The following is a 72,089-nucleotide window of genomic DNA, read 5'->3' on the forward strand; positions in this document are numbered from 1 at the left end:
AAAACTTTGATTGAATAATTGGCTACCAGCTGCCTCATTCTAACTTCCTCAGCTCCGGTAATCATAAAAATCTCAGCCATTTGCTGTACATAGCCGTCTTTCAATCCGTGAGTTGGTTTTGGTACGTAAAAATCGTACAAAATCTTTTTTTTAGATTTCTAAGGAACCATTCAAGAACTTATTGTGGCTCCATAAGCCCCTTAATCTTCACCGTAGACCACATTACATGAAAAAATAATCATCCTATTTTCCCCATTTGCCTAAGTAGGACGAAGTGTGTAATATCCATACTGTGGCGCTGCACTGTAGGGTAGTGACACTAAGACGATACCTCTGCAAATGGTCCGTAGCCTAAGTAACAGCCAGAACATTTTACCCTTATTGCCCGTCACTAATAGAACTAGAGGCATGTGTCACGGAAAAATCACGTTTTTATCTGCGGCGTTTTTGAACATAGTAGGTAGCGCATGCTGTCGTATGAGTACCAATTGACACCCCACAGGTCAGGGCATGCATCTTTACTGTATGATTAAATGATGATGTCGTCCTCTTGGGTAAAATATTCCGGAGGTAAAATAGTCCCCCATTCGGATCTCCGGGCGGGGACTACTCAAGAGGACGTCGTTATCAGGAGAAAGAAAACTGGCGTTCTACGGATCGGAGCGTGGAATGTCAGATCCCTTAACCGGGCAGGTAGGTTAGAAAATTTAAAAAGGGAAATGGATAGATTAAAGATAGATATAGTGGGAATTAGTGAAGTTCGGTGGCAGGAGGAACAAGACTTTTGGTCAGGTGAATACAGGGTTATAAATACAAAATCAAATAGGGGTAATGCAAGAGTAGGTTTAAAAATGAATAAAGAAATAGGAGTGCGGGTAAGCTACTGCAAACAGAATAGTGAACGCATTATTGAGGCCAAGATAGACACAAAGCCCACGCCTACTACAGTAGTACAAGTTTATATGCCAACTAGCTCTGCAGATGATGAAGAAATTGAGGAAATGTATGATGAGATAAAAGAAATTATTCAGGTAATGAAGGGAGACGAAAATTTAATAGTCATGGGTGACTGTAATTTGACAGTAGGAAAAGGAAGACAAGGAAAATCGATTGGGGGGAAGAAATGAAAGAGGAAGGCGTCTGGTAGAATTTTGCACAGAGCATAACTTAATCATAGCTAATACTCGGTTCAAGAATCATAAAAGAAGGTTGTATACATGGAGGAATCCTGGAGATACTAAAAGATATCAGATAGATTATATAATGGTAAGACAGAGATTTAGGAACCAGGTTTTAAATTATAAGACATTTCCAGAGGCAGATGTGGATTCTGACCACAATCTATTGGTTATGAACTGTAGATTAAAACTGAAGAAACTACAAAAGGTGCTAATTTAAGGAGATGGGACCTGGATAAACTGAAGGAACCAGAGGTTGTACAGAGTTTCAGGGAGAGCATAAGGGAACAATTGACAGGAATGGAGGAAAGAAATACAGTAGAAGAAGAATGGATAGCTCTGAGGGATGAAGTAGTGAAGGCAGCAGAAGATAAAGTAGGTAAAAAGACGAGGGATAATAGAAATCCGTGGGTAACAGAAGAAATGTTGAATTTAATTGACGAAAGGAGAATATATAAAAATGCAGTAAATGAAGCAGGCAAAAAGGAATACAAACGTCTCAAAAATGAGATCGACAGGAAGTGCTAAATGGCTAAGCAGGGATGACTAGAGGACAAATGTAAGGATGTAGAGGCTTTTGTCACTAGGGGTAAGATAGATACTGCCTACAGGAAAATTAAAGAGACCTTTGCAGAAAAGAGAGCCACTTGTATGAATATCAAGAGCTCAAATGGAAACCCAGTTCTAAACAAAGAAAGGAAGGCGAAAAGGTGGAAGGAGTATATAGAAGGTTTATACAAGGACGATGTACTGGAAATGGAAGAGGATGCAGACGAAGATGAAATGGGAGATACGATACTGCGGGAAGAGTTTGACAGAGCACTGAAAGACCTGAGTCGAAAGAAGGCCCTGGGAGTAGACAACATTCCATTAGAACTACTGACGGCCTTGGGAGAGCCAGTCATGACAAAACTCTACCATCTGGTGAGCAAGATGTATGAGACAGGCGAAATACCTCAGACTTCAAGAAGAATATAATAATTCCAATCCCAAAGAAACCAGGTGTTGACAGATGTGAAAATTACCGAACTATCAGTTTAATAAGTCACAGCTGCAAAATACTAACGCGAATTCTTTACAAACGAATGGAAAAACTGGTAGAAGCGGACCTTGGGGAAGATCAGTTTGGATTCCGCAGAAATGTTGGAACACGTGAGGCAATACTAACCTTACGACTTATCTTAGAAGAAAGATTAAGGAAAGGCAAACCTACGTTTCTAGCATTTGTAGACTTAGCTTTTGACAATGTTGACTGGAATACTCTCTTTCAAATTCCAAAGGTGGCAGGGGTAAAATACAGGGAGCGTAAGGCTATTTACCATTTGTACAGAAACCAGATGGCAGTTATAAGAGTCGAGGGGCAAGAAATTAAAAATTTGAGGTGCGCCGATGACATTGTAATTCTGTCAGAGACAGCAAAGGACTTGGAAGAGCAGTTGAACGGAATGGACAGTGTCTTGAAAGGAGGATATAAGATGAACATCAACAAAAGCAAAACGAGGATAATAGAATGTAGTCAAATTAAATCGGGTGATGCTGAGGGAATTAGATTAGGAAATGAGACACTTAAAGTAGTAAAGGGGTTTTGCTATTTAGGGAGTAAAATAACTGATGATGGTCGAAGTAGAGAGGATATAAAATGTAGACTGGCAATGGCAAGGAAAGCGTTTCTGAAGAAGAGGAATTTTTAACATCGAGTATAGATTTAAATGTCAGGAAGTCGTTTCTGAAAGTATTTGTATGGAGTGTAGCCATGTATGGAAGTGAAACATGGACGATAAATAGTTTCGACAAGAAGAGAATAGAAGCTTTCGAAATGTGGTGCTACAGAAGAATGCTGAAGATTAGATGGGTAGATCACATAACTAATGAGGAGGTATTGGATAGAATTGGGGAGAAGAGGAGTTTGTGGCACAACTTGACAAAAAGAAGGGACCGGTTCTTAGGACATGTTTTGAGATATCAAGGGATCACAAATTTAGCATTGGAGGGCTGCGTGCAGGGTAAAAATCGTAGAGGGAGACCAAGAGATGAATACACTAAGCAGATTCAGAAGGATGTAGGTTGCAGTAAGTACTGGGAGATGAAGAAGCTTGCACAGGATAGAGTAGCATGGAGAGCTGCATCAAACCTGTCTGAGGACTGAAGACCACAACAACAACAGGTCAGGGCACCAAATACAATCTCTCTTTAACAGTAAGAAAATATGTACGAAAGATTACTCTGAGTAATTGCGCGCACAGTGTTTGCCAAGGACAATAATTCAGAAATATAAAAAGATATAAGAATTCTGATGTAATTCAAAATTACAACAGGACAAGGGATGTTCCGAAGTAACTTAACAAAATATTTTTAGGCCTTGTACCAAAAGAAGGGTTGGGCCAACAATGCTAACAAGAATATGCAAGCTTCATAATATACTCGTTGAAAAAGGAATCAGAGTGGCAATTACAACAAGATAAGAGCAGAGGCACTATAAAATCACGTGGCAAAAGTACAGTATCATAGCCCGATGATTCACTTGGTACTACTGCACAACTGTTGAAATGATTACAAGAATTTATAGTGAGAGATAATTTGTTATAAAAATGCTTAAAGCTGCACAATTGTAAACAGTCCCCTTCGCAAAGTCTACCAACCTATGCGCATACCAGTAACACTGTCTGCTCTTTCCAGTTATCGCCGAACCCGCTGTGAGGGTTAACAACGAGTTGCACCCGAAATTAGGGAAACACTGTACAACGCACTAACGCAGCTCAAGACGGTGCCCAAATTTATGCTTTCCAGGAACCTCGAGGAACAGACCGCTCCATAGCAAAAAGCACCAGGCAATCCACACTTCCATTGTACCGGCAGCACATGAGTCATATAGGTTGTCGACTAGATTGCGGCTACCACGCATCCGGTCAAAATCATCCTGTTCGGCTGCTCGATGGTACTCGAGGGTTTCCTCTCACGTTACTCCCTCGGCGTACTCCTAGTTCTGGTCGATGGGCCCGGCTGGTCTTCCACATCGATTCGTTTCAGTGCTGGTGTCGTGGCGGCCCACATACAGTGCCATCGTGGATTGAGGATGCTACAGCTGCAGTTCAGCTTGTGCTGTTTTTCAGACTGCCATAGCTGACTGTTAGTCTCAGTTTTTACACTTTTGTATTCACTGGTATCACCCTGAAGACAAGTAGGTATAGAGGCCAGTGCTTTGTCTACACGTCGGGAGAAAGCAAAGCGGATCATGACCAATGTAGAGAGAAAATCGATTCTTGTTTTTCAACATAAAGGAGACCATAGAAGACGGTAGGTCCCTTCGACCCGCCTTTCTCTCAATTCATTTTCTCATGTTCGAATGGTCATTGATATTTTGTTCTACAGTATTAATTTATTGCGTTAACAGGTTTTCGCCTTCAAGGTCGTCAACAGACATCTACTGACTTGTCGCCAAAGAAATTATGATGGTATATTATTTGTAAACGACATTGGAAAAGAAGTTACATATCTAGATTGAAGCACATATGCACAGTAAATGATAACTTTGACAGTGTAGTGGTAATAAAATATAATAGTAAAAAGTTGAGGAATAAATAAGTACAAAGGGTTTAAAGAGAAAAAAACTAACACAAATCTGCAAAAGCGTGTCTGAATAGCGGTCCATATTAATAAAATGGTTCAAATGGCTCTGAGCACAATGAGACTTAACATCTGAGGTCATCAGTCCCCTAGAACTTAGAAGTACTTAAACCTAACTAATCTAAGGACTTCACACACATCCATGCCCGAGGCAGGAATCGAACCTGCGACAGTAGCAGTCGCGCGGTTCCAGACTGAAGCGCCTAGAACCGCTCGGCCACAGCGGCCGGCTATATTAATAAACATAAACATTAAAATAAAATAAATTTAGTACCTGACGGGGCGACTTTGTTAGGTATCACTAATCAAAAGAATTAAAATTAATTGGTTTATGTATCACTAATTAAAATTTATTAGTTTGTGTATCACTCTCCATATTTTATACCTCTCGAAGCAGCCATGTCAAGCACTAATTTTATTTTACTTTAATGTTTCTGTTTATTAATATAAACTGTTATGTAGGCACGCTTTTTCAGTTTGGCATTAAAGCTTTCTCTCGCTTAGACCATTTATATTTATTTATTGTTCTGCTTTTTGCTATTTCATTGCATTACCGCTACAGCGTCGAAGATGTCGTTTAATGTGTGTTTGTGCTTGAATCTAGATGTGTAACTTCTTTTCCAGTGTTGTTTACAAGCAATGTAACTTCTTTGACGACAGTAGTCAGTAAATATCTGATGAGGGCCTTGTTTGCTAAAACCCTGTGAACACAATAAATTAATACAGTATAACAAAAGCAGACTAGCCCTTTTCATTTATTACAATATTGTTCTACCAAGGACTGACGGAAGATTAACTTAAAATGTCATTGAGATTACTAGAGAGGGTTTACAGTGGTTACAATGCTGAATTTAGTCATAGCTAAATGCATGCATTCATTTGAGGTGGAGGAGACAAGCGCTTGTTTTCAAAATGGTTCAAATGGCTCTAAGCACTATGGGACTTAACATCTGAAGTCATCAAGTCCTTAGGCTTAGAACTACTTAAACCTAACTAACATAAGGACATCACATACATCCATCCCTGAGGCAGGATTCCAACCTGCGACCATAGGAGCAGCGCGGTTCTGGACGGAAGAGCCCAGAAACGCTCAGTCACATTGGCCAGCGCTTGTTTTCCATCAGGTGACTACCGCTGTGGCATGTGAAGCTGAATAGCGTGAGTTCCGAGAAGAACAGGTCGCACATATGCAAAGGACAGCCAGCCGGAATTTTGAAACTGCAGTGACCGTCGCAACAGGATGCAGGCCAAACCACAGATAGTCACTGGACACTCAGAAATGCGAAGGCAGCAGCAGAAGCACAGCTTTATTGTCCCTGTAGCCACAGAAGAAATACACAACTTCTTTTGCAGAAGTTTTGTAGGAATGTGAGAGCAGTAGTTGTTCCCGGGTGAAGCAAGGACAGTCAGCGTTTCTGCAAGGGGCCTCATATTGTCTCCTGTTTCTGCTATGAACGGTAGCTGCTTGTTGACGAAAAAATTTCTCGGAACCACTGCTGATACCTGGCGACTGGGTGGCCGACAGAGCTGTGGCGTTTTCTCCTAAACATGTAGGCTCTCTATTCCGCGCGTTTCACTCATGCGATGAATAACAGTGTGTTGATAGCACCGAAGTCCATGACGTGCGGTATCGTCACAGCGGACTCCTGTCAGTATACTAGGACTGGAAAAAACTTTTTTCCCGCCTTTTGGATGAAGACTGTACACGAGTGTTTGCCGAGCTTTCAGTTGGCGGATTTAGTTTGTTGGCTAAAACTCTATGAAGAGGTTTCCGCGGCATGGGAGACAGTGTGTGGAAGAAGAAGAGATTCTGTTGTGGTCGGTGCATGAGTACGAGCGGTATAACCTTCGATAAGTATTCACAGAAGACTGTGGATAAAATTCAGTGCCTGCCGCGGTGGCCGAGCTGCTCTAGGCGCTTCAGTCCGGAACTGCGCGACTGCAACGGTCGCAGGTTCGAATCCTGCCTCGGACATGGATGTGTCTGACGTCCTTAGGTTAGTTAGGTTTAAGTAGTTCTAAGTTCTAGGGGACTGATGACCTCAGATGTTAAGTCCCAAAGAGATCAGAGCCATTTGAACCATTTCAAAATTCAGTCTTCCTCCGAACGGGAGTCCGGAAGAAAGGCCCGACATCTGACGCTATGCTGAGGAGCACTAGGCAAAGGCTCTAGAGTCTAGAGATTACTTCGTATATGGTAAGCATTGTTCAGCACAGGCAGTAGGAATGTTGACAGCCAATTCTCTCATTTTACTGCTCGCCTGTGGAAGCACAAGTCGTTGTCCCATACAAGCACATTATAGTAGTTTGTTTCCGATTTCAGTTCACAATCAATATCAGACATATTGATCATAGTCGGATAGCGTTAAAGTCGCAGTTAATGTCGAGTCATCGCCATCGGTTTATCTTTACCAACTGTCAATCAGACCATTCCACTTTAGAATATTACACTCCTGGAAATTGAAATAAGAACACCGTGAATTCATTGTCCCAGGAAGAGGAAACTTTATTGACACATTCCTTGGGTCAGATACATCACATGATCACACTGACAGAACCACAGGCACATAGACACAGGCAACAGAGCATGCACAATGTCGGCACTAGTACAGTGTATATCCACCTTTCGCAGCAATGCACGCTGCTATTCTCCCATGGAGACGATCGTAGAGATGCTGGATGTAGTCCTGTGGAACGGCTTGCCATGCCATTTCCACCTGGCGCCCAAGTTGGACCAGCGTTCGTGCTGGACGTGCAGACCGCGTGAGACGACGCTTCATCCAGTCCCAAACATGCTCAATAGCGGACAGATCCGGAGAACTTTCTGGCCAGGGTAGTTGACTTACACCTTCTAGAGCATGTTGGGTGGCACGGGATACATGCGGATGTGCATTGTCCTGTTGGAACAGCAAGTTCCCTTGCCGGTCTAGGAATGGTAGAACGATGGGTTCGATGACGGTTTGGATGTACCGTGCACTATTCAATGTACCCTCGACGATCACCAGAGGTGTACGGCCAGTGTACGAGATCGCTCCCCACACCATGATGCCGGGTGTTGGCCCAGTGTGCCTCGGTCGTATGCAGTCCTGTTTGTGGCGCTCACCTGCACGGCGCCAAACACGCATACGACCATCATTGGCACCAAGGCAGAAGCGACTCTCATCGCTGAAGACGACACGTCTCCATTCGTCCCTCCATTCACGCCTGTCGCGACACCACTGGAGGCGGGCTGCACGATGTTGGGGCGTGAGCGGAAGACGGCCTAACGGTGTGCGGGACCGTAGCCCAGCTTCATGGAGACGGTTGCGAATGGTCCTCACTGATACCCCAGGAGCAACAGTGTCCCTAATTTGCTGGGAAGTGGCGGTGCGGTCCCCTACGGCACTGCGTAGGATCCTACGGTCTTGGCGTGCATCCGTCCGTCGCTGCGGTCCGGTCCCAGGTCGACGGGCACGTGCACCTTCCGCCGACCACTGGCGATAACATCGATGTACTGTGGAGACCTCACTCCTCACGTGTGGAGCAATTCGGCGGTAAGTCCACCTGGCCTCCCGCATGCCCACTATACGCCCTCGCTCAAAGTCCGTCAACTGCACATACGGTTCACGTCCACGCTGTCGCGTCATGCTACCAGTGCTAAAGACTGCGATGGAGCTCCGTATGCCACGGCAAACTGGCTGACACTGACGGCGGCGGTGCACAAATGCTGCGCAGCTAGCGCCATTCGACGGCCAACACCGCGGTTCCTGGTGTGTCCGCTGTGCCGTGCGTGTGATCATTGCTTGTACAGCCCTCTCGCAGTGTCCGGAGCAAGTATGGTGGGTCTGACACACCGGTGTCAATGTGTTCTTTTTTCCATTTCCAGGAGTGTATATAGTGTATTAATCAGTATGTTTTGTTGACCCATGTTCATATTTTACATGTGTTATATGAATAAATCTGTCCTGATATTTCATTCTTTCTTCCGTTCAAGTTCACAAGACCCCTTGATCACATTTCTTTCTATACCCTGACCCCCCTCCAGCTACTGGCGGCTCTGGGTTGTTACTATGGAGTTTGGCAATGTTAGTTTGCGGAGGGTGGCCGGATGCCCTTCCTGTCGCCACCCTGAACCCCCCGGGACGGAAGTAACTTACCCCAGCTGTCTGCATCTAGTGTAAACCATGACATAGTGCGAGCGTGTTGCATATGTTTGAGAGCCGTGTAACTGAGTCGCGACGTGCGGACCAACCCAGTATTCACCTATTGGGATGTGGAAAACCGCCTGGAATCCACATCCAGGCTGGCAGGCACACTGGCCCTTCGTCGTTAATCTGCCGGACGCATTCGAACCGGGGCTGGCGTCCCTTTCCTAAACCAGGAAGCTGACCTGTCAGGTCCTTGGTCACATTTAATAATTTTATTTACTTATGTGGGCAATAACAAGAGTAGTCCTGTAGAGTGTTGACTTCAGTGACACTATACAGGGCCACCTTCGGTAGTCATTTGCATAGCTAGCCCTTGTGCATAATTTTCATAGTTGTGTCCACACATGGAGTACTGTGTCTTAGAGTTATTGAGGGGCAGAGGTTAATTAAAGGCAACCACATGCCTCCCACTCTTCAATATACAGCACTTAACTACATGGGCAATACAGTCTGTATTAGATGAAAACCTTTAGTTCTTTCAGCATGGGAATACAGTTTCACACGGAGTCGATCCTCAGTTTGGGGAAAAAATCACGTCAGGTCGACTAACTGGATGTGGTTTCCTGTGAATTTTTCTATAAGACAGTCGAGATAAGCGTATTTGGGACGTTTGAGGGCTTAATGGACAGTAAGGCCTCCAGATTCTTTATTCTGATCTCAAGATCGGTTGATGTTTTATATGACATGCACATTACTCAGACGATTTCCCCGCTGTGCTGACGCATGTTGCAATTCTCTGGCACTAGAGGGCTCCATATTGTTGGGTGTAACATGGTGATGAGACAAGTAACAATATAGGCGTACTGCTAGGCCATCACCAAACTGAAACAAACAATACCAAGAGTTCATCCACACATGGAGTACCATCTCTTTCAGCCTGGCACTGCCGCACCATACACTAGCGCTGTGGAGTATAAAACACTCCGACGCCTTCGGTTCAGAGTTATCGAGAATTTTCCATACAGTGCCGACCTAGCACCATCTGATTTTCATCTCTTTCCGAAACTGAAAGATCATCAATTCAAGAACCTCATTCTGATAGCGATGAAGCGATGGGAGCAGACGTAAGATTGAGCCTCCGTCGACAAAATCAGAGATTCTGCAGTGACGGTGTCAACAAACTGTATCTCGTTAGAATAAATATGTTCGTCGCCACGATGATGATGTTCAGAAATAAATATATACATATGAAGAATAAAGACGTAGAATGTTAGTAACGTACGTTTTATCTAAAAAACTTCAAGAGTTTGTACATAAAAATTGAAGGAATTTCTTTTCAGTAAGCTTTCGTAGATGAACTGATAAATCGGCGCTCCTACTACGCGGGATGACTATGAACAACTTAAAAATATGTGCTCCAACTGCTGTAATCTTGGGACAAGTGGATTGATTGGTACAAACAAAATTTAAAAGTGATAAAAATTTGGAATATATGTTGTCGTTGTTGTGGTCTTCAGTCCTGAGACTGGTTTGATGCAGCTCTCCATGCTACTCTATCCTGTGCAATCTTCTTCATCTCCCAGTACCTACTGCAACCTACATCCTTCTGAATCTGCTTAGTGTATTCATCTCTTGGTCTCCCTCTATGATTTTTACCCTCCACGCTGCCCTCCAATACTAAATTAGTGATCCCTTGATGCCTCAGAACGTGCTCTATCAACCGATCCGGAATTTATGTATGTAATACTAAATAACAATTGCGTAATTACTGTTCCGTTGTAGGACTCTCGTCATATTTGTAGATATGGAATGCACTTCAGTTTTGTGTTAATTTTTTCTCCCATGCAAGACTTACCGCATCTTTTTCTGTAGTCTGTTGGGTGTTAATGTGTTTCGCTGACTGAAATTGTTTTTTGACGTTTTTCAATTATTTTATGTTACATCTACTTCCATCAAACAGGAATAATTCTTGTAGTTTGTATGCAAATATGTAGTTAAGGTATGTAGCAATCAGTTGATGTTAAGCCAACAAATGCCAAAAATTCAGTTTCCAAACTATGTTTTGAAGTTCATGCCAAATAACCAGTCCTTATGTACATATTCAAATATTGGTGACAAAAACTGTACCTGTTTAAGAGATGTTTGAAGTGTTCGGCCTACATTTCTTTATATACAAAACTAATACCAAAGTTAAAAGTAGAGTTGTTAGTAATTAATAAATGATTATGTGAACATGTGCGGCAGTTACGGTCACATACAGGATAAAATAAACAATGTGCAAGCTGCAAAAAATTAATTTATAATCTTGAAATTATTGTATGTGGGCCTTGTTTAGTTTTATCACTACTACTAATTTCAGAACATCACAAGCGCTGATTCATCACGTTTGCAACATTTATAGAATCTGAAACTTTCTCATAATATATTAATGGCCTATTAAATTAATACCCATTCTGTGCTGTGATTGGATGGTAGGTATTTCTGGTGTGACAGTCATTTATGTCTTTACGATTAATGTGGAAAATCACCCACATAAGTAGGCCTTTGGTACGACAATAATGCTTTATATACAGTATGTATTGACAAGAGTCGTCTCGTGCAAAAGTCATCAACAATTATCAGGTGATATTTCTTTCAGCGTTAAAGTCTATTGCACTTCCATCGCCCAACCTTAAACCAAAGTGTAAGGCAGAAGAATCCTGTTGTGGTTGGCAGGAGAGCCAACACCGTTTTTCTAAAGGAGGCCGAAATGCACGCGTTTTAGCTCACGCAGGCTGTCGTGAGATCTGGAACATTACAAGGGAATTAGAATTGAGAAAAACGGACGTAGCTGGTGGAATACTTAACTTTAATGCATTAATGGAGAACGTCGCTCTTTATGGTACATGATACACAATATCAATAGTACGGATACTGGCGCCTTGCTAGGTCGTAGCAAATACGTAGCTGAAGGCTATGCTAACTATGGTCTCGGCAAATGAGAGCGTAGAAGTCAGTGAACCATCGCTAGCAAAGTCGGCTGTACAACTGGGCCGAGTGCTAGGAAGTCTCTCTAGACCTGCCGTGTGGCGGCGCTCGGTCTACAATCACTGATAGTGGCGACAACTGGGTCCGACGTATACTACCGGACCCCGGCCGATGTAAAGGCTACCACCTAACAAGTGTGGTGTCTGGCGGTGACACTACATTCCTCACCCGTAAATCGGCGTACGGTTGTGGCATAAGGCTTCCGCCCGGCGTGGGGAGGACCGCATGTTGACGTATGCGACGAGGTGGGGAGCCTAACAACAGGCGAGGCTGTACCACCCGCACCCTGCCATTCGGACCGCGGGGAGCTAGGAAACTCCTGAAAACCTGCTCCAGGGTGCACAACATGCGGTGTATGCGCCCGTAGAGTGACAGGAGGGGCCGAAGGGTCGACCTCCATCGGGCCGGGGCACCCGACGGGCGAAGACGACATATAGTCCGGAGCGGGCAAGAGCTCCATGTCGGAGGACAACTGGTCACGGGAAGCGATCGGCGGCGGGTGACCCAGGGAGGCGCCCGACGGCTGCAGCGGTGCATCCACTGCGGGCGTCGCCGGCGGGAGAAAAGGCGGCGGCGGCGACGCGTCGCCATAGGGCCAAATGGAAGGCAGCGTCGGTAACACCTGGGGCTGAGGCGAGCCAGTAGATGGGTCCCGGGGGCGCTGACCGGACGGCACCGTCGCTGAAAGCAGACGGCGAACGGCAGATCCCGTGCGACGACAGAGGCGCAGCTGCTTGAGATGCCGACGCACCTCACCAGAGGCCCCCAAAACCAAATACATAGCGCTGCCGAGGCAGCGAAGAATGAGCCCTTCGATCCAACGCCGTGAACCTCGATAGTGGCGATAGTAGACAACGTCGCCTGGAGCAAAAGCAGGTGTCTGAAGCTGCACAGGAACGTGATGCGGCGGATGTAGCAAAGACATCAAGGTTCGATGAGGGCGACCGTGGAGCAACTCAGCCGGCGAGCGACCATCTCGGGGCTGAGAGCGATACGAGGACAAAAAAGAGCAGTAACGCGTCCTCCCGAGAATGCGACTCTTGCAACTTCAACATCTGTGACTTGAAAGTCCTGACCAATCGTTCGGCGGCACCGTTTGTCTGTGGCGAAAACGGCGCGGACGTGTGATGTTGAATACTATTGGCCTTGCAGAATGACTGAAATTCTGCCGACATGAATTGTGGGCCATTGTCGGAAACAATTGTCTGTGGAAGACCTTCAATGCAAAAGATAGCGGATAACGCTTGGATGGTGGCAGATGACGTCGTGGAAGACATCCGGACAACAAAAGGAAAATTACTGAATGAATCTACCACAACCAACCATCGTGAATTCCAGAATGGACCAGCAAAATCGATGTGTAAGCGTTGCCAAGGGGAAGTGGCTTTTGGCCACGCAAAGAATTTCCGCGGTGGTGCTGATTGTTATTCGGCACACACCATGCAAGAAGACCACAAATTCGTAATCGCGGCATCGATTCCGAACCAAGTACAGTGCTGACGAGCAAGTTGTTTCGTTCTCACTATACCCCAATGTCCTTGGTGGAGAAGCTGTAAGACAGAGGACTGCAACGAACGTGGGACCACGACCCTGGACTGATCATTATCAGAACGCATCAGCAAAACACCACGTCGTACAAAAAGTCTCTCCTTGTGAGCAAAAAATCGGTGTACCAACGGGTCCCCGATCCGTGACTTTGGCAAGGGCCATTGCGTAGCAACAAAACGCAGAACGGGAGCAAGGACAGGGTCGGCAGCTGTGGCTGTAGCTACACGACGAAAATCAATCGGAAACGATTCGACCACGCCATCGGTTTCCACATCAATGAACATGCAAAAAAGTTCGGAGGAATCGAATGCCCTATCCTCAGCAACAGGCAAGCGGGACAACGCATCGGCGTTTCCATGCTTATCAGTGGACCGATACAAGATATCGTAGCGGTACTGCGAGAGGAAAATAGACCAGCGAATGAATTGCTGCACTGTACGTTGAGGTAAAGGCTTGGTCGGATGAAAAAGCGATGTCAAAGGTTTGTGGTCTGTGATTATGGTAAAGTGACGACCATACAAGAAATCATGAAACTTTGTAACACCAGAGACGAGAGCCAATGCTTCTTTCTCGATCTGTGAATAATTTCTTTGCGCAGACGAGAGTAATTTGGACGCAAAGGCAAAAGGGCAACCGTGCGATCCATCTTTGTGCGCAAGCACAGTACCGATCCCGAAATCCGATGCATCCACCATCAACAAAAGGGGCTTCTGGGGATCGAATGGCATAAGGCAAGTATTGGAAAGCAACGCCTATTTCAACTGGCGAAAGGCGCGTTCACATTCCGTCATCCAGACGAACGGAACACCTTTACGGCGTAAGCGATGAAGCGGAGCTATTTGGAAGATGCATGTGGAATATATCGGTGGTAATAGGTAATTTTTCCCAGCACACTCTGTAGCTGCTTCAGATTCTGCGGCGACGGCAAGTCTTGTATTTCACGGAGGTGCGTTGGACTGCGATGTATGCCTTGGGCATCGAGTACATGTCCCAAATATGGCAAATCCCGAGCAAAAAACACACATTTGTCCTTCCGCAAGCGATGACCATTTTGTCGCAAGACCTGAAATAATGTTCTGAGATTGGCCAAATGTTGTTCTTCTGTCTTTCCAGAGACCACAATGTCGTGCAGATAATTTGCTGCAATAGGGACCGACGCAGAAACAGTTTGTAGATATTGCTGAAACAATGCAGGTGCGGATGCACACCCGAATGGCAGTCGTTTGAATTGATACTACCCAAGGTGCGTGTTAACCACCAAAACGCACTGGGATTCATCGTCCACCGGTATTTGCAAGTACGCATCTGCGAGGTCCAACTTCGAAAAATATTTACCTGGGCACAGTTTGTCAAAAAGATCTTCCGGGTGGGGTAAAGGAAAAGTTCCAATCACTAGTTGTGGATTCACTGTTGCCTTGAAGTCCACACAAAGTCTCAATTTTCCGGAAGGTTTTGGCAAAATTACTAAGGGTGAAGCCCAGAGAGAAGCCGGCACACGTTCAATTACACCTTGTGATTCCAAATCGTGTACTGTTTTTGCGACCTCATCACGCAATGCGTGGGAACATTGCGCGCTCTGAAAAATTGCGGTTGCGTGTTTACTTTCAGTTCCAAATGTGCTTTATAGTTCTTAGCGCAACCGAGGCACGGTGCAAAAATGTCTGCAAATTCTTCACATAGACCAGAAACACTGTCTGAAGGCACCGTCTGGTTCACTGATAGGACCTTGTTTACTATAGACAAGTTAAACAACTGAAATAAACCGAAACCAAACAAGTTCACTGCAGAAGAAGAAAGAATGACGTAAAATGACACAAGTTTTGTTTGCCCTCTGTATTTTGCAAGACGGCTGTACTGTCCTAACACAGGGATCTCTTGACCTGAATAGCTACCTAATTTAACATTTGCGGCACGCAACGGCGGTGTGCCCAGCAGTTTGTAAGTGTCTTGATTGATCAGTGAAACTGCAGCTCCGGTATGGAGCAGGAATGGTATCACTTTGCCGTTAATGGCCAAGTCCCCAAAAAGTTTATTGTCCTCCTGACGATAAGAGCGACTGTCTCGTGCAACGTGAACTGACTCTGGTACATATTCACTTGCGATTTGACGGGAGTTCCGAAGATGTCGACGCACACTATTTTTGGAACGAACACAGTCACTGATAGAGAGAGTGGTACTGGGCGGAGTGGAATGAACTACATGAATTTCCATGGGCGAAGTTTCGCGAGCCTGAGTAACCTTGGTTCGATTCCGATTCCGGAGCAGAAGCAAAGGGCCTGGAACGATTGTGAGCTTCCGATCTGAGCTTTTTCTACAAACACTGTGAACATGTCCTTGTTTATTACAGTAAAAGCAAATAGCTGGGCGTGACGGGCAATACTCACGCGAATGTTTAGTAGCACACCGCGGGCATGATTTGATCGCTGCATTTGCTTTCCTGCGCGGTACACAGCGGCGCGGCCGGGCGCGAGGGCTGTTTACTGCTCCGTGCAGCTCGCCCGGCGGGCCGGTTAACCCGACACACTGCTGGCGAAGTTTCAAATGATTCCTGAGCAAAGTCAAGTGTGTCCTGCTGGTACATATGTCCATCAATTGTTGAAGGGAGGGATTGACTAGTTTCAAAATCTGTTCCCTTATACGAACATCAGAAACGTTCTGTGCAATTGCATCACGTACCATAGTATCTGAATAAGGGAGTCCACATTTACACTCAAAAGCACAATCCCTAGTAAGGCCTTGCAAGGTTGCAACCCACTCCCGAGAAGTCTGACCTGCCGTACGTTTTGTACGAAAGAAGGTATACCTTTTTGCAACTACATTGACTGATTCTTTGAAATATGCATCTAATGCAGACAAAATTTCTTCGTAGGACAGAGTTGCTACGTCACGGCGGGGAAATAATTTGACTATCACACTGTACGTGGTCACCCCGACGGAAGATAACAGAAAAGCCTGCCGCTCGTTACCTTGAATTCTGTAGGCGGCGAGATGGAATCCAAATTGGCGTGACCACTCCGTCCAGCTTTCCAGTGCAGCATCAAAAGGTCGAAAAGTGGGTGCAACAGCGTGTTGTGGCTGAGTTAGCGGTGAAGCGGCTGCTGACGCATCGTTTTGCATCGCACGTTGACCCTGGACGAGCTGTCCAAGGGCATCCAGAAAGGTCTGCGTCTGCTGATTCTGTAAGCGATAAAACTCGGACAGTACATCTGGAGATTGTGGCGAAGCCATTACAAAGTAAATCAGGGCAATTTAGATAAGAACACATTTACTCTCGTCACCAATGTTGTTTTTGGCAGGAGAGGAAACACCGTTTATCTAAAGGAGGCCGAAATGAACGCGTTTTAGCTCACGCAGGCTGGCGTGAGGTCTGGAACATGACAAGGGAATTAGAATTGAGAGAAACGGACGTAGCTGGTGGAATACTTAACTTTAATCCATTAATAGAGAACGTCGCTCCTTATGGTACATGATTCACAATATCAATAGTACGGATACTGGCGCCTTGCTAGGTCGTAGCAAATAACGTATCTGAAGGCTACACTAACTATCGTCTCGGCAAATGAGAGCGTAATTTGTCAGTGAACCATCACTAGCAAAGTCGGCTGTACAACTGGGGCAAGTGCTAGGACGTATCTCTAGACCTGCCGTGTGGCGGCGCTCGGTCTGCAATCATTGATAGTGGGGACACGCGGGTCCGACGTATACTACCGGACTGCGGCCGATTTAAAGGCTACCACCTAGCAAGTGTGGTGTCTGGCGGTGACACCACAAATCCCTTATGTCATCTTTCATAGATCCAGGAATCATTTATTTTTTTACATGACTACCCAGCTTGTGATCCTTTTCCTCCAATCAAATTATGTGTTTAAAACTTACGTTGTTCAAGGTGGCACTCATTTATGTACTCCACGCTTTTTTGTTATGATATGCGATACTCGGAAAGGATCTTACAGCGACATACCGTAATGATGATTTGTCTCCACAGGATTTGTAAAACTTACGTAAGTGGTAAGATCTCAAACAAGTAACACACCTTACACTGAATACCTTAAAAAGTTCTGGTTAACTTAATGTCACACAACATAGTTACATAAAATTATTATAATGCGGATCTAACAAATAAACTAGCATTTCATGAATATAAACACTAGTAATTGCACACAGGTAGTTTCCCTGATCTGAGCTGCAAGAAAAACTTCTGAGGGAAGGAGTATTTTATGACAGCACTGCCCATCCCATAGGCTGACACCTTGACCACGGGGCACCTAGTGAACGCAATGAGATGTCGCAGCCACTGCGTATGCCGCCGGCAGAAGGTGCCCCTTGTACCTGGTTCTAACAAAGACCCTTCGGAAAGCCTTTCTACAGGAACATGGCGGTAGATGTAAGATAAACGTCCAGAGAAACCCAACTCAAAACACTGGTCACTTACTGTAGCCACCTGTATTAAAACTCACATGAAAGAAAAAGCTGTTTATTACAGTATTATATAGCAGAGGTTTAGCTCTGCTCTACAAAAGAAACGACTCGTGTGATAGGCTCTAAAAGCTCTAGCCGGTGGAGTTATAACAATTAAAAAAGCTCTGACTGGAAAGAAAACGCGTGGCTACCTGCTTTGATACAGGCAAATTGCAGACAGTAATTGGCTTCTTCTCTTGCAGAAAATCGTGAGTGTTTGAGCAAGGTGACTAGCGGGATGCTGAGACGATTGCGACAGTCTCTATGTGAACACTTCTTCACAGGCTCGTCTTAACTCGTAAGTAGCTAAACTGCAAAGTCTCGCACTGAGCACTGGCAATTAACACTCAGGAGTGATTTTGGGGCAATGACGTATGAGCTATTCCAGCCAAATAGCGTGTACCATGCTAGTCTAGAGAGGTTTAGAATAGATTCTGAGGTTCACAGCTTGTACCAACAGCAACCCACTGCCATCGCCAAAGTAAACATGCGATCGCACTATGCCAGCAAGTGGTATTCAATTGACACTCAGAACTGCGGAACTGCGGTCGTGCCTGTCTCCCCTACCTTTTTTTTTTTTTTTTTTTTTTTTGTATATTCAGCCATGACCTGTAGTTAAACATATTCACGATTGTCAGGCTTAATTGAAGTGGAAACGCAAGATATCCAATGTAACGAAAAGGATTGATCAGCCACTGTAGAGTGCTTTATACTATGAAATTGTTGAATTGTTTTAATTGTGTACTTCTTTCTGATCGCTCTTTACCGACCCCCATTAAATTTTGGGTATTTTCATTGTACGTTTTAGCTTCATTGAGACTTATGGCCTCAATGTATTTAATTCGTTCGTAAATTAATCGAACCCAAGATATGGTTCTCAACCATCTCATAATTGAAGAACCTTTGCAGGTACCAACAGACAACTGAACACATTCCTAGACATCTAAATTCACAACACAAAAACATACAATTCACCATGGACCTAGGTCAAAAGTCCATTAACTTTTTACACCTTAACATAGATATTACCACGAATACACATTGTATCAAAATTTACAGAGAACCCACAAAAACACCGTATTACCCTCAAGCTCACAACACCCAATAACACACAAACATACAGCCTTCCATTCCATGGTAGATCACCTCACACCCATACCAATGTCAAAATAAAACTTCCAAACAGAAGTAGACACCATTAAATACACAAATGTCGTACTATTTCATATCTAGGGAAGTTATCAGACAAACTAGCCAAAACACTGAAATCCCAAAACTATAAAACATCATTTTATGTAAGAGGCACTACAGTTAATCTCCTATTCAACAGCAAAGACAAAACAGATAAACTAAGCAACAGTGGGGTTTACAAAATAACCTGCAGTGACTGCAATAAACTGTATATTGGTCAGACGGGCTGGGCCATATCAGCAGGGCTGCCTGAATATGAATGCAGCTGAAGATTAAGTAAATCAGACTCCATCTTTGCTGAAGATGTGCTCAAAGAAGGACACAACTATCTAACACACACAGAAGTGCTACATATAGCCAAAAAAGGCAGAAAACTCAGACGACTAGAAGCACTTGAATTTAGGAAACACTTAGACCTAAAACCCTAGCTGGCCCTAAATGACCAATTGCAACTAAACACAGCACCACTCTTAAACTTTACACAATAAAGTAAACCTGCTGCTAACCGCAAAGTGTCCCAAGAGTAAACAAACTCACGCCCCATTATAATGTAATATTCGTTATGTGCTTGCAGTCCTAACTGTAACTCAACTGTAACAATGTAATATTTGGTATTTATTAATGCACAATTTTCTAATAACGAAATGTACCCCCCCCCCCCCCCCCCCAAAGAAAGCATTGCTATTGTACAATCAATAATTAGTGTCCAGTACAACTGTTCACAACAAATACCAAAAACTTGTAATTTTTTAATAATGTGAATTCTAAGTATTTCTAATTGTAGTCATAGAAGGTACTGACAAACCATAAAATGTGATATATTATGTTAAAGAACAGTTTTACAGAACAAAAGGTCAAAAGACCCGTTTGACAATTACAAAGACAATACCACAACTAACGATCGTCTGTAAGTACGTTGTATCTTAGTCCGGAATGTTTGGTTCCTAATAACACAAGCTCCTTGTAAACAATGGCCTGTAGTTATCTTAAGATGGCCTAACAAGCCGAAAACTGGTTCATACAAATAAAAATCAGTAGAACAAATACCGCCTAAATGTTATTTAACCCTCAACCTTATAATAGTTAGGAATTGCGCTACACAGTTGTGAACACCCGGTATCAATATTTTACCATCCTGTAAAAAAGTTTGCTAGCATTGCTATGTCACGAAGCTATACTTAGAGTAAAAACAAATCTCAATAACCAAAATCTAAGATTTTTATTTTTCTTAACATATAGTTACGTCTGAACCGACACACTAATTTCTGTTAGTGATAACGTTTCCATCACATGGAGTGTAATAGAGCCAACATTGTGATCATTGTCTGATTATATCACTGTCCGTACTACTGCACTCTTCTGACTCTGCATGCGTGAGATGGTATCTTCCAACGGCCAAAATTGCAGCTAAAACAGATGTCAATTTAGTCGGTGAACAGTTTTGGTCTACGACGATTCTCAAAACAAACCAACCTTTTCCAAGTGAAACGTCCATCGAAAATATTTTGAATAAGAACACAGAACGAATATTTTTTCTTCAGCGGAGTGTGTGCTGATCTGAAACTTCATAGCAGACTGAAACAGTGTGCCTGGATGGGACTCGAATCTTGGACATTTGTCTGTCGCAGGCAAGTACTCCACCAACTGAGCCATCCTAGCACGACTCAAAACTTTCCACCCCCTCCCTTTGGCCGCTGTACGTCTGCTCACTACCTTGTTTCCTACATTCCAAACTACACAGAATTTCTCTTGCACCCCTTGATGAACCAGCACTCCTGGAAGAAAGGGTAAGGCAGAGGCTTCGCTTAGCCACCATTTGGGGCATCGTTTCCAAAATAAATTTCCACTCTGCCGCAGAATTTGCGCTGATCTTATGGATCTTTTGCTAGTATTTTGTGTTGTAATGTCTTCATTCCCAACAGCCAGAGGCCCTCAGACTCCCAGTCTGTTCGTCTCAACTATCGTGACTTATAGAGGGAAACTGTGCTCCAGTGAGTATTCCAAGAAGATTTTCCAACACCAGCTGTTTATCAGACTGAAACTTTCTTACAGGTATATGACATTAAAATTGAGATGTATTTGTATGAACAGTGAAATGTTTGTCATTTGACAATGTTATCAGTCAGTGAATATGTACCGCAAGGGAGAAGCTAAAATCAGTTCATACTGTGGATATGAATATTGGCCGATATTGTCCTACATTTTACTGATTTTTTATTTTAGGTTTTTAAAAGTAATAGTTTCATTAACACAAGAGCTTGAAGAATATTTTGACACTGATTCAGTGTGTATCAACTTTTGTATAACATTTCAATCCATTGTGTTTTAATACAATAAAATATTTCGAATAAAAAGTGTTTTATGAGTAGCATCTGCACCAAACTGCACCACTGATTCCAGTTTGAATTTAAATTATCATTAATGCCAGCCGAAGACTTCTGACTTAGTCAGCCTCATTCTGTATAATGGGTTTGTCGAAGAGCGCAAAGGAGTGGACTGAGGTTCAGAGAACTAAGTAGCCTTTGGGGTGGAAAACTGCTCCTAAAAGGAGGTAGTCTCAGCAATGATCTAGAGCATGACGATGCAGAAGACAATGGAAATCATTGAACTGAAAATACATAACGCATATCCAGAGGACATGTGGATGTGTCTTGATGCTCTCTCCATTGGAGGAGACTGTAAAGGGAGAGGTGACCAGGAGAGAAAGACTGAACAGTCAACGAAAGGATAACGTTTCACGAGTCGGGGTTGGAACATCAGAAGCTTTAATGTAGCAGGGAAGCTAGAAAATCTGGAAATGTAAAGGGTAAAGCTCAGTCTAGATACAGTGGGCGTCAGTAAAGTGGAATGGAAGACAAGTATTTCTCTTCAGATGAGTACAGGGAAATATCAATATCAGCAGAAAATGGTACAACAGAACTAGGACTCGTTATGAATAGGAAGGCAATGAAGAGAGTGAGTTACTGTCAACAAATCAATGATACGATGATTCTCGTTGGAATCGACATGAAACCACTACCAACAATTAAGAGTTCGTGTATACATGCCAACAACGCAAGCAGAAGATGAAGGGATACAGAAAGTTTATGAGGACATTGAACGTGTAGCTCAGTAAGTAAAGGAGGGATCAAAAACTGATCTTCATAGAGGATTGTGATGCGGTCGTAGGGAAAGAATAAATGGTTACAAGTGCTTGTAGGCTTGGTAGTAGGAATGCTGCAATAAATTTCAGCAGGTAATAACGAATACTTTGCTCAAGAATCGCAAAGGGGGAGGGGGCAGACATACTTGGAAAAGGCCGAGTGATAGGGGAAGTTTCCAGCTTAATTACACCACTATCAGGTGGAGATTCAAAATCCGATGTTGGTTTGTAAGGCGTAACCAGGAGCAAATGCACTGAGGAGGCAAAGAAACTGATACACATGACTAATATCTTGTAGGTCCTCCACTAGCACACAGCAGTGCCGCGACACGACGCAGCATGGACTCGACAAATGTCTGAAATAGTGCAGGCGGGAACTGACACCATGAATCTTGCAGGGCTGTCCACAAATCTAAAAACTGAACAGCACGTTGCACGGCATTCCAGATATGGTCAATAATGTTCATGTCTGGGGAGTTTGGTGGCCAGCGGAAATGTTTAAGCTCAGGAGAATGTTCCTGGCGCCACTATGTAGTAATTTCGGACGTGTGGGGTGTCGCTTTGTCCTGCTGGAATTTCCCAAGTACGTCGGAATGCATAACGGACATGAATGGATGCAGGTGATCAGGCAGGATGCTTACGTACGTGTCGCCTGTCAGAGCCGTATCTAGACGAATCAGGAGTCCCATATGACTCCAATTGCACGCACCCCACACCATTACAAACGCTCCACTAGCGTCAACAGATCCCAACTGACATTCAGGGTTCATGGATTCTTGAGGTTGTCTCCGTACCGATACAAGCCCATCCGCTCGATACAATTCGAGACTCGTACGACCAGACAACATGTTTCCAGTCATCAACAGTCCAGTGTCGGTGTCGACGGTCCCAGGCAATGTGTAAACCTTTGTGTTGTGCAGTCATCAACGGTACATGAGTGGGTCTTCGGCTTCGAAAGCCCATATCGTTAACGTTTCGTTGGATGGTTCGCACGCTTACACTTGTTGATGCGCCAGAGTTGAAATCTGCAGAAATTTGCTGGAGGCTTGCACTTCAGTCCAGTTGAACGATTCTCTTCAGTAGTCCTTCGTCCCGTTCTTGCAGCACCTTTTTCCTGCTACAGCGATGTCGCAGATTTGATGTGTCGTCGGATTCCTGATATTCACGGTACAATCGTGAAATGGTCATACAGGAAAATCCCCACTTCGTCATTATCTCGGAGATGATGTGTCCCATAGCTCGTGCGTCGACTGTAACAACGCGTTCAAACTCACATAAATGCTGATAACCTGCCATTGCAGCAGCAGTAACCGATCTAACAACTGCGCCAAACTATTGTTACTTATATAGGCGTTGCCGACTGCAGTGCCACTTGATGACCGCAGCGCCGTATCCTGCCTGTTTATGTGTCTCTGCATTTTAATATACATGCCTATTCCAGTTTCTCTGGCTCTTTAATATATCTCAGATCACAATTCAGTACTTTCAAAGAGTAGGTTGAAGTTTAAGACAATAGGAAGAATCAATAGTCAAAGATGCGTGGTGCGGAAGTACTACGGAGTGAAGAGTTACAGTCGAAGTTTCATGAAGCTGTAGGTACAGCGATAACGAATAACTCAGTAGGTAGTTCAGTTCAAGAAAAATAGACATCTCTCAATAGGGAAACCGCAGAAGTTGGTATGAAGATCATATTTACTATGAAGGTAAATGTGAAGTAATCCTGGGAAACACAAGAAGTGCTTCAGTTGATCGATTAAAGAAGGAAGTACAGAAATGTTCCATGACATCCAGGACTTCAGAAATACAAGTCATTTACGAACGAAAAAATAGGAAATGCGGAGAATCTGAGGCGAAATGCATGCATGAGATATTTGAAGACAGAGAAAGAAATGATTGTTGGAAGAGATTGACTCAGTAAACAGAAAAGTTAAAATAACCTCCTGTGAAATTGGAAGCAAGGCCGGTAATATTAAGAATACAATGGGAAATCCATTTATAAATGCACAGGAGAGAGCTGATAAGGGAAGAGAGTATATTGATGGTCTCTGTAAAGAGGAAAAATGGCTCTGAGCACTATGGGATTTAACATCAGTCCCCTAGAACTTAGAACTACTTAAACCTATGTAACCCAAGGACATCACACACATCCATGCCAGAGGCAGGATTCGAACCTGAAACCGTAGCGGTCGCGTGATTTCAGACTGAAGCACCAAGAACCGTTCGGCCACACGGGCCGGCTTGTGAGAGGAAGAATTTGTCTGATGGCATGATAGAAGAAGAAACATTAGTCGACAGGGATGATATTGCGGATCCAGAATTAGAATGAGGATTTAAAGGAGCTTTGAATTCATAAAAATCAATTAAATCAGAGGGGATAGATAAGGTTCATTGGAGTTTCTAAAATCTTTGGTCTAAGTGGCAACAAAACGACTAGACACGTTGGAGTGTGGAATGTCTAAGATTGGCGATTTTCCATCAGACTCCAAGGAAACATCATCCACAAACTTCTGAAGACTGCAAGAGCAGACAAGTTAGAGACTTATCCCACAATCAGCTTAATAGCTCATGCATCCAACTTGCTGACAAGAATAATATACAGAAAAACGAAAAGGAAGTGGAAAATCTGTTATTTGACGACCAGTTTGTCTTTAGGAAAGGTAAAATCTCCAAAGCGGTGATTCTGACGATGGAGTTGATGATGTAATCAAGACTGAAGACAAATCAAGACACTTTATAGCAATTGTCGGCCTCAAAAAAGCTTTGACGATGTACACGGGTATAAGATGTTAGAAATTCTCAGAAACACAGGGGTAAACTACATGGAAAGACGGGCACTGTACAATATGTACGAGAACCGAGAGGGAACAATAAGCCTGGAAGACCAAGAACGAAGTGCTCTGATTTGAAAGGGTGCAAGGCTGTGATGTAGATTTTCCCACCTGCTGGCATAATAGGAAGCCTCAAGAGTGGAATTAAAATTCAAGGCGAAAGCCTTTTAGTGACAAGATTCGCTGATGACAGTGCTATCGTCAGTGATACTGGAAGAAAATTAAAGGATCTGTTGAATGGGATGAAAAGTCTAACGAGTACAGAATATACACTCCTGGAAATTGAAATAAGAACACCGTGAGTTCATTGTCCCAGGAAGGGGAAACTTTATTGACACATTCATGGGGTCAGATACATCACATGATCACACTGACAGAACCACAGGCTCATAGACACAGGCAACAGAGCATGCACAATGTCGGCACTAGTACAGTGTATATCCACCTTTCACAGCAATGCAGGCTGCTATTCTCCCATAGAGACGATCGTAGAGATGCTGGATGTAGTCCTGTGGAACGGCTTGCCATGCCATTTCCACCTGGCGCCTCAGTTGGACCAGCGTTCGTGCTGGACGTGCAGACCGCGTGAGACGACGCTTCATCCAGTCCCAAACACGCTCAATGGGGGACAGATCCGGAGATCTTGCTGGCCAGGGTACTTGATTTACACCTACTAGAGCACGTTGGGTGGCACGGGATACATGCGGAAGTGCATTGTCCTGTTGGAACAGCAAGTTCCCTTGCCGGTCTAGGAATGGTAGAACGATGGGTTCGATGACGGTTTGGATGTACCGTGCACTATTCAGTGTCCCCTCGACGATCACCAGAGGTGTACGGCCAGTGTAGGAGATCGCTCCCCACACCATGATGCCGGGTGTTGGCCCTGTGTTTGTCGGTCGTATGCAGTCCTGATCGTGGCGCTCACCTGCACGGCGCCAAACACGCATACGACCATCATTGGCACCAAGGCAGAAGCGACTCTCATCGCTGAAGACGACACGTCTCCATTCGTCCCTCCATTCACGCCTGTCGCGACACCACTGGAGGCGGGCTGCACGATGTTGGGCCGTGAGCGGAACACGGCCTAACGGTGTGCGGGACCGTAGCCCAGGTTCATGGAGACGGTTGCGAATGGTCCTCGCCGATACCCCAGGAGCAACAGTGTCCCTAATTTGCTGGGAAGTGGCGGTGCGGTCCCCTACGGCACTGCGTAGGATCCTACGGTCTTGGCGTGCATTCGTGCGTCGCTGCGGTCCGGTCCCAGGTCGACGGGCACGTGCACCTTCCGCCGACCACTGGCGACAACATCGATGTACTGTGGAGACCTCACGCCCCACGTGTTGAGCAATTCGGCGGTACGTCCAACCGGCCTCCCGCATGCCCACTATACGCCCTCGCTCAAAGTCCGTCAACTGCACATACGGTTCACGTCCACGCTGTCGCGTAATGCTACCAGTGTTAAAGACTGCGATGGAGCTCCGTATGCCACGGCAAACTGGCTGACACTGACGGCGGCGGTGCACAAATGCTGCGCAGCTAGCGCCATTCGACGGCCAACACCGCGGTTCCTGGTGTGTCCGCTGTGCCGTGCGTGTGATCATTGCTTGTACAGCCCTCTTGCAGTGTCCGGAGCAAGTATGGTGGGTCTGACACGCCGGTGTCAATGTGTTTTTTTTCCATTTCCAGGAGTGTGTATTTACAGTAAGTCGAAGAAAGACGAAAGGAATGAGAAGTAGTAGAAATGACAACACAAAGAAACTCAACATCAGGATTGCTTATCACGAAGTACATGAAGTTAAGGAATTATGCTACCTAGGATGGAATATAATCAATGACGGATGGAGAAAGGAGGATATCAAAAGCAGACCAGCACTCGCAAAAATGAGATTCCAGGGCAAAAGAAGTATACTGGTATCAAAAGATAGGCCTAAATATGGGGAAGAACATTTTTAACCCAAACTTGTGTGGCAGTAAGACATAGACTGTGGGAAAATCGGAACAAAAGAGAATCAAACTTTCGAGACATTGTACTACAGAAGAATGATGCAAATTATGTGGACTGTAGCGTAGGTAAAATGGTTTCCCGTAGAATTGGCGAGGAAAGGAATATATGGAAAACACTGACAAGAATAAGAGACAGGAGATCGATTAAGACATCAAGGAATAGCTCCGATGGTACTAGAGAGAGCTGTAAAACGTAAAAGCTATAGAGGAAGACTGAGATTGCGATACATCCAGCAGATAATTGAGGATATAGGTTGTAAGTACTACTACAAATGTTGCCACAGAAAAGGAATTCATGGCAGGCCGAATCAAACCAGATAGACTACTAATGTCCCAAAAAGAAAATAAAAAATAAAGAAAATTATAAAATGAAAAATATAATAAGCTACATCACTGAAGAAACATCTATTTTTGGATGGAAACACGAACTGTCAGATATTAGGCACTTAATTTTTTGTGGTATCTTATAAGGTGCTTTAATTACACGTTCCACACCGGATCAGGATTCTCAGGCACAACACTGAGCTCTTCATTGTCTCTAAATATCTGGAAATTACAGTTAGGTAATCTGGAACTTCTTGATCTTCCTCTTTCATTGCTAAACCTTGTTTCTGTAACCACAACCTCCTCTCTTCAGCAAGCCTTTTTAACTCCAGGTATGAAGACCATCCCATCACACGGATAAAACTTTATAAATAGGAAATTCCCGTTCATCCCTCATTTACTCAATACGAGTTCTTCTCCTAAAATGTTTTGCACCACAGTGTCATATCGTATGAAGAGACCAATGAGTTTTGCTTTGCATTGGCCTATAATCCCCTGGACATTACTAAATATGGGAGTTGGTTCTTAATAAATCACGTCGTACTGATTTGAATTCTCTGCGACGTACTAGCACGCTGGCCACGGTGTTCGTAAGGAGTTCTTGTGGCGGGGATATCCATTTCAGGACCAGCGAAGTTGACGTCAACTGGAAGATCGTTTATGCATGTAGATTTGCAGCAGTAACTCTTGCGACGCATCCCATACGTGATCGCGGTGCTCCACCTTCACAGCTCGATGCGGCAGCGCTTTGTCACATATAAAAATTAAGTCTACTAGAATATACACACATGGGGAAGGAGAACAGTATCCGAAAAACGTTGAGCCGCGAGTGTTCAAAGATTTGGTGTTCAGTTATCTCATTCAGCATTAACACAGGGACCGCAGAAACGATCATATTCGATGGTGTTCATCACTGGATTAGATGTTCCCTGCTCTCGCCATATGAAGGTACGTAATGAACACACGAATATTGTCGAACATGATTGTTGAGATGGCCCAGGAGTTACGGTGTTAGGATGCATAATTTTGCATGGGTAAACTAACCTCCATATCCTTCTGTACGGTACACACATAGGTCTGTTTTATTGGGACACTGTACTCCAACCGCACCGATATGCTCAGGTGAAGGAGTTCTTAAAACGAGATTATATTCTGGCAAATGAACAGTCTTGCCCGTCCCCGTGCCCCCCCCCCACCTCCCCCATCCATTCTCCCATTCAAATCCCATCGAGCACGTTTGGGATTCGTTGGGGAGACGTATTGCAGTACGTCCACATGCCACAAAGAAGACCCAGCAGTTTTGAACGAAGCTCGGAGAGAAATAGTATGTCCTGGCACTACAGCACCATACTGACATTACAGCCATCATGGGAATGCGTTAAATGCATGCATTGCCGTCCGTGGTGATCACACACTTTTTTAAGACCCATGTCCCACCGGAGGATCATAATAGATCGCGCTGACCTCAGTGTAATTCTAATCTCTGAAAAAGTGTCATTTATGTTCGCCTCATCGCCTGTTTCTTTCACTTACCTTCTGCACTACACTCCAGAAGTTATTTCTAGGTATGGTCCTAGATTTATGAGCTGTGCCACTTGATGACTCTTGATGCGAAACTTACTGTAGTCCGTAAGTTTTGTGCCAGTGTACTTCTTGTAGTTCTCCCACAGAGACACGTTTCCGCAGCTTCAAGACAAACTTTTACTGCTATTGAAACGTCCTCTTAGAACAATTTATACAAGACTGTGCTTAAACTGACACATAATATTTTTTTTTTTTTTTTTTTTTTTTTTGCGTAACGCAATCTGACTTTCAGTAATCCCTACAAGAGAATGGCCCTGACTAACATTAATCTACATGTTTCACAAATCACTTACCTCACAAAAATCTTCGTTACTCGAACTACTGCAATACAGCGAGCGCCACTACTGCCAGCTAACTAAAAGATTCAAACTACGGAAGTCACTAACTACTGATAGGCACAGTTAGCAAATCAAAGATGTTAATAGAGAACAAACCATGTATTTACCTTAATAGTCATAATATATATAGCAGTTCATGACACCAATTCTTACAAATTTCAAAACTCCACCATCTCTCTCCCCACGTCCACCACTGCTGGCGGCTCACCTCCAACTGCGCAACGCTACGCGCTGTTAGCATCCAGCTGCCGCTGCCCAACACTACAATGGCGAGTATTACAACAATGCCAACCAGCCACAGACTGCACACGGCATAGCCAGTGATTTTCATACAGAGCGCAACGTGGCGTTACCAATAAGAAAATGTAAACAGCCTACTTACACTATGATAACATTAAGGTTTCAAGTCCTTACTTCAGGGTGTGGAATATCGAAATCCTAGCCCATATGAGTAGCAGATGACGCAAATTGGAACTCTAACAAGTTAAAGAAATACTAAGCAGATGGTACAATTAAATTTACTCGTTTTAATTTATTATATACAGGTAGGAAGCCAAGCAATTTGGATGCAGTACTTGACAGGCCCTTCTGTCGTATCCGGTAGTTCTGCATCGCTCCTCATCGCCCCACTCTAATAGTACCCACAGCAAATAAAACAGTCTGTAAACGAAACATTACATTCTACTTGACGAATCCTGTCAAATCAGTCATAGGAAATTACGCCTGTATACCTAATGCCTACCTCTCTAAGATTGTTTAAAATAACGATTGAAAATAAATTATTCACTTGATGAAGAATGGTTTTACAGTACATACAACGCTCACTCACGTTATTGTGAGCACCCGTCAAAAACCTGAAAAGCTTCCTACTGCAGCGCGGACCACTGCGAAACGTGCAGGAAGGGTGTCAGTGAAGTTCTTGAACGTACCGACAGCGATGTGGAGCCATGGCGGCTCCAGCGGGTTCTCGGTTGAAGATCCACGACGTGAACAGACCGATCGAGGTAGCTCCACAGATTCTCGATTGCGGTTCGTGGAGTTTAGTGGCCAGGGGAGTACGGTATACTTATTCCGGTATTCGAACCAATGCACGTACAGCGCGAGCTGTTACACATTGCATTGTACTGTTGATACATGCCAATGAGACGCCCTGCTAAACCCGCAGGACATGACAGATAGTTAGATTGTGGATAGGGGCCAAAATAAGGGGCTGTCAGTTACACTCGAACGTACAACTTTATTATTGGACCAAAAATTACAAATCCCAAAAAATTGTTTTTTAAAACACAGAGCTTTAATCTTTGGGACTGAATTACCGGCTGAAAGCCAGTTTAATATAAAAACGGCTGAAGTCCAATAACTTAAAACGCAAGTATAATCAGAAATTTAAGAGGCAAGCCTTATCTTAAAACAGTTCTTGAATTAGGCTCAAGTAATAAGTTAAATTCAAATCGGTTGAAGGCCTAACACTTAAAACTCCATAAATTTATATTTTTTAAAGAAACAAAGGCCTTGCGTGAAACAGTTCCTTAGTTTAGGCTGCAGGCCTTAGAGCAAACAACTCAAACTCAAAATCGGCCCGGGTTCCTGGATTCGATTCCCGGCGGGGTCAGGGACTTTTTCTGCCTCTTGATGGCTGGGTGTTGTGTGCTGTCCTTAGATTAGTTAGGTTTAAGTAGTTCTAAGGTCTAGGGGACTGATGACCATAGATGTTAAGTCCCATAGTGCTCAGAGCCATTTGAACCAACAAAATCTGCTGAAGGATAAAGGCTTAAAAACTTCAACAACATTAAACTTTTGTTAATGCCAAAGGGCTTACGTGAAAAAGTATTTTACACTAGGCTGAAGGCCTTAAGAGCAAAACAACACTACATAAAAAATTAGGCTAGAAGCCAGACAAGTACAAATAACAAGAACAAATTTTAAAAAATAGAGCAGTACACACAAACGGCGCTCAGATGTTCGAGGGTTGGCCTGTAATTTAAACACTAACGCTCCCTTAGTCAGGCCAACCATTCACGATCCGACGACAACGCAAACGACAGACAGTCAACGGACTAAGCGAGAGGATGTGCCAACAGCCCGAAACGAAATTCGAACGACACAATGCGAACAGTTGGGGCTAACTGGCAGATTGAGTAAAGACTCAACTTTCGTGTCCGGGACCGGTGAGCCGCGGGCCTCGTTGCAATGGGAACAGCCTCTCACACTCCGACCGCGAGTTGACGCCGTCAGGCCCCGGCCAGGCACGCGCCACGGAGACTTCCTCGCTGTTCCCCGCTAATCGACCAACTTACGTGGCCCGGAAACGGTGAAAGGACGAAATATACGTCGGCCGATGAGACGACCAACCGAACGACCAACCAACTGTCGCCCCTCCGTCCGACAGTGTGTGGCGCCAGCGGTAGGCGTGCGCTGGCTGTCGGCGCCTCACTGGCGCGCCGTCCCCGGACTTCACTGCTGCTGCATTCCGACTGCACTGCTGGTTTCTCGCACTTCTCGCACAACACACGACGACCAGGAAGCAATAGTAGTCCAGCAAAGATAATACGGCAGGGACAAATATCGAAAAGTGCTGCTGCTACCACTCACGGGCAGGCAAAGCAGCAACTAAGTGACACCAGTAATTGAACATTAACATAACGAGCCAAAAGGGTACGGTAAAAGGGTGTTAAATGAGAGATGGCACGAATACGAGCCACGCACGGCTGAGCCACAGTGCCGTGGAAAAATAAACTGCACGTAGGAGTGGAGTCCTAAGAATAGATGCGTACTTGTGTTGAGCCATTTTGCCCTCTAGAATTATAACATTCATGGTGGTGTCTGTTTGTTCTATATCGTGTCTCCCTACCACTTTCGCGCAACGACGCTCTAAGCGTGTTTTTTTAGGGAATTGACTAGTTTGAACCTCGGACCTGTTGCTGGTAAGGAGACGCCAAACCACACATGACATATAGAATTCAGAAAAGTTCAGTGAAACTAGCGATGATATAACCCAATACTTAATGATTTCAGCCTCAGCTCCACTGCACTCCCTGTAAAAGAATCTTAATACTAACTAAATTTAGTGGAAGGGGTTCAAGGCTTTCCTATTTTTAGTTATCTGGTAAAATAACGTCGAAAAAGCAGTTACATTTACCATTGGAAATTTTATTCTACTCACTAAACATCGTTTATAAATTGCACTATTGATGAAAGGAAATGTTTTAATACAGGATGGTAAAAACCAACTGCGTTCAACAAATATGTGAACGAATGTACCGTGAACGGGTTTCCAAGTTCTACAATGGATCGAAGGATATCACATCGATAACCTAGGTTTAAATTAAGTTTCACAAAAGAGCAAACTATCAAAATGATCTACAGTGACCCTCAATTATCTTTAATTACTTATCTAACTTGTCGTAAATTACAGTGGCTTTTGTGGCTTCTCAACAACTACATAACAGAAAAATCATCGCGTTTCAGATTTTTACTTCAAGTGGCAAATGTGAACACCACGAGCTTTAATTGACGATCGACACTAGTATTACGCAAAAAGGGGGTGTAACAGATGAGACTTCTACAGTTCTGAGTGGAGCCTTATGCGCTCAAAAATGCAGCATCGCGTGCGTTCATTACCTTGTCGGTGTTTAGGCAGCGTCAGGGCGGCGGCTTGCAGCGCAGCAGTCATCCAGCTCGCCATTTCGGGACTAACTCACTTCTCCTAACTTCTCCTTACTACCATTTACTGAAGTTGGTTTAAAAAAGTATATGGCTGTGTTTTCATCTGACCAATCAGGGTCTCAATGTTAACCTTAAGCTCCGCCTATAAAAATTCTGTCTATCCAATGAGAAATGTTATACCTTTCGTGGTGGGGCAATGTTTTTAAGGTTTGCAACGTAACAGAGACGCGAAAAAGTCTCACGCTAAAACTTGCAGCTGGTGTGGTCCTTTTAGCGTTATCGTAAGATCTATACTGTTCTTCTGGAGGTCTCTATCTTTTAACATGGGCTGAGGGAGGGGGGGGGGGTTGTCCTAACGTAACAGACACGCGAAAAAGTCTCACGCTAAAACTTGCGGTTGGCATTGTCCTAGTGGTTAACTGGCGACGTGGGTGTCCAGTCCGTCCCTTATCGTAGGTCCTTCTAGCTTAACACGGTGCTGCTCTCGGCTTCTGTTCTCGTTTCTCCCCTCGGAACTACGTCTGTCTCACCGTGGAAAGGTATGACATGCGTTTAGGCATTTTTGTGTTAATCTGTGGTATTCCATTTGCTCACTCGTTACTCGTATTACTTTGGTTAATTTAATGTCACGATTTATTCGGAGCTATGTGACATACTACTGGATTTGCTTATCATGTCAGGGTTTTCATGGAAGGTGTTGGATTTGCCTGACACCTTACAGAATGACGAGATCATCTAGGGAGGGCAACGGAAACTTTCCCAAGACCGTAACGCGGCTTCTTCCGGTCTAGATCATTCCAGCAATTTTAGCAGTGTGTTTACTTTCAGACATTTCACGCCGCACACGCCAAGGGCCAGCTGTCTGATGGAGCATAAAATGCGATCCATCTGAAAAAGCCACCTGTCACCTTTCAGTGGACGCCCAGTTGTGTTATTAGCGTACTGATTCCAGCCTTTGTCGCCGATAATCGGCAGTCGGCATGGGTGCACGAACCAGGCGCCTGGTGTGGAGGCCCATACGCAGAAACTTCCACTGAACAGCCGTTGAGGACCACTTGCCAGTCCCACTTTCATTTGATCTTTCAGTTGCCCAACAGTTGCACGTCTATTCGACCGTACACATCTTCACATCCGTGCTGCACTATAGTTGCCGCAACGCCGGTTTTGGATAGCGCCATTCTTCCATTCCAGCAACGAATACTTCCAGTCACTGCATGGAATGAAGAACTCTATAACCGACAAGAAGGGTACAAAACTACAGGGTTCACCTGTAGTCAATTAAAATCTTTGACATGTTTATAATTGTACCTACTCGAAAAACTGAAAGAGGATTTCCTATTTCAATCTTTGGTTTAAAAGCAAGGTAAAACTGCTTAAAGTCTTGATTGGACCATGGAAGTAGAGTTTTATGTAATATGTCATAGCTAAGAAATGTCATATGTGTGTGTACAACTGCTTCACTCGATTTTCCTTTCAGTAACTGATTTCAGTTTATAATAGACTATCTTGGCACTGCTTGAAACATTGTCAGCTGAGTGTCATACGAAACCTATCCTTAAAATTTGACTGGTTCTTGCTCTACACAACTTGCCAAAAACTGCACTTAATTACAGTTACTGTACAGCACATTCATTACGTTATCAGGAAATTGCATCAACGAAAAGGATAAAATTACATAGGTATCTCTCCTATTCTACCTATATCTTTTGTGACTAGCTTAACAGGAAAGACTCCGGAAGCCTAAGCACAGAATGAGAAATACTGGTGCGTAAGTTCATAGTTTTCTGATAACGTCTGAAATTTAGTGAATAGCAATGCCAATTATACGTGATAGCTGGAATGTTACTTCTGAGAAGCCTTCCACAGCTTACAGCCCTCAAGGACCAGTTACGCAAAATAAAGTTGCTAACTTGATCGACATGTCCATGGTTATTACAAATAGCTAAACCGATTTCATAAATTCATTGTCGCTACGTACTGTCACAAAATTTAACATTCGTATAGAAAAACTCAAGAAGTCTTATATTCTTGCAGCCGTATTTCAAATTTCTGCCTCGAGAGGGTAGGAGCGAGCAGTTAGGCAAGATGACGACAAGACTGTAATAAATCAACGATACTTCAGAACGAAGTTCAACAGAGCTCCATCAACTGCCAGCTGCATTCAGCGATGTCATGATTAAAGGTTCAGGGTGTCTTTGCAAGGGGAAATAAAGCAAAGAAACAGTTGACCAAGTGCGGACGAGTTTCGCACATAGTCGACGAACAGAGAGCTGAACATATCACAGTGGACCGTCAGGAAGGCAAGGAAACGAGTGACGCTGAAGCCTTACCGCTTTGCAATTGCTACAAACCCAGACTCCCAATATCAAAGGCAAACGCTTATTTCGGCACACAGTAGCAAGAGCTTATGGAAGAACATGGGTTTTCGAGAAGCTCTTCTACAGTGGTGAAGTCGGTGTACATTTTTCTTTTCCATTTGAGGTTCACCAAAAATTAATGTGTTCCATACTTTTTCACGATCCCTCTTTCTTCTCCGATAAGACCGTTATACGACACGTGTACTTTTAACTTGCAGGGAACTCAATTGGAGTCGGGCATTGTGGTCTCCATCTACCACCGGGATGGGAGCCCTTTCCACCACGATGTTCGTGAGTTCATAAACAAGAAAGTGAGCAACCGATGGATCTGTCGTGGTGGGATTGATGATTAGCAATTAATGCCATATCCTCCATGGTCTCTCGATATTTTGTGTGTGTGAGGTGGGGGGGAGTTGTGTGAAAGATTCAGTGTTTACACCTCCTCCACCAACATACCTACCAGAACTGGGGGCTCGTATCAACAGTGCTTTTGAACAGATTGATACGGACTTAATGCCCCGAACGTGGGAAGAAATTCACTATCGAATGTGTGCAAAATCGAAAAGGGAGCACTTGTGGAGCGCTTGTAGTATGTCAGAAAATACTTTTTTAGTTTTTCTATGTTGTACAAAGTCCTGTGACAGTATACCAATATAGCTGCAGCAAATCTGTGAAATGGCTTCCGGCTTTATGATAACCATGTACAGCAAATGCTGTTTTTCTCTTGTGTTTTCTTTTGAACTTTTCATTATCATTAAAGATAAAGCGGTCTGTTCGAGGAGTCAGGATATTTTTAGCAGTGTACAAAACTAGTTGATGATGGGGCGATTGAAGTTATAATTGCAAATAACTGGAAGGAGATGGCCGGTGCCCGCAAATACCACTGTGATGGTCACTCGATTTCCTTCCCAACTACGGGCTTTAGCGCCGTCTGTAATGACCTCATCGTCTATGTGACGTTGAACTCTAAGACTCATTTCTTCTTTTCTGTTCCAAGGATAGAATTAATGTTAGAAACATATCGCCATTAATTGCTGCGTAGATGAACAACTGCACAAATACCGCGAAAGACACGCAATAATGACTACACTAAGCGTCTGTTTATACGTTCCAGAGTCCAGCACTTGCTCCCCGAAAAATTAGTGAGGAGTTTTCTCCGAATACATGTCATTTAGAGGGATTAAGAGTCAGGCAAATGTCCACTGTGGTCTGTTGGTGTTGGAACGTGTTACGGTTCATATGAAAACGAATTCCTAACAACAGCTCGTAACAGAAATAATATTCACCATTTAGTTAACTTTCAGCTTATATTTACTCACAAAGCATAGTACCGTGTCAACATGTCCACAGCACAGTTAACGGCAGTGCCGACTTTATTTATCTACGTTAAATACTTCATCATAGGAGCATTGTTTCCACATTCGTGCAGCTCACAAATATAAGTTAGTATTGGCAGCCACTGAGTTGGAGTTTATACATATAATTATTTCTGTAAACAAACAGCCAGTAATATTTAGCTTCATGCATTACAGAGTCAATGACACAGCAACAGAAAAACTAACCAGATGTTGTAAAAATCTAGTAGAAAAATGTTTTAAGTGTAAACAGGTGTGAACTCTTCATTTGTTGCCTGCAAACTTTTTCAAAAAGCGCTCGAGCAAACAATTCTTTGATCCCCACCGTCGGGCCAAAGAGAAGCGTGAAGTACGTATTCTACCCTTCCCGTGTCTGACTATATCGACAAGAGGATTTAAAATATACTCCCACCTATTTAACAGCACAACCACATTGAAAATTAGAAAGAAAGGTCTGTGTCATTCCTCGACATGATCAAAAGTACGATATTTATACATTTATTGATCACTTGGACAGAAAATACGGATTTCTTTGTACAAAAAACCAACCGTAATAACTGAATTCTGTGCTGCATGAATTCCATCTCCGTTATCCTCTATAGTTTTTACCCTCTGTAGCTCCATCGAGTACCATGGAAGTTATTCCCTGATGTCTTAATAAATATCCTGTCATCCTGTGCTTCCTTCTTGTCAGTGTTTTCCGTAGTTTCATTTCCTCATCGATTCTGTGGAGAAGCTCCTCATTCGTTATCTTATCACACCACCTAATTTTCTACATTCTTCCGTAGCACCACATCTCAAACGTTCGATTATCTTCTGTTTCGATTTTCCCACCGTCCCCACCTCACTGCCAGACAAAGCTGTGCCCTAAACTTTTCAGAATTTTCTTCCTTAGGTTTGATTCTATTTCTTCCTCAAGTTAAGACCTATGTTTGATACTATTACACTGTTCTTGGCCTTCTTTCTCTCACAAGATATACATTGGTATTTGAACATCAGTCTATCTCAGCACGTACAGATACAATAATATACGGCAGACTAACCTGAGAACATTTTGTAAATGGCGACCACAGACAAACAGGCACCAACTCCCGGTTTGCAGTGACGCTTCCGTCTTCACCAGCACTATGCCATCTGCTCGCTCCACTGAACGGAGTGAATGATTTTTGGACGACACTGCCTGTCTACAATTTGCAGTAATAGTGAAAATTGAATGTTACACGTATTCTCCTTGTTTTGTAGATGTATCTGCACATTTGATGTCCAGAAACAGCTATGGTGAAGTATTGTTGTTGTTACGGATGTAAAGTGAAGTATATGACAGAAGGACCAGTAACTTTTCAAAGGTATATACAAAAGTGTATAATTGTAAATGCCACATTAATATGTTGACATCTATCGAAACGGTGTGTTATAAAATCTTGTATTTTAGAAATAATTTCTGCGATTTTACGGAATAGGATTTTGGGTTAGAAAATCGATTTTAGTTTTATTGACATATTATATTCCGCCAAGTTTCCTCTTAAAAAGGACGTATCATACATAGCTCTACTAGAATTATAATTATTTTATTTTTATAGATATGTGAGATCGGGTATTGCGTTTTAGTTATACAAGTCTCTCATGACTGACCATAAACTTCCTGGCAGTACATTTATGTGACATGAATACAAATATCCTTCTTTCCAGCGACTCTTTATACATTATTTGCCCTAAAATGTTTCCCTCTGGTTTCCTCAAGTTACTCTTTGACTTTGTGCCGGGATTGTTTGTAAACAGTGTGCTATATGGAAGTTGTTGTTGTCGAGTTATTTTGTATTTAGTGTTCCATTTTTCGCAGTGAAAATGCCTAGAGCAAAATCAAAAGCGTTTGAACTGGCAAAAGAAAAGAAATGATGATCCACTAGCAAAGCAAAGCAGTTGTTCATCATCACTGTTGCAAAATGTGAGTCCACTTACTACTGATTTGCCGGACAAATGAAAAGAGTAATTCTCATAAAAAACTAATAGATTTGGAAGAGAAATATTATTTACTTGATAAAGGGAAAGAATTTTTAGAACTCATTGATACTACTATATTGTGCGAAGCTCTTGAAAACAGTGTGCGTTGCTAAAAATGTCAAGGAAACGTTTATCTGAAAGTAGAATCCCATGATGGTCTGGGTGCATAGTTTAATTTAATACGTAGTGTTTGTAGGTACAGCTGTAAATTTCCAAGTTCTGTTTCAGTAACTGTAAATAATGGATACAATGAAACTGAACTTTATAGTGTAAATATTAAGTTACTTTATGGATTTTGAGCAACTGGTAAGGGCAAAGCAGCTGGATATGCAATGTTGTTGTTGTTGTTGCCTTCAGTCCTGAGACTGGTTTGATGCAGCTCTCCATGCTACTCTATCCTGTACAAGCTTCTTCATCTCCCAGTACTTACTGCAACCTACATCCTTCTCAATCTGCTTAGTGTATTCATCTCTTGTTCTCCCTCTACGATTTTTACCATCCACGCTGCCCTCCAATACAAAATTGGTGATCCCTTGATGCCTCAGAACATCTCCTACCAACCGGGCCCTTCTTTTTGTCAAGTCGTGTCACATACTCCTCTTCTCCCCAATTCTATTCAATACCTCCTCCTTAGTTATGTGATCTACCCATCTAATATTCAATATTCTTCTGTAGCGCCACATTTCGAAAGCTTCTATTCTCTTCTCGTCCAAACTGTTTATCGCCCATGTTTCACTTCCGTACATGGCTACACTCCGTACAAATACTTTCAGAAGCGACTTCCTGACACTTAAATCTATACTCGATGTTAACAAATTTCTCATCTTCAGAAACGCTTTCCTTGCCATTGCCAGTCTACATTTTATATCCTCTCTATTTCGACCATCATCAGTTATTTTGCTCCCCAAATAGCGAAACTTCTTTACTGCTTTAAGTGTCTCATTTCCTAATCTAATTCCCTCAGCATCACCCGACTTAATTCGACTACATTCCATTATCCTCGTATTGCTGTTGTTTATGTTCATCTCATATCCTCTTTTCAAGACACTGTCCATTCCGTTCAACTGCTCTTCCAAGTATTTTGCTGTCTGTGATAGAATTACAATGTGATCGGCAAACCTCAACGTTTTATTTCTTCTCCATGGACTTCAATACCTACTCCGAATTTTTCTTTCGTTTCCTTTACTACTTGCTCAATATACAGACTGAATAACACCGAGGACAGGCTACAACCCTGCCTCACTCCCATCCCAACAGCTGCTTCCCTTTCATGCCCCTCGACTCTTATAACTGTCATCTGGTTTCTGTACAAATTTTAAATAGCTTTTCTCTCCCTGTATTTTACCCCGGTGACCTTTAGAATTTGAAAGAGAGTATTCCAGTCAACATGTCAAAAGCTTTCTCTAAGTCTACAAATGATAGAAATGTGGGTTTGCCTTTCCTTAGTCTATTTTCTAAGATAAGTCGTAAGGTCAGTAATGCCTCACGTGTTCCAACATTTCTGCGGAATTCAAACTGATCTTCACCGAGGTCGGCTTCTACCAGTTTTTCCATTCGTCTGTAAAGAATTCGCGTTAGTATGTAGTGTTCTAAATCTTCCAAGTGTACCTTTAAAGTTTGATACTTACAACTATGTACTAGGAACTGCAGTTGAAGATGTAGCACAGAAATCAATCGAGGTAGCTGTGGAAGAAGCAGTGAAAGAAAATGATGATAGTAATGACTCCAAAGTAGCTTTTGATAGCACGTTGCAACAAAGGGGTCACACCTCCAAAAATGGTGTTGTAACAGCAACTAATGTTGAACTACCAAGGTTATTGATTTTAAAATAACGTCTAAATACTGTAGATGCAGAGATAGGCTGAAAAATGAACATAGTGATGACTGTGTTGCTAATTATTATGTTAGTAGTGGTAGTATGGAGGTTTCTGGGGTGAAAAACATTTTTCGTGGTTTAATCTTCGCTATGTCAAGTATTTGGGAGATGGTGACTTTAAAGCATTCAAAGAAGTTTTGGAAAGCAAACCATATGGGAAAAGTGTAAATATAAGCAAACTTGAATGTATAGGACATGTGCAGAAGAAAATGGGTGCCAGTCTGAGAACGTTAAAATCAGTTATGAAATGGAAAAAAACTAGATGATGGGAAAACCTTGCATGGCAAAGGAAGATTGACTGATTCCATAATAGTCCACATTCAGAATTGCTATGGCCTTGCAATCAGGCAAAATATAGGCATTCTTGATGAAATGAGGAATGATATATGGGCTTTGTATTTCCACACTCCATCCAGTACATGATTTGTGCCTCAAAGGTGAAAAGAGGTAGTGTAAATACAACAGGGGACTAACAACTGGAGAGAATACATTCATCACCACAGTGTACCATTAGCCATCATGGAAGAAATAAAGCCCATTTTCAGAGATATGGCTGACAGAAGTCTTCATGGAAAAACACAGAACCCCAACGAGTGCTTGAATAGTGTGATATGGTATCGTCTACCAAAACCAGTGTTTGTCGGAATTAATACACTACATTTTGGTGTGTAAGATGCTGTGGTAACCTTCAGTCTCTTGATTACAACTAAATGTCAGGTCCTTCAAAAGAAGGCAAGAACGCTGCCTGGCGATCAGAGGGAAAACGAACAAGAGATACGATCTACAGACTGAAATAGATACGTGCCCACACAGCTAAGTGTACATATCATTGCTTTGTCCTTATGCACATAAAATTTATACATGGCAATCTGATTAATTTCCTTCAATTTATACAGGTTCTCAAACTCCTGTGTGTATCTAAGCAATTCTGCTCAGTCAGTTTCCTATACACTGTATAGGAAACGTAATTACACACATCAAAAGAAATTTTGCATCAACCCAGTCCCAAGAACTTCTGAAGATAGACGGTGACTGTGGATATTGTATCACAGACACAGTCCCTTTGACTGTTCCCTTTGAATGTTGAGAGATGTCATTAAACCTGCCCAAAGATGTAAACAACCATGCATGAGCAGCGCCAATCAGACGGAGGGGTCCCGACAGCCAATCAGTTCCAGTCATTCCACCAGGAAGGAGGTACATGGCCCGTTTGTCTGTAGTCCAACCATGCCTAGACTGTCGATACCGCAGTTCGTGTTACGACTCAAACTGTGCGGAATAGGCTGCATGATGCGCAATTTAACTCCGACGTCCATCGCGAAGCCAATTTTCGCAACCATGACACCATGCAGAGGAATGCAGATGGGCCGTGCAATATGCCTCCTGGACCGTTCAGGATTGGCATCACGGTCTCTTCACCGATGAGTGTCGCGTATGCCTTCAACCAGACAACCGTCGGAAACGTGTTTCGTGGCAACAGGGTCAGGGTGAACGCCTCAGACACACTGTCCAGCGAGTGCAGCAAGGTGGAGATTCCCTACTGTTTTGGTGTGGCATTATGTCGGACCGACGTACGCCGCTGGTGGTCACGGAAGGCGCCGTAACGGATGTACGATACGTGTATGCCATCCTCCGACCGATAGTGCCACAATATCGGCAGCATATTGGCATAGCATTCGTCTTCATTGGCGACAATTCGCGCCGCCATCGTGCACATCTTGTGAATGACTTCCTTCAGGATAACGACATCGCTCGACTAGAGCGGCCAGCATGTTCTCCAGACATGAACCCTATTGAACATGCCTGGGCTGTTTACGGACGATGAGATCCACCAATCTCTCTGAGGGTTCTATGTCAAATCACGGTAGAGGAGTGGGGCAATCTGCAGCAACAGTGCCTTGATGAACTTGTGGATAGTATGCCACGACGAATACAGGCATTCATCAATGCAAGAGGGCGTGCTACTGGGTATTATAGGTATCGGTGTGTACAGCAGTCTGGACCACCACCTCTGAAGATCTCGCTGTATTGTGGAACAACATGCAATGTGTGGTTTTCATAAGCAATAAAAAGAGCGGAAAATTGCAATTTTCTGTACAGGTTCCGGAACTCTCGGAACCCAGGTGATGCAAAACTTTTTTTGATGTTTGTAATTAGAACTGATTCGCAGTGTGAATGAGTGAAATATTGTTGGCTGTTACTTCTTACACCGTTACAAAAAAAATTTAAATAAAGTGGAATCTGAGCTATGATACCGTGTAATAAAGTGGAATCTAAACTATGCAATACCAACGCTCTTCGTATCTTTAGGCCAACTTTAGTTCCTGTTATCAAATTTATTGTTAAGATGACTATATAACGCCCAGGTGATCTGTCCACAGCAGCGAAGTGATAACATTCAAAATACGCCAATGTTGGCTAAAATTGCCGTCCCAAAATCAGGTCAATTGAGCTGCAGGATATATTGTGAACCGAATTCTCGTTCTGTGCATTCGAGTGCTCAGTCCACAAATATTTATACTGTACGGCCCCACCCAGGCACAGGGAGCAGCACGTACTGCTAGGCCAGATAGTGCCACACTTAACACGCGGTGCTTGACAGTTTGAAAGCTGAATTTAGAAATTGAATTCTATGTTTGAGTGGTTCTGTTGCGGTCGTCAGTCTGGTTTAATACAGCTCTCCATATTACTCCATCCTGTGAAAACTTCGTGATTTCTGAATCACTTCAAATTACATCCATTTCAATCTATTTACTGTATTCATTTTTAGCCGTGTCTCTACACTTTTTAATCCCCACCTCACTTGTCTCCACTGTCAAAAATTAACACGTTGATACCGTAGCTATGCGAAAATGTAGGTCAATCTTTACAATAAAGTAAGAAGAGCAAGGTTCCACTGTTAATACGGAATTTGGAATAAATTGCATTAGGAATAAATAGCGGCGTTATCGGTTTCGAACCGACAGGCTCAACTTCAAATGGTCGTCCCAATTTAAATTTATATTATTCAGTAAATTTGATGATCCGAAATTATGGCGTAGGTTCCTTGTGTGGTATTGCTCTACAGCAGAAACTATGTAATAAGAAGGACAGTTTTATTTTAAAAAGAACTGTGAGTCCCTTATAGTAACGTGAATAACACCCTAAGATACGGTGTGGGTCAGTTTTGTAAGGTTTGCATGGCAATTCCTGAGCCGTTCTGTTGCACTACTGATAGGTTTCGAAGAAATACGTGTTTCGCCTAATATTAATTGAGGGAATTGTTAAATATTAAGCCGATGAAGAAGCTTGCACAGGATAGAGTAGTGTGGAGTGCTGCATCAAACCAGTCTCGGAACTGACGACAACAACAACAACAACAACATAAATAGTGAAAAATGGATCACAAGAATGAATTAGCTGGCTGTTGTATTATTCGACAGGGACATGTCGTAATTTTACTGTTTTCAGGGTGAGTCCTTTTTCTTCCAACGTGTCTTGCTTATGGCACCACCGCCTAAAGAAACTTTCGCCAAAATCAACTAAAATAACATCAACAGAATCAAACAATTTGAAACCGGTAATGAGGTTTACGTGTACCTCCTGAATTAAACATATATTTTTTCCAGCATATCGAGGGTAAATTAAAATCACCACCAACTACAATCGTATGAGTCGGGTACGTGTTTGAAATCAAAGTTTTCTTTGAACGTTTCGGCAACTGTATTATTTGAATTGGGAGGTCGGTAAAACGATCCAATTATTACTTTACTCTTGTTGCCAACAATGACTTCTGTCCATACTAACTCACAGGAACTATTTACCTCGATTTCGCGACAAAGTAAACTACTTCTTACAGCAATAAACACGCCACCACCAATCGTGCATAGCCTATCCTCTCAGAACACCGCAAGGTTCTACGTAAAAATTCCGGCTGAGCTTATCTCCGGCTTTAGCCAGCTTTCAGCACCTATAACGATTTGAGCATCAGTGTTTCTATTAGCGCTTGGAGCTCTGGTACTTTCTCAACTCAGCTACGACAATTTGCAACTGTTATGCCGACGGTTCCTGTATCTACGTTCTTCCTGTGTTCGGCCTGCACCCTTTGTGACTGAAGCTCTATTGTGTTTTCCGAGACCCTCTAACCTTCAAAACTGCCCAGTCCACGCCACACAGCCCCTGATACCTATGAAGCCGCGTATAGTGTAGTAGACACCTGACCTATTCTGCGGAACCCGAAACGCAACCACCCTTTGGCGCAGCCTACACGGTCGCAGGACCGGTTGAGCCTCTGGTTGAGACCCTCCACTCGGCTCTGTACCAGAGGTCCGCAATCGGTCCTGCCGACTATGTCAGCTCTGCTTTCATCTTGCAAACAAGACTGGCAGCCTTTACCACTTCTGTTAGCCACCCCAAACCAGAGAGAATCACTTCTAATCCAAAGTGACACACATCATTGGTACCGACGTTCGGAACCACCTGCAGTTGGCTGCACTTTTTTGCTCATCATGGCATCCTGGAGGACCGTTCCACATCTTGAACGAGTCCACACAGAATGCTCATCGGTTTTCTTTCCATTCTTGGCAAGCTTGTCCCTAAGGGGACCCTTAACGCGCCTAACTTTTGAGCTGCTAACTATCAATTATCCCATACTCTATCCGCCCCGGTAGTTGAGTGGTCAGCGCGACGGAATGTCAATCCTCAGGCTCCGGGTTCGATTCCCTGTTCAGTCGCAGATTTTCTCCGCTCAGGGACTGGGTGTTGTGTTGACGTAATTATCATGATTTCATCCTCATCGACGCGCAAGTCGCCGAAGTGGTGTCAAATCGAAAGACTTGCACCCGGCGAACGGTCTACCCGACGGGAGGCCCTCGTCAAACAACATTTTATTTTTATCCATACGCTGTAATTGTTCGAATCTTGCAGGCTGACAGGTTTTCTATGAAACAGGCTCAGCGGCAGTGTCAGCCACAGACAGCACCTGGAACCTATTTGTCAGACAAACCGGCGAGGCCGCCTGGGAAGTCTTTCATCACCTGCTACGCCCCAGGGCGACCTCTCACTCGACCACAAGTGAGGCGTTGACCAAAGTGCGAGCAGTAACTGGGCTAGCCACCGGAGAGGACAGATCGGAGGACTCAGACGTGCTGGACGTCCGCTGGGTCCCCATGTCCGGCCCACAACAGTGGTGGCCATCCACTCCACCCTCAAGCTGTGTAACCGAAGCCATTACAGCCTGAAGGTGAGAGCGAAGTGTCACCAACTCGGCTCGCTTCTGCTCAAAACAATCGCAGTCCCTGTCCATACTAAAGATCGTGGAAGACTAAGCTATACAGATAAAAGGACTATCGGCAGGTGCTGCGTAACTCTACTGTATACTCTGGCGAAAATGCAGGAACTGTGTCTAATTAATTAGATTAATACGCAGAGATTCATAAACCTAACTACCGAAGCACTCAGGTGAAACTAAATAATTCGCTCCTGACTAAGTACTAATATGTCAGAAAACCTGTTTCCTTTCCGACGCTACCGAATGTGCGAGAACTATTGAAATTAGATACCAAATAAATACGAAGAAACTAAAGAAACAAAACTATTAAAGCACACAAGTGATTTATATATGAAGATGGTATCTGTTCTTTCGGACATGTCCGAAAGGAAAGATACCATCGGTGACCATGCAGCTCGTTAGAATGAAACTACAATGAAATGTTTACCTCTAGCTGCATACAGGCGTTTTCATACGTCAAGGGGCACACTTAAAAATGTGTACCCCGACTGTGACTCGAACCCGGGATCTCCTGCTTACATGGCAGACACTTTATTCTTCCGAGCCACCGAGGACACAGAGGGTAGTGCGATTTCACACCTCCCGTGAGACCCACATTCCCAACCTGATGTCCAAAATTATATTCAGAGTGGCCCCACACATCCTGCTCATTACACGCGGCTTTTGCCGATTCCCGTAAGAGTTAGGGCACTGTTTGTGTATCTGCACAGAAGAAGAAGATGGCCAAACGCCGGTGAGCGTTAACTATATTTATATATGAAGGTTGTATCTTTTCTTTCAGAAATTTCCGAAAGAACAGATACCGTCAATGACCATGCAGCACGTTAGAATGAAATTACAATAGCTCAGAAAGATAAAACGACTGCCATGTAAGCAGGAGATCCTGGGTTTGAGTCCCGGTCGGGGCACATATTTTCAACCGTCCTCGTTGTCGTATACCAACGCCTGTATTCAACTAGGGGTATTCAGTTCACTGTAATTTCACACGTATAATATTCTAAAATTCGCTTCTTGTTAGGAACATGGTTACTTCCCTATTGCTGCTTATGTTTCGGGCGGCTACTGCTGCCTGACTGCAACTGCTACTGCTTCTACTTCTGTATTCCACTCCCTTGCGTATTATATTAATTCTTCCTGATTAGTCTCTTAAACTTCAGCCTCCTCTTCATCACTACTACGCTGTGATGTGATTCTATCTCGGCTCCTGGCTATGCCTTACAATCGAGTATCTGGTTTCGAAATCTGTGTATGACGATGATGTAATCGAACCGAAATTGTCCTTTATCACCCGGCCTTTTCCAAGCATACCTCCTCCTCTTATGATTCCTGAACAGAGCTATTACTGGCTAAAATTTATTACAGAACTCAACTTGTCCTCCTCCTCTCTCATTCCTTGTCCCATGCCCGTATACTGCTATAACCATTCCTGCGACCCCTTTCCCTGTAACAGCATTCCACTGTACCATGACTATTACATTTTCATGTCCCTTTACGTACTGTGTTACCTTTTCAATATCCACATATACTTTCTTTGTCTCTTCATCTTCAGTTTGCAACTCGGCATGTGTATCTGAACTATCGAAGTCAGTGTTACTTTGCTGTCGATTCTTATAAGAACAGAGCTATCAATGAACTGTTCACACTAACACACTTTCTGCCTTACCTTCCTATTCATAACGAATACTACTCTGGTTATACCATTTTCTGCTGCTGTTGATAGTACCCTATACTCGTCTGGCCAGAAATCCTGGTCTTCTTTCCATTTTACTTCACTGACCCCTACTATACTAGACTGAGCGTTTGCATTTCCCTTTACCGATATTCTAGCTTCCCTGGCACGTTAAAGCTTCTGACATCCCACGCCCCGACTCTTAGAACGTTATCCTTTCATTTGTTGGTCAATCTTTATCGCAATGTCACTTTGCCGTCCCTTGCTGGAGATCCGAATGGGGGACTATTCTGGAATCTTTTGCCAATACAGAGATCGTCACGACCATTTCCACTTGCAGGCCTCATGTCCTCTGGATGCACGTTACGTGTCTTTGGGTTCCATTGCGTTCTGCATCCCCATGCCGTTAATCATTGTTGATTCTTCCTCCTTTAGGGGCAGTTTCCAACACCTAGAACAAGAGAGTACCATGAACCTCTGTCCGTTCCTCCACCCTCTTTGACAAGGCCGTTGCCTTTATTTTATTTAATAAATTTAAGTGGTGGTGCGTTTTCAACCCGGAATCCAGGACGTTTTGATTACCAATCAAAGCTATTTCCCCTGGAGCAATCTAAATAACATAATTTTTTGTGTACTAAATTTTAAGCCGACAGAGCGCTGAGTAGGAGCTAAGACGTGGTTGATAATACACGCTAAGTTTTTAAAAAACATTCATTGGCAAGCTGCCTGTAAAAAAATTTTCGGTGGCTTTTGGCCGTTTCACAGTTTTCCTGTCAGCCTATATACAGGGTGTTACAAAAAGCTACGGCCAAACTTTCAGGAAACATTCCTCACACAGAAAGAAAGAAAATATGTTATCTGGACATGTGTCCGGAAACTCTTACTTCCCATGTTAGAGCTCATTTTATTACTTCTCTTCAAATCACATTAATCATGGAATGGAAAAACACTGCAACAGAACGTACCAGCATGACTTCAAACACTTTGTTACAGGAAATGTTCAAAAAGTCCTCCGTTAGCGAGGATACATGCATCCAACCCTCCGTCGTATGGAATCCCTGATGCGCTGATGCAGCCCTGGAGAATGGCGTATTGTATCACAGCCGTCCACAATAGGAGCAAGAAGAGTCTCTACATTTGGTACCGGGGTTGCGTAGACAAGAGCTTTCAAATGCCCCCATAAATGAAAGTCAAGAGGGTTGAGGTCAGGAGGGCGTGGAGGCCATGGAATTGGTCCGCCTCTACCAATCCATCGGTCACCGCATTGTTGTTGAGAAGCGTACGAACACTTGGACTAAAATGTGCAGGAGCAACATCGTGCATGAACCACATGTTGTGTCGTACTTGTAAAGGCACATGTTCTAGCAGCACAGGTAGAGTATCCCGTATGAAATCATGGCGGTGAATCGAGGAAGTACAATACATACTGACGAAACTAAAATGAGCTCTAACATGGAAATTAAACGTTTCCGGACACATGTCCACATAACATCTTTTTTTTATTTGTGTGTGAGGAATGTTTCCTGAAAGTTTGGCCGCGCCTTTTTGTAACACCCTGTATGTATCTGGTTACTTGTTGCATGTCTGTTACTTGCTTCAATCCGTAGTTTTCTTGACTATGCTGTGCAATCTGAATTAGTCTGGTGTCACTTGTCGTGTCCGTTACCAGAATTCTTCTGACTTGTCCTCAGTGAAGCGAAGGACCAAGTGTGTTTGCTGGACGACAACGTCCGGGAGTTTGCTACTTTAACTAAATGTGAGTGAAACGTTCTCTGTTTCTAATGTTTCTACTGAAGCATCAATTATATAAGTTTTTGGAAAATCAGAATGAATATAAAGTTTCTGACGAACGCATAACTGACCAAGTTTGTTAGAGAAAGAGACAACGTATGAGACCTGTTATTGGAGCTCTTGAGTAAATGTCAAAAAATGGTTCAAATGGCTCTGAGCACTATGGGACTCAACATCTTAGGTCATAAGTCTCCTAGAATTTAGAACTACTTAAATCTAACTAACCTAAGGACATCACACACACCCATGCCCGAGGCAGGATTCGAACCTGCGACCGTAGCAGCCCAGAGGTTCCGGACTGCAGCGCCAGAGCCGCACGGCCACCGCGGCCGGCTAGGTAAATGTCTACGTCAGTGTAAGAGCTTATATGCTAGTTGCTGAAGCACGACTGAAGTTATGATAATTTCTGTTTGGTGAATGAAAATTCTCATAGGGAGGCAACTGAAGTGTTCAGACGTTCTTGGAATGTGCTAATAGTCGGATTTAAAAAAATGTTTTTAGTGATGTCTATATTTTGGTGTGTATCCTTGCCACAGACTTAAAGCAGCCAATGTAATAAATATTATGTTACATTCCAAGGTCATAAATTACAAATAGACGCTCCTGAACCACATGAAAGATACGTTCTGCTAAAAAGCTTCACAGCTTTGATTTAATATATTGGTTTAAGTTGCGTTAATAGCCTACTGAAGACGAAATCGGCAACTTAGTGCACACCGTTTTGTACAGGTGCTGAAGACGTGCTGTCGAGGTACAAATCGCTTTCCCAGCATTCTCGCGTTTACTGAGTGAATGTAGCCGTTCCCATCGAATGAGTCCATATTATTAACAGCTACTCTGCTAAGAGAGCCCATGTAAACAGATAACAGTTTTAGAATTCCGAGATTCTTGAACGGTTGCCTGAATGAAGTTTTCGAACTGAGGTAGTTAGGGAGGAATGTTTGTATGAATTTAGAGAGTTGTCCCTAAGTATAGTACCGTAGGATGCATGTCGGAGTGAAAGAATCAAAATTAAACAATCTTTTATTTTTTGTCACAGACACTGCAGATTTTTCATACAACAGGGATGGCAGTATTCAATGTCTGCACTAAATCCTGAATGTAGTATTCCCATGACTGTTTCTTATCCACGTTAATCTTTAAAATATTCACATTCGATTTATGTTTTTCCAAACAGTTATATTAAAAAATTACCTCTGCAACAGTCAAAAATCGTATACAGTCTGTTTTGTTGCACTGAAATATATAACCGCCAAATAATTTATGTCAAGTAATAATTGACATCTAATTCCCTGCAGGTACCATAATATACGGTAAGAAGTATAATCCATCAAAGGGAAGACAGAAGGTATTGAAAGATATAGTGTAGCCACCATAAGCCCTGATTGTGGTTCTGTTGAAATGGTCTGGTATGAAGTGGACAGACGTATCCGAAAAGTTCACATAACAATCACACAACATCTCGACAATATCGTTACAGATGTGTGGAATCGTACTGACTCTCAATACATGACAAAAACCTATTGACTGCATGCTTTGTGAAGCATTCATTCAGTGCAAGGGAGGACACTTTGATTCAAGTAAAATATAGTTTTTTTCTAATTTTATTACATATGTCTATGTGTACCGTATACACTTATAGTTTTGGAGAAATAAATGTTTGTGTTCATATTTGGAATATCAGATAGCAGTCATGATTTACTGAAATTAATGAGCGAACTAATCCACTACCTTAAACATTCGTCTCAAGCAAGACCTGAAAGAACAAGAAAAGGGAGATTACGGCAACCTACCCTTTCTACATTGCCGAGTGAATCAGTCAGGAGTATGATTGGTAATTGTACAGGGCATTGTGCAATGCACAGTGCAGTCGCTTACAGAGTACGAGGATGGATAGTAAGAAATTTAATAATGAACGTATAATAGCGGAACTATTACAGACCATATACGAGCTATCCTCTGTAGGAAACAACCGTTCTTCATGGTCACTATACATTACCACTATATCACTGCCGTCTTTCCAGCCACCTAGAACTGCGGCAACTTCCAAATCACCTGTAAATGCTGACACACCTCTGTTATGTTGTCCGAAAGAGGCACTGTTTAATTTATCAGAAACCTAATCTCTAAAAGTTGTGGCTACACTGGATAAGGCTTTTCTTTCCTTCTTCTCAGTTAGTTTACCGCGTTACCCGCTGTAAACTTCTTTATGTGCTCTGTTATAACGTGCGCTGCCCAATCCGAGGAAACACCCTGTGTCTCTGACTTCGACGTTGCTATTATTCACTGTTTTGTTCGGCCCATTCGTCTAGTGCGGCTCTTCTAGTGCCTGTTTTCTAGTTTTTATTTATTTATTGTTATTTTAAAACCTTGTGCAAAAGGTAGGCCGACAGCGGCATATCTATGCCGCTCTTCGGCCATAGAAAACCAAAGAAAAAATAACCCGTAGATATACATAAAATATTTATATGAAAAATCAGCTGACACAAATAATGATAATAACGAAGACGTTCGAACTGAAGACACTGAACTGCATAAGCAAGTGCAACCGTGTACGAAGGCACTGTCGAACTAAGGAGGACACTCAAGAGACACAATTGCACTGGAACGGAGAAACAGCGCACAGAAAACATTGACGATGAACTCCGACGCACCTCACACACTACTACACGAAAAAAAGGGAGGGGCTCCCACAGGGAATAGTAGAGGGTTGGAGGGAGGTGGGGAGGACGCCAGTGGGAGAGGAGGAGGGGAGAGGGTGTTAGGTGGGAAAGCCCGAAGGAGGAGGGAGGGGGCGAGGAGAATGAGAGTTAGGAGGTTAGGAGGGAGAGAAGAGAAAGAGCGAGCCCTGGAGGAAGGGGTGGTGCCCCCATCTTCTAGTGCGGTGCGGCGTTTATACTCTCTTCGTATAGGGGCCGCTCCTGTCGTGGTGCTGTCCTAGTCAGGGTACTATTGGCTGACGTCGTATCACCGCCTTCTCAGCTGTTACGTTCAGGCCGTCGTACCGGCGCTTTATGGTACGCTAGAACACTCACAAAAAATGACAGCGACTACAGGCAGTCAAGAATCACAACAAAAAATGCTCACAATCTGCGCATCGAACCATTAACCTTCTCGAATCGGAACCATTAACCTTCTCGAATCGCAGCACTGGTTTGTATCATGCTCATAGTATCGGCACCTTCTACATCCGAAAGACACTGAGTGAAAGGCAGTTCGTGACCTGACACGTTATTCTCCGTGTTTGTTATTGTTACAGTCTTCTCTGGAATTCCTCCCGACGCTGTGCCCTATAAAAAGTAACCTGGATGTGGCAATAAAGATGTATGCAGCAAACCAACGAACAGTCGTTTGCTGCATGACGTACTTGAGGATGAAAGCCTACAGAACACACGTCCTTCTTTAAATATTGCTTGGAAACGAAATTAGTAATCAATAAAAAAAGTTATTCCATTGTGGCTGTGCTCGCTGCTCTTGTTCAGTCGTCATAGACAAGCCCACCTCCCTCCCATGTTCGATTTCTTCATATTACGTTCTTGGTGAATGACGACCTAGTTTTGAGGTTTCACGACAAATAATTATAGGTATACTTGGTACTAGGTAGTATCCGTTATGTTGTTTGCCTCTCTTCAAACTGATACTTGTATTTGTGTGGCGAGTACGGTACGCGTCCGACTTGTGAAGACATTTCCACCTTCCCCTGATACTACCACTGCGTCCGTTTAAGAAGCCAAAGAGTGGACCTGTATTCTTTTGTACCTGACGACGCAGATATATATTACAAGTTTCCTGATTTGAAGTATGTAGTCTTATAGCTAGTGGTACATCTACGCTGCACTGTATATGTATCCATGCTACTGTCAAGAACAATGTACAGAAGAATGGCAACAACGTATTAAGAATATACTAGTTGACGATGAGTTAGGCATTCATGAAGGTAAGAGCACGAGAGAGGAAGTTTGACGTTGCGCTTGAGAATGGAAGTAAGCCATAAAATCAAGTCATGTTCATGGAAATGATCGACGTGGAAGAGCCTTTCGACAAGGTAATGTGGGTCAGATGTTCGAAATTCCGAGAAAAAAGGGGGACAATATACAATTTGTACAAAAACTAAGAGGAAACAGTAAGAACAAGAACGAAGTTAGAAGATTAAATACGGCAGAAGACAGATGTTTTTCGACTCTGTTGTTCAATACACACACTGTAAGAAAATAAATCGAAGCACCACGAACGAATTTTCCGAATGGGACGGATGTCGCTAGATGTGTTTTTCTTCTCAGGAATGTCTTGCATAATTCTATCCAATTGGTGTGTTACATCGTCAAAATCACAAGCTGGTATTCTCAATTGGGACAAGTTCCCGCCGCTATCTCGCGCGCCTCGAAGCACATCTTCGCTGGTCATCGGGACCCATTTTGAAGCGGGACTCATCCCTGGAGACAATTCTACTCCAGTCAATGAAGTTCCAGGACGAAGATGTGTTAGACGTGGTTGCAGACGCCTACCATTTTTGCCCTCTCTAGCTGCCTGTAGTACCATAAAGGTAATCCCTTGGGGCCTTCACTGATGTCTACCATCATGTTCCTTCTTCGTGTCAGTGTACTCCATATATTACTTTTCTCTCGAACTCTGTGGAGAACCTCCTCATTCCTTAACTTATCGGTTTACCTAATTTTCAACATTCTTCTGCAGTACCACATCTGAGATGCTTCGATTCTGTTCTGTTCCGGCTTTCCTACAGTCTATGTTTCACTACCGCTCAGTATCGTGCTCCAAACGAACATTCCCAGAAATATCTTCCTCAGATTAAGGTATATTTTCGATAATTGTAGAATTCTCTTGGCCAGGAATCCCTTATTTGTCAGTGCTAGTTTGCTTCTTATATCCTTCACAATCTGTCCGTTTTGCTGCCCAGGTAGCAGAATTCCCTAACTTCATCGACTTCTAGGCAATCAATTCTGATGTTTAGTTTCTCGCTCCTCTTATTTCTGCTACTTCTCACCACCTTCAGCTTTCTTCGATTTACTCCCAGTTCTCATTTTTTACTCATCACACTTCCCATTCTATTCAGCCGATCCTGTAATTCTTCTTCTCTTTCAATGAGGATAGCAATATCATCAGCATATCCCTTCACCTTGTAATTTAATTCCACTCTTGAACTTTTCTTTTATCTCCATCATTCCTTCTTTGATCTATAGAACTTGAGACTGGAAGACTACATCCCTGTCTTACACCCTTATTAATCCGAGCACTTAGTTTTTGGTCTTCCATTCTTATTGCTTCTTCTTGGTTCTTATGCGTATTGTGTTTTACCTATTTTTCCCTATAGCTTACCCCTGCTTTTCTCTGACATTCGAACATCTTGCACCGTTTAAACTTGTAGAAATCTTTTTCTAAGTCATCAAATCCTATGAAATTGTCTTGATTATTGTTTGGTTTTGCTTCCATCATCAGAAGCAACATCAGAATCGCCCCTCTTGTGCCTTTACCTTTCCTAAAGCAAAGCTGATCGTCATCTAAATCTTCCTCAACCCTCTTTTCCGTTCTTCTGTACATTATTCGTGTCAGCAATTGGATTAATGAATTGTTAAGCTGATTGTGCTATATTTCTCGCAACTGGCGGCTCTAGGATTCTTCGGGATTCTGTGGGTGACGTTTTTCTGAAAGTGAGATGGTATGCCGCCAGACTCATAGATTCGACACCACAACGTGAAAAACCGTTCTGTTGCTAGTTCACACCACGAATTTACTAATTCTGATGAATTTTATCTATGCCTTTTGCCTTATTCGATCTTACATCTTCCAAAGTTGTTTTAAATAACGATCCTAATACTGAATCCCCTGTTCCTTCCATATCGATTACTGTTTGTTTTTCTACACTCCTGGAAATGGAAAAAAGAACACATTGACACCGGTGTGTCAGACCCACCATACTTGCTCCGGACACTGCGAGAGGGCTGTACAAGCAATGATCACACGCACGGCACAGCGGACACACCAGGAACCGCGGTGTTGGCCGTCGAATGGCGCTAGCTGCGCAGCATTTGTGCACCGCCGCCGTCAGTGTCAGCCAGTTTGCCCTGGCATACGGAGCTCCATCGCAGTCTTTAACACTGGTAGCATGCCGCGACAGCGGGGACGTGAACCGTATGTGCAGTTGACGGAATTTGAGCGAGGGCGTATAGTAGCATGCGGGAGGCCGGGTGGACGTACCGCCGAATTGCTCAACACGTGGGGCGTGAGGTCTCCACAGTACATCGATGTTGTCGCCAGTGGTCGGCGGAAGGTGCACGTGCCCGTCGACCTGCGACCGGACCGCAGCGACGCACGGATGCACGCCAAGACCGTAGGATCCTACGCAGTGCCGTAGGGGACCGCACCGCCACTTCACATACTGTTGCTCCTGGGGTATCGGCGAGGACCATTCGCAACGTCTCCATGAAGCTGGGCTACGGTCCCGCACACCGTTAGGCCGTCTTCCGCTCACGCCCCAACATCGTGCAGCCCGCCTTCAGTGGTGTCGCGACAGGCGTGAATGGAGGGACGAATGGAGACGTGTCGTCTTGAGCGATGAGAGTCGCTTCTGCCTTGGTGCCAATGATGGTCGTATGCGTGTTTGGCGCCGTGCAGGTGAGCGCCACAATCAGAACTGCATACGACCGAGGCACACAGGGCCAACACCCGGCATCATGGTGTGGGGAGCGATCTCCTACACTGGCCGTACACCTCTGGTGATCGTCGAGGGGACACTGAATAGTGCACGGTACATCCAAACCGTCATCGAACCCATCGTTCTACCATTCCTAGACCGGCAAGGGAACTTGCTGTTCCAACAGGACAATGCACGTCCGCATGTATCCCGTGCCACCCAACGTGCTCTTGAAGGTGTAAGTCAACTACCCTGGCCAGCAAGATCTCCGGATCTGTCCCCCATTGAGCATGTTTGGGACTGGATGAAGTGTCGTCTCACGCGGTCTGCACGTCCAGCACGAACGCTGGTCCAACTGAGGCGCCAGGTGGAAATGGCATGGCAAGCCGTTCCACAGGACTACATACTGCATCTCTACGATCGTCTCCATGGGAGAATAGCAGCCTGCATTGCTGCGAAAGGTGGATATACACTGTACTAGTGCCGACATTATGCATGCTCTGTTGCCTGTGTCTATGTACCTGTGGTTCTGTCAGTGTGATTATGTTATGTATCTGACCCTAGGTCAGACAATGAATTCACGGTGTTCTTATTTCAATTTCCAGGAGTGTATTATGTCATGAAACTACTCACTCATTATGTCTTTCAATGTACTCTTTTCTCCTATCCGATCTATACTCTGCATTTAACAATGGAATTCCCATTGCACTCCTCATGTTGTAACTCTTCAGACTTTGCCGATCTTGACATGTGGAATAATCGGGTGTACTGAAAGATGTTTGCGTCGCTCTGGCACAATATGTCGGCCACGTAACTCGTTGCCAACTTCAGGTGCTACCTGAGACTGCCGTATTGGAGGATGTTGTCCTCCAGTCCACCATCATCTAACTTCTTCAAGTGTTGGAATGTAGCATTTACCCGAAGGTATTTACTACAACGGCTGAGGGTCGGAAAAGAGGAATATCAGGATTTTCTTTATTGGGGTCTCAGGATGTGGTGTTGGGAATATACTATCTGGGGGAACTGATGTTTCTGTTAGTTGCAGCTGCCGGCATTATCGAAGCAGCAGTGCAACGGGCCTCTTGATAGAGGTCACGTTCATCTATAGGCGCCCCAAGGGTCCTGATTAGGGGATTATCCGATGCAGCAGCTTTGTCGTACATCTTCTGTGCGATGGCCTGAAAGCGAGCGAGCACTTCCTGTTCGTGGGCAGCTTCATGCAGATATCGCGCCGGAAACTGCGGATGGACGTGAGAGATCCGGCGAAGCGCCTTATTCTGCTGCGCCTGTAAGCGGTGAAGGTGTCGATGCGCCGCATTTCCCCAAACAGCGCAGGCATAATCCATAACAGGACGCACGAACATCCGGTAGATGAGGAGCCCATTGTTGACAGAGAGCGCCGAATGCTCGTTCAGCAGGGGATAAAGCGCCCACAGCCGCTGCTCAACCTTCCGACGAACTGCTAGCACCTGCTGCTGCCAGATGAGTTGGCGATCCATGACAACCCCGAGATAGGTGGCCGTCGGCGTCCAGGGGATGACCTCGCCGAATAACTGCAGGCGCTGATCGTGTGGCGGCGTCCTTTTGTGCATGAAGATCACAGCTTGGCTCTTCTGGGCGTTGAACCGTACACGCCAAAGAGTCGCCCACCCTTCGAGGGCGGCGCACGCATCCTGGAGACGGCGATACATGGCTTGGGGCCACCGGCTGCGTGTGAAGATCGCCGTGTCATCGGCGTACATCGCGCGCTCCACCCGGGGAGAGGTAGGAAGATCAGCGGTATACAATGAATACGGTTGGACCGAGGACCGAGCCCTGCAGGACGCTGGCGGCAATAGGACGGATCGTCGAAGTGGAGTCATCAATGCGGACGACAAAGGTGCGCCCTCGCAGATAGCTTTCCATCAGGCGGACGAGGGACCGAGGAAATCCATGCATATGGAGCTTCCACAGCAGCCCGGAGTGCCACACACTGTCGAAGGCCCTGGTGGCATCAAGGAAAATGGCGCCACAGTACTCCTGGTTGTTTAAGGCCGTTGTAATTGCCTCAACAACGCGGACGAGTTGCTGCGTAGAGGAGTGGCCACCCCGGAATCCGAACTGCTCCAGAGGCAACAGGCGACGACGGTCCATAATAATCTTGAGCCGGTGAAGGAGGAGTCGCTCGAAGACCTTGCTGAGCTGCGGAAGCAAGCTGATGGGCCGGTAGTTGTTAGGGTTCTTCCTGTCCTTACCCGGCTTTGGTATGGCGACTACGACAGCGTGCTTCCAGGCAGCCGGATATTTATGCGTCACCAGAATTGCAGAGAATAGGCGGGCCAGGTACGCATATGCTGCAGGAGGCAGTTCCTTGAGCGCCCTCCCAGGGAAGTCGTCGGCGCCAGGAGCATTGTTAGCGGCCATCGCCCGGATGCAGGTGGTCACTTCATCGTTGGTGAAGATGGGAAGGTGATCGTCGTCAGGGCGGTCGACAGAGAGGTAGGCCTCGAGGCCACGGTCCACATCATGAACGAACTGTTGGTCCACAGGATCGTCGAGTGGGACGAAGTTCGCCTGAAGTACATCAGCAAGGGCGTTAGCCTTATCCACGGGTTTATAGGCAACACCAGTCGGCGAGTCCAGAGGGGGCAGAGGGTGCTTCCGCTTGGTAAAGAAGCGCACCGCGTCCCACGCGTTGGGATCCGGAGTGAACGATGCCAGCTTCTGAGCCCACTGTCCGTTCTTGTGGGCGCTGATGGGGACGGAGCAGCGCATAGGCATCGTCGACGTCCAAGAGGTAGCGAGGAGGACGGTAAACGGAGACGAAGGTGACGACCGCCGCTGACGTCACCACAGCCACAGCCGTCGCCTCCATCTGTCGTAATGGTGGAGTGGGTACGACGTAGTGGCGGATATTCCGCTTGACGTAGATCACGGTGCCGCCGCCGCGGGTGGGGCGATCGTAGCGATAGCACTTGTAGTTGGAGATGTTGGCCCGTAGACCCGCCTTCAGGTGCGTCTCTGTCACGAGAAAGATGTATGTTGTGTACTTCAAGGAAGTGCTTAACTTCCAGTAGATCGCGGAAAAGTCCGTCGGCATTGTATGTTGAAATACGAAGTTCCTCGAAGCGTCGCACCCTATCCATGACGTTGGGGAGCGTCGTTGGTGGTGGGAAGAACGCTTCGGATCGTCGATTCGACGGTGGCAGCAAGTGTGGCGGGCAACGCCTGGATGGCGCGGCTCATCTCGGTGACCGCCGTCATCATGGTTTGGAGTAAGGTGAAGAGGTCATGAGAGTCGACACTCGGTTGCTGGCTAGGCTGCGGAGTGTGGTCGACGGGATGGCGGCGGCGCAACGGCGGAAAGACGGCGGGGCCGTCTGGAACGTCCGTCGGAGCGGCAGAGGACGCAGGGGCGTCTCTGCGGATGACAAATGGTGCAGGAAGCGGACGCTACCAGGCGTTAGAAGGACGGGACTGCGAGAGTGAGCCCTGTCCCTGCTGCGGGGCCCCCACGTGGCGGAATCTGGCAGGAGTGCTGCTGACGACGGTGGTCCTTCGGCGGCGATCCCTGGCGGTGAGCGGGGGAAGCCCTCGTTGCCGTCGGCTGGCCTCCTTATGTATAGGACACGACCTGAAGTTGGCGGGGTGTCGGCCACCACACAGACCACACTTCGCTGGTTCTTCCCTCGGTACTGGGCATTGCCGGCTGTCGTGGGCGCCGCCGCACTTGACGCAAACAAAGGGCATCGTACAACCACGAGCCACATGGTTGAAGCCCTGGCACCGGTAGCATTGCGTCACCCCACGTGACTTGCCGAGTGTTTCTGCAGACATAACAAGTCCGCAAAGGCGGGTGACGTTGAAAATCTTCCGATGGTCCGGCGTGTCAGGAAGGATTACGATTCTGAGGCCTGACCGACGGTTAGAGCACGGAATTTTGTGGTAGTCCACGATCGTGGTGGCGGAGCCGAGGTCTTCTAGTTCTTCTTTGACCCAGTCGTTAGGGAGTGAATCCAGCATCCCCCGAAGAACCACCTTCAGCGTCGGCGGCCGAACGACCGGAAAAGTATAATTTGGAATCCCTTGCGCACCCAGGAAGTCCATAACGGTGGTGTAATCGTCGAGGGTGGAGACCGAAAGCTTCAGTTTTTCGCCGCCCGTCTGGCGAGCGGTGAAAGGCTGCTTTAAGTGCTGCTTTAACCACTCGTAAAATTCCTTATACGACGAGGGAAGCTGCAGCACGAGAGGTGGAGTGCGCTTCTGCTGTTGCGGTTGCTGCTGCTGCGCCTGGTGCTGGAGACTGGGCTGAGCTGCATCGTCGGTATCTTCAGGGATGTCATCAAACCGGTTGTGTACCGGAATATCCGCCGCCTGCGGCTGTGCTTGCGCCGCCCGCGCTTGACGCTTCTTCGGTGGCTTGCGGAAGCCATCGTCTGGAACGTCGGCCGCGTGTGAACCACCATCAGTGCCCCTCTTCTTCCGAGAAGCCGCCGTCGATGGTGTCTGCCTCAGGACGACGTCATCGTCGATGGAAGTGTCGGAAAAATCGGCCAAATCGAGGTCCATGATCGAAGCCGGGTCCGTCATACTCTTGTTCCTCTCCTCCATAGCCCTGGTCGTCATAGATGGGGGGCCGGATGAGGCTGCCGACGGGGCAAGCCCCGCCGGACGGCGATCCGCCACACCCTTTGCTCCGCGCACGTCTGTCTTCTGCGACATCTCGCACTCGAATGGGATCTTGTCCAGTATTTGTGCCCAAAGGGCGCTGGCTGCTCTCTTTGCCGTCCGCGCTCACCTGGCGCTGCTTCTGATGTATTGTCTCTTCCCTGGTGCTTCCTCGGACGTCCGCGCCCGACTTGGCAACTCTCTGAGGACCGTCCTATGTCGGGCGTTCTGTTCGCGGTCCGCGCCCGCCAGGTGCTGCTCCTGAGGTTTCAGCACTTCCCTGGTACTCTCACGGACGTCCGCGCCCGGCTCGTCCACCACCTATGATCGTGGTAGCTGTCTGGGGCCGGACCCGCGTTTGGCGTTCCGTTTGTGGTCCGTGTGGTGTCAACGCCAGACACCACACTTGCTAGGTGGTAGCCTTTAAATCGGCCGCTGTCCGGTAGTATACGTCGGACCCGCGTGTCGCCACTATCAGTGATTGCAGACCGAGCGCGCCACACGACAGGTCTAGAGAGACTTCCTAGCACTCGCCCAGTTGTACAGCCGACTTTGCTAGCGATGGTTCACTGACTTCTACGCTCTCATTTGCCGAGACGATAGTTAGCATAGCCTTCAGCTACGTTATTTGCTACGACCTAGCAAGGCGCCAGTATCCGTACTATTGATATTGTGAATCATTAATGGATTAAAGTTAAGTATTTCACCAGCTACGTCCGTTTTTCTCAATTCTAATTCCCTTGTCATGTTCCAGACCTCACGCCAGCCTGCGTGAGCTAAAACTCGTGCATTTCGGGCTCCTTTAGGAACACGGTTGCCTCTCCTGCCAACCACAACAGTCCGCGACCGATTCGCGCTGCCCCTGAGGTGTTGGCACTTCCCTTGGCACTCTTAATGTTTCCATCCTTACTTTTAATTTCAACGAACGTTGTTTTGATTTTCCTATATACTGAGTCAGTCCTTCCAACAATCATTTCTTTTTAGATTTCTTCACAGTTTTCATGCAGCCATTTCGCCTTAGCTTTCCTGCATTTCCTATTTATTTCATTCCTGAGTGATTTCCATTTCTGTATCAGTTAATTTCCAGTAACATTTTTGTACTTCCTTTTTTCGTCGATCGACTGTCGTATTTCTTCTATTACCCATGGTTTCTTCGCAGTTATCTTCTTTATCTATGTTTTTTTTTTCAAATTATGTGATTGCTCTTTTTAGACATTTTCGTTCCTCTTCAACCGGACTGCCGACTGAGCTGTTCCCCATCGCAGTATCTGTAGCCTGGGAAACCTTCAAGCGTATCTCTTCAATCCTTACTGCTTCAGTATCTCTCTATCTCCCTTTTTCGCGCACTTTTTCTTCGTCCTGACTGGTATCTTAAACTTCTGGCTACTCTTTATCACTACTAAATTGTGATCTGAGTCTATATCTGCTCCTGGGCACACGTTACAGTCTAGTATCTGTTTTCGGAATGTGCCTAACCACGATGTTCAAATGTTTCAAATGGCTCTGAGCACTATGGGACTCTACTTCCCTAGAACTTAGAACTAGTTAAACCTAACTAACCTAAGGACATCACACACATCCATGCCCGAGGCAGGATTCGAACCTGCCACCGTAGCGGTCTCGCGGTTCCAGACTACAGCGCCTAGAACCGCTCGGCCACTTCGGCCGGCTAACCATGATGTAATCTAACTGAAATCTTCCCGTATATTCTGACCTTTTCCGAGTATACCTCCTCAGCTAATGAATCTTGAAGATTGTTATTGTTAACTGAAATTTATTATAGAACTCAATTAATCTTTTTCCTCTCTCCTTCCTAGTACCAATCCCATGTTCTGCGGTGATGCTTTATTCTACTCATTCACCTACAACCGCATTAGATTACCCCATGACTATCAAATTTTCATCTCCTCTTACGTACTGAATTCTCTCACGTAGTGAATTACCCGTTCTATATCGTCATATGTTTTCCCTGGCTTTTCATCTTCGGCATGTATATCTGAACTGCCGTCGATTCTGGTAGAATGCACTCTATCACTGAGTTGCTCACAGTAACTCACTGTCTGCCCTACCTTCCTATTCATAAGGAATCTTTTTCTTGTGGTCATCTTCCCCTTGCCATTCTCCTCCCAGAGATCTGAATGGGAGACTACTCCGGAATCTTTTGCCCATGGAGAGATCATTATGACTTTTTTTTCAATTATGTCCTGTGGATATATATTATGTGTCTTTAATGCAGTGGTTCCTATTGACTTATGCGTTTCTATGCCGTTGATTGTCTCACATTCTACCGTCTACAGAGGCAGTTTCCCACCACAAGGGCAAGAGAGTGCCCTGAACATGCGTCCTCTTGTGTGCCCTCTTTGACCAAGGCCGTTGGCTGACTGAGTACGACTTCTTATGACGGAAATCTTCCGCTGCCACTACTGATGATTTTTATTCAAAATGTGAGAAGAGAAGAGGTTCGAACACACGACTGAGGACATTTTGATCATTAGTCAAAGACGTTGCACACATATCGCTGGTGCATGATCCAGCACTGTGGTACGTCCACATTATTCTACGTCCCGTTTTGTTGCCCCTCCTGGCACGCCATCCTGAGTTTACATTTCGCCAAGGTAATGCCTACCTTGTCTTCGTGCTTGCCAAACCCTACCTTGACCAGTAAGGTTGACAGACCTCTTCACAACTGAAGCATTCTGGACAGGGCTCTCCCAGTAGCTCGGTAGTTTGATGCTATAAAGTGCTAGTTGGATGGAATTTGGCACGATAGTCCTCATGAGGAGATTCAACAAGTATGTCTCTCTCTCTCTCTCTCTCTCTCTCTCTCTCTCTCTCTCTCTCTCTCTCTTTCTTTATTTTTGTTTCTTTTTTTAAATCGAAGAATCAAGATATGTTTAAGAGTGGTATTACATCTTAGGGTGAATGGACATTAGTGGTAACATTCCCTGATGGCATTTCTACCTTCAGTGACATTGGAGAAGAATTACAGAACGTGCTAAATGAAATAAACTGTAATAAACATAGAATATGGTGGACTGAGAGTAAACCGACTAAACACGAAAGTTATGAAGAGCAACAGAAATGAGATTAACAATCGTTTTACATCGAAACTGGGGGCACACGACAGGGTAGTGAAGGAGGACATGTTTAAGTAGACTAGCATAGGTAATGAGACGTCTGTTAGTATCAAACGTAGACCTAAATCCGAGGAAGAAATTTCTGATGGTGTATGTATGAAGCACAGCATTCGATCTGAAGTTTTCCCGGCGTATTTCCAATTTGAACAGTTCTCGGGTATCCGATCGGATTGCGTCGCAATTTCTCCACCAAAGATTAATATTTCGGCAGACGTACACACTGCCATCTTCAGGTGGTTCCTGACGAATGCTGTGCTGTTCGTCTCGGCATCCTATGTATACTAGCCGTTACCCCCTCCACCGTTCCTCTCCTGGTGTCTTCTGTGTGGCCGGCGCCGCGGTTACTGGAGGTGGTGGGCGAAGCGGCGCCTGGGTCTGAACTGGGGTCTGCAGTCTCCCTGCTGCCGCCGTCGGGTGCGGTCCTCGATCTCTGGGACCGCATCTTTCTCTCCAGGCTGAGTGCAGGGTTCCAAGCCTGACCAAGTTGGAGGCCGCTGTCTTTATTAATTAGATCGTCCTGTAGTCGGATTTCGATGGCCTCTTTAGTAACGCAGTCCCAGAAGTAGAAGGATTGACAGAGTAGTTTTGTTTTTTTCATAGTCCATAATACGGCCAGTATTTATACAGTGGTAAGTCACGGCTGATTTAGTGGCCTGGGGTAATGCGGTATGGCGCTTGTGTTCGCGGCACCTCTCTTCTACAGTCCGGACTGTCTCCCCAATGTATGAATTTCCTCACTGACAGGGAATTCGATAAACGCCTGGTTTTCGAAGGCCTAGGTCATCTTTCGCCGAACCCAGTAGAGTCATATTACGACGCTACCCGGTCGGTTACCCGAGAACTGTTCACAAAAGCACAGCATTGTTTGGTAGAGAATCATGGACTGTGGAATAACCAGCATGAAAGAGAAATGAAGCGTTTGGGATGCGGTGGTAAACAAGGATGCTGCAGATCAGGCGGACTGATGAGTATCTCAGAAGAATCTGCGAAGAAAATGAACATATGGAAAACAGTTATATGAAGAAGGGATTGGATAGGAGATGTGTCAAGACATCAGGAAATAACATCCGTGGTATTAGAAGGAGTTGTAGAGGTGAAAAATTGTAAGGGAAGACAAAGATTGGAATAGATTCAACAAATACTTGTGAAAATAATGTACAAGTGCTGAAAAAGTTTGGCACGAGTGTGTAATTCGTGGCGTGCTACATCAAACTCGTCGGAAATAGAGGATTATATATATATATATATATATATATATATATATATATATATATATATATATATATATATATATATATATTACATTCATGTGTACCGAATTATATGCCGAGTGGAGTAGTTGACATAAATTGAGAGATTCTCTACATCTCAACTTCTGCGAAGGCGAGCCGGTACGGGGAAATTAAATAATGCATTTCCAGAAAGCCATCTCGCAATACTAGGCAGAGAATTCGCCATCTCGTTGTAGTACCCAGAAGGGAAGAGGAGTATCCCGAGAAAGGAGGCTTTGCGTCAGAAGGGCTGTTGGCAGCGGTGGCTCCCTGGGTCCTTGTCGGGCAGCGCGCTAGCAACAGCCGGGGGCGGCGCCCGGCCCGTTATCAGCTGGAACAACAGACAGGGGGCGGGCGGACTGGCGGAGGCGGCAAGGAGGCGGCGGGCCGGCCCACCGCGCGCCTACTGCTGCCGCGTTATTTGCAGGCGGCGGCTGTTTGTCCTGCGGAACTCGCGCCGCTTCCTCATATTGTTTGCTCAATTTTGCGAGCCACCGCGCTCGATCGCCAGCGGTCGGGTTTGCACTCGCTGCGAGCCACACCGCAGGCATACGGCCAGAGCAAAAGGGAGGGAGATTAAGATTTAACGTACCGTCGATAACGAGGTTACTGGAGGCAGAACACAGGCTCTGAACTTTTTCGATTTTCTCCGAATATTATTTCGAGCAGTTAGTCCACGAACCCACGCGAATTGTAAATGGTTGCGAAAACACACTTGACCTCTTAGCCACAAACAATCCAGAGCTGATAGAGAGCATCATGACTGATACAGGGATTAGTGATCACAAGGTCATTGTAGCTAGGCTCAATACCATTTCTTCCAAATCCATCAGAAACAAACGCAAAATAATTTCATTTAAAAAAAGCGGATAAAGTGCCACTAGAAGCCTTCCTAAAAGACAATTTCCATTCCTTCCGAACTGACTATGTGAATGTAGACGAGATGTGGCTCAAATTCAAAGATATAGTAGCAACATCAATTGAGATATTCATATCTCATAAATTGGTAAGAGATGGAACGGATCCCCCGTGGTACACAAAAAAGGTCCGAACGCTGTTGCACAGGCAATGGAAAAAGCATGCGAAGTTCAGAAGAACGCGAAATCCCGAAGATGGGCTAAAATTTACAGACGCGCGAAATTTGGCACGTACTTCGATGCGAGATGCCTTTAATAGGTTCCACAACGAAACATTGTCTCGAAATTTGGTAGAGAATCCGAAGAAATTCTGGTCGTATGTAAAGTACACAAGCGGCAAGACGCAGTCAATACCTTCGCTGCGCAGTGCCGATGGTACTGTTATCGACGACTGTGCCGCTAAAGCGGAGTTATTGAAAGCAGTTTTCCGAAATTCCTTCACCAGGGAAGACGAATGGAATATTCCAGAATTTGAAACACGAACATCTACTAGCATGAGTCTCTTAGAAGTAGATACCTTAGGGGTTGCGAAGCAACTCAAATCGCTTGATACGGGCAAGTCTTCAGGTCCAGATTTATACCGATTAGGTTCCTTTCAGATTACGCTGATACTATAGCTCCCTACTTAGCACTCATATACAACCGCTCGCTCACCGATAGATCTGTACTTACAGATTGGAAAATTGCGCAGGTCGCACCAGTGTTCAAGAAGGGTAGTAGGAGTAATCCATTTAACTACAGACCTATATCATTGACGTCAGTTTGCAGTAGGGTTTTGGAGCATATACTGTATTCAAACATTATGAATCACCTCGAAGGGAACGATCTATTGACACGTAATCAGCATGGCTTCAGAAAACATCGCTCTTGTGCAACGCAGCTAGCTCTTTATTCGCACGAAGCAATGGCCGCTATCGACAGGGATCTCAAGTTGATTCCATATTTCTAGATTTCCGGAAAGCTTTTGACACCGTTCCTCACAAGCGACTTCTAATCAAGCTGCGGAGCTATGGGGTATCGTCTCAGTTGTGCGACTGGATTCGTGATTTCCTGTCAGGAAGGTCGCAGTTCGTAGTAATAGACGGCAAATCATCGAGTAAAACTGAAGTGATATCAGGTGTTTCCCAGGGAAGCGTCCTGGGACCTCTACTGTTCCTGATCTATATAAATGACCTGGGTGACAATCTGAGCAGTTCTCTTAGACTGTTCGCAGATGATGCTGTAATTTACCGTTTAGTAAGGTCATCCGAAGACCAGTATCAGTTGCAAAGCGATTTAGAAAACATTGCTGTATGGTGTGTCAGGTGGCAGTTGACGCTAAATTACGAAAAGTGTGAGATGATCCACATGAGTTCCAAAAGAAATCCGTTGGAATTCGATTACTCGATAAATAGTACAATTCTCAAGGCTGTCAATTCAACTAAGTACCTGTGTGTTAAAATTACGAACAACTTCAGTTGGAAGGACCACATAGATAATATTGTCGGGAAGGCGAGCCAAAGGTTGCGTTTCATTGGCAGGACACTTAGAAGATGCAACAAGTCCACTAAAGAGACAGCTTACACTACACTCGTTCGTCCTCTGTTAGAATATTGCTGCGCGGTGTGGTATCCTTACCAGGTGGGATTGACGGAGGACATCGAAAGGGTGCAAAAAAGGGCAGCTTGTTTTGTATTATCAAGTTATAGGGGGGAGAGTGTGGCAGATATGATACACGAGTTGGGATGGAAGTCATTACAGCATAGACGTTTTTCGTCGTGGCGAGACCTTTTTACGAAATTTCAGTCACCAACTTTCTCTTCCGAATGCGAAAATATTTTGTTGAGCCCAACCTACATAGGTAGGAATGATCATCAAAATAAAATAAGAGAAATCAGAGCTTGAACAGAAAGGTTTAGGTGTTCGTTTTTCCCGCTTGCTGTTCGGGAGTGGAATAGTAGAGAGATAGTATGATTGTGGTTCGATGAACCCTCTACCAAGCACTTAAATGTGAATTGCAGAGTAGTCATGTAGATGTAGATGTAGATGTTGATAATGAAGGAAATCTGCTGTGCTCTTCCAAAGGAACCATAACGCCATTTGCCTGAAACGGTTTAAAAATCGTGGAAGACCTAAATGTGGTTGGTTGGACGCGGATTTGAACCGTTGTCCTGCCGTATACGAGTCCACAGTGTGCTAACTACTACTCCACACGACCAGAGTACAACTATAATAGAGCGCTGTGTAGCGGCCCATAATGTTATTTCTCCTTCCTCTTTCGCGACTTATACCGAGCCTGCACGCCGCTGTGGCAGTGCGGTTCTAGGCGCTTCCTGCCTCGGGCGTGGATGTGTGTGATGCCCTTACGTTAGTTAGGTTTCAGTAGTTCTAAGTTCTAGGGGGACTGATGACCACAGCTGTTAAGTCCCATAGTGCACAGAGCCTCCAGAACTTCTACAAAAGGGTGTGCATGGAGAAAATTTAAATTCTAATGAAAGTTTCAGCTCTCTGATGGAGAAAACATGCCCCAAATAACATTTGTTTCCACAACTGCTGATGAAGTTGCAGCGTATGATGCTAGTTTAGTTTGTAACTGTGCTGATATTGGTAGACTACGCAATACAGCAGTTTTCACACTTCGATATTGAAGGAAATTGATAACAAGAGAACTGATGCGGTTCTTATTATTGTTACTCACTATGAAAATCAGGTTAACCTAAGAGGCACGTAAAGAAAATATTACGTGAGGATGAAGAAGAGAATGCATATGTTGTGCATTAGTTAGCCCAGATAAGCAATGCTTTATAGAAACATTGTCAAAATTTTTATCCAAGTTTTCTGTAACTCTGATTTTGGTAACTGTATGTATGTCTTCCTCAAAAGCCACTGACATTACAGTACTTACATTTACTATACAATTAGTCAGTATTACAGTGAAACATTCTGTAGACAAAATTTTAATTTCTAGCCTAGTAAGGCACTTACATAAGAGAAAAGTCCTAAGATTTCACAAAAATTCGGAGAGCTGTAAAAATCTAGCAAAAGACGATATAAATATTCTGCTCCACAGATATCCGAAACAATAGCACGTCAGACTTTGCATAAAACTACACTAAATTCGTTCTGACACAATTCCAGTCATTGGAAAAGGAATGGACAAGGTACAGGGACACAGTACTAGAAGTGGCTAAAGAATGTCTAGGGACAGTAGTGTGTAAAGATAGGATGAAGCAAACAGCTTGGTGGAATGACACAGTCAAGGCAGCCTGTAAAACGAAAAAGAAGGCGTATCAAAATTGGCTACATACTATAACTCTGGTACACAGAGAAAGTTATGTTGAAAAAAGAAGCAAAGCCAAACAGATAATTGCAGCATCCAAGAAGAAATCATGGAAAGACTTTGGAAACAGGTTGGAGACTTTGGGTCAAGCAGCTGGAAAACCGTTCTGGAGTGTAATTAGCAGTCTTCGAAAGGGAGGTAAGAAGGAAATGACAAGTATTTTGAACAGGTCAGGAAAACTGCTAGTGAATCCTGTGGATTCCTTGGGCAGATCGAGGGAATATTTTGAAGAGTTGCTCAATGTAGGTGAAAATATGATCAGTAATGTTTCAGATTTCGAGGTACAATGGGATAGGAATGATGATGGGAATAGGATCACATATGAGGAAGTGGAGAAAATGGTCAATAGATTGCAGTGGAATAAAGCAGCTGAGGTGGATGAAATTAAGTCGGAACTAATAAAATACAATGGAATGTCAGGTCTTAAATGGCTACACAGGATAATTGAAATGGCCTGGGAGTCTGGACAGGTTCCATCAGACTAGACAAAAGCAGTAATCACACCAATCTTTAAACATGGAAACAGAAAAGATTGTAACAACTACAGAGGTATATCTTTAATCAGCGTTGTGGGTAAAATCTTCTCAGGTATTGTTGAAAGGAAAGTGCGAGTATTAGTCGAGGACCAATTGGATGAAAATCAGTGTGTGTTTAGGCCTCTTAGAGGTTGTCAGGACCAGATCTTTAGTTTACGGCAAATAATGGAGAAGTGTTATGAGTGGAACAGGGAACTGTATCTATGCTTTATAAATCTAGAAAAGGCATATGACCGGGTTCCTAGGAGGAAGTTATTGTCTGTTCTACGAGATTATGGAATAGGAGGCAAACTTTTGCAAGCAATTAAAGGTCTTTACATGCATAGTCAGGCAGCAGTTAGAGTTGACGGTAAATTGAGTTCGTGGTTCAGAGTAGTTTCAGGGGTAAGACAAAGCTGCAACCTGTCTCCACTGATGTTCATATTATTTATGGATCATATGTTGAAAACAATAGACTGTCTTGGTGAGATTAAGATATGTGAACACAAAACAAGTAGTCTCGCATATGCGGATGACTTAGTTGTGCTGGCAGATTCGATTGAAAGTTTGCAAAGTAATATTTCAGAGATAGATCAGAAATGTAAGGACTATGGTATGAAGATTAGCATCTCCAAAACGAAAGTAATGTCAGTGGGAAAGAAATATAAACGGATTGAGTGCCAAATAGGAGGAACAAAGTTAGAACAGGTGGACAGTTTCAAGTACTTAGGATGCATATTCTCACAGGATGGCAACATAATGAAAGAACTGGAAGCGAGGTGTAGCAAAGCTAATGCAGTGAGCGCTCAGCTACGATCTACTCTCTTCTGCAAGAAGGAAGTCAGTACCAAGGCTAAGTTATCTGTGCACCGTTCAATTTTTCGACCAACTTTGTTGCATGGGAGCGAAAGCTGGGTGGATTCAGGTTATCTGATCAATAAGGTTGAGGTTACGGATATGAAAGTAGCTAGGGTGATTGCAGGTACTAGTAGATGGGAACAATGGCAGGAGGGTGTATACAATGAGGAAATCAAAGAAAAACTGGGAATGAACTCTATAGATGTGGCAGTCAGGGCGAACACGCTTAGATGGTGTGGTCATTTTACACGCATGGGAGAAGCAAGGCTACCCAAGAGACTCATGGGTTCAGCAGTAGAGGGTAGGAGGAGTCGGGGCAGACCAAGGAGAAGGAACCTGGATTCGGTTAAGAATGATTTTGAAGTAATAGGCTTAACATCAGAAGAGGCACCAATGTTAGCACTGAATAGGGGATCATGGAGGAATTTTATAAGTTGGACTATACTCTAGACTGTACGCTGAAAGGCATAATCACTCTTAAATGATGATGATAATGATGACAATTTAAAAAAAAATTATCATGTGTACTCACCTTGCTGACAAAAATTCAGTTGTTTATAATTAAAAACGTATAACTTCAATAAGCTTGAAAACGTATGTGTGTATCCATATAACATTCCTTAAAAACTATGTCCAATTTAGTTAACTGCATTGAAAACTTTGGACTTTACAAAGTTTTCTTCAATGTATTGCTATTTCGCGTATTTCCTCCCCCTTACCCACTTAGGATGAATTCCGGGATGGTTACTTTGAAAGACTACGGCTGAGCTCCTTTCCACCCTTTCCCAATCTGACCTTATTCTTCGTTTCTAAGAAAGTCGTCAGCGACGGACCGTTGAACCTTCCTGCTTCCTTCCTTTCGTTTGAAGACAACATCAAAACTGCAAATATGGATCTAGTGGAAATTACCTCTCTTCGAGCACGCTATCCTGGTCAAGGTGGATGTCGAGTTCCATAGTTTCTGAAGGCATTGGATCAGTTTTGTATTACCTAATTCTTGCTTACAGAATATCAGAAAAGCTATTTGATTTGTTCAGAACTTATGAGCTAATAAAGCTCAATACGTCATTACTAACGGGTCTAAAACTTTACATATAGCCCAAAAGAGAGTTATGGGGACGTATTTACACAGAGTGGAAGCGATAATGTACCGCAGTTGTGTAGGAGAATTCGAGACGAACAATTAGATGTTGAACACTTGTGGTCTATTGAGCGGAGAAGGAACCTCAAAATTGCCTACAAAACTCACTTAAGCAAAAGCGAATGCTCGCCACACGAGATTTTTACTATCCTCCCGCCTTGTTATGATCCATTTAACATTAATGAGATAACCTTTCCTGGAAGGGTACTGAAATGAAAATGCTTTTGAACAAATTATCCAAAAACTAATTACGTTTTCAATCCGATCCAAGCTTAACT

Source organism: Schistocerca gregaria, chromosome 3, assembly GCF_023897955.1.
Source record: "Schistocerca gregaria isolate iqSchGreg1 chromosome 3, iqSchGreg1.2, whole genome shotgun sequence".
Lineage (NCBI taxonomy): Eukaryota > Metazoa > Arthropoda > Insecta > Orthoptera > Acrididae > Schistocerca > Schistocerca gregaria.